Source organism: Phaseolus vulgaris, chromosome 5 (assembly GCF_000499845.2).
Source record: "Phaseolus vulgaris cultivar G19833 chromosome 5, P. vulgaris v2.0, whole genome shotgun sequence".
Lineage (NCBI taxonomy): Eukaryota > Viridiplantae > Streptophyta > Magnoliopsida > Fabales > Fabaceae > Phaseolus > Phaseolus vulgaris.
In genome coordinates this window covers 19,299,146-19,371,234 of record NC_023755.2, presented here as the reverse complement: position 1 = coordinate 19,371,234, position 72,089 = coordinate 19,299,146, and the positions used below count along the sequence as shown (strand labels likewise).

Below are 72,089 nucleotides of genomic sequence, written 5' to 3'. Positions count from 1 at the left end.
ACCACGACCGCCACCCTGCCGCCGTCGGCGGATGAGCCAGCACACGAGATGCCTGTGCTTGGCGAGGTCCACACCATTGCTGGAGGTTTTTCCGGCGGAGGACCCACCGCCTCCCAGCGGAAGAAATACGCGAGGGGGGTGAATTCAATCGAAGAGAGGCTCTCGGGGGAGCCCTGGGAGTCAGATATTGTGTTCACAAGAAGAGACCTCCGAGATGTGGTGCCCCATGACAATGATCCCATTGTCATCTCGGTCGTCACGGCTGGAAGGAAGGTCCACAGAGTGCTTGTTGATCAAGGAAGCTCGGCAGACGTCATGTTTCTGTCGACCTTTAATAAGTTACGGTTGTCCCCCGATCTGCTGAGTCCCTATACGGGATGTTTGTATGGGTTTGGGGATAACCAGATAGAGGTCCGGGGGTACCTGGAGTTGTGGCCTACGTTCACAGACGGAGAGGCCTCCCGAACAGAGAGCATTCGGTACCTCGTCGTGAACGCCAATTCTGCCTACAATATTTTGCTGGGCAGACCGGCGTTAAACCGTCTGAGTGCAATATCCTCCACCCGTCACATGAAGATGAAGCTACCGGACCTCAGTGGCCGGGTGATAGTCATCAGATCAGACCAAGAGGAGGCGAGGAAATGCTACGAAAACAGCCTGAAGACGAAGAGAGGCGTTTTCATGGTGTACGAACGTCCGCCGAGCGCGGACGCAACGATGATCGAGGCGACGCCCGCTAGGCTGACGCTTGAAGAGGCCATAGCAGAAAGGGCGATGCCCGAAGCAGATGTGCCAATGGAGGAAGCGCCCGTGGAAGAGGCGGCGCCCGTAGAAGAAGCGGCGCCCGCCGAAGATGATAATAGGGAGCAACCTGCAGCTAAAACCCTAGAAAGGGAGATTGGCGGCAAAGCTTTCAAGTTAGGAAGCTCGCTAAGTCCAGAAGAACAGGAAGGGGTGGCGGAAGTGATTTCGCGCCACCTGGATGCCTTCGCATGGTCCGCCTCGGATATGCCGGGCATCGACCCCGATTTCCTGTGTCACCACCTCAGCATGGACGCCACGGTCCGCCCCGTGCGTCAGAGAAGGAGGAAGTTCAATGAGGAGCGACAACAGGTGGTGAAAGACGAAACGCAGAAGCTGCTGAGTGCTGGCCACATTAGGGAGATTCAGTACCCTGAGTGGCTCGCCAACGTCGTCTTGGTGAAGAAGGCGAACGGAAAGTGGAGAATGTGCGTTGACTTCACGGACCTGAACAAGGCGTGCCCAAAGGATTCCTATCCGCTGCCCAGCATCGACGCCCTAGTGCACAGCGCGTCTGGCAGCAAGGTGTTGACTAAGTCAAGGTCGAAGTCAACGACTGGAAGGTCAAAGTCAACTCAAGGTGTCGCCCAGATGTAGAGACGCCAAGACAAGGCGTCGCTAAGGCACGGCGTCGCCTAGGTGAAGGCGTCGCCTAGGTGAAGGCGTCGCCTAGGTGAAGGCGTCGCCTAGGTGAAGGCGTCGCCTAGGTGAAGGCGTCGCCTAGGTGAAGGCGTCGTCTCGGTGAAGGCGTCGCCCAGGTGAAGGCGTCGCCCAGGTGAAGGCGTCGCCCAGGTGAGGGCGTCGCCAGATCGAACAGTGTAAAAGCAAGGCAATCACGGTGTGGTTCCCCGATACCCATGGGTAGGAAAGACCATGGAGGGAGCGACGTCGTGGGAAAGCCTCAGGTCCCGATATCTCGGGAAAGTGATAAAGAGAAGGAAAAGGTGGCTTCAAGGCCAAAGTGATAGTACCAGTGAAGGGCAGCCTGACTCGCGAAGTACCCCTGCCGCCCCAGAGACGCCTTCGGGACAGATACGACCCAAGAGGAAGGTCACGCCCAGGATAACCGGGTGCAGGGTGTGAGAGGAAGGCAGATACGCTCTCAGAGTAAGTGGCTAGATACTTGGGGGCATGAGTTGGCACCCAAAAAGCCACCTCATGCAGCAGTAGCACTCCCAAGCAGGAGGACCCACACGTAGAAACGTCCCCAGATGGGCAGAAACGCCCCCAGATGGGGTCATGGCGTCGTGAGGCCCTCCACGTGTACGACAGCAATGCCGGAATAGAAACACCCTCTAGTCAGGTGCCAGGTAATTAAAGATATTCAATACAGTTTCCCTTTTCAGCATTCAGGTACTATTATGGCTCCCAAGCGTTTCAACGTCTTAAATGCGCTATGTTTCGTAATTAAGCGCTTTAATGAGTGCGTTACGTTCAAGTTAAAAGCGCTTTAAGGCGCTTTAAATGCTGGGGCAGTTTAAATAGCGCTGGGAATGTCGGAAAAAGGGTTGGAACCTTTGGCAAACTTAGGAGAAATTCTTTGGTTGCTTGCCCGTGCTTTAAGGTTACGTACAAGTGACTGGAGAATATTTTTGCAAAAAGGAGACAACACACACACAGATACACAGTTCTTTTACCACCTTCAGAGTGCAACACGCGGTGCTCAGATACGCGGGTGGGCAGTGTTTTGGTGTTTCTTGCTGGTTGACTTGAGCGTCGGAGTGCAAACGGCCGCTAGGGCGCCTCTTTGTCCTTTTTTTTTGCAGGAATTCACAGGCAATCAGTGGGAAGGAGTCCTTAGCTGACGGTTGAGGTCGCGCACGAAGACGTCCCGGTCAACCGGACGGAACATTTGGCGCCCACCGTGGGGCCGATTTAAAACATCAGTCCCATCACAAGTTCGAGGAGAATTTACCAAGCTACAGTAACGTTGAAGGAGGTTGGAGTGACAATGGCCCCCACCAGACGAAGAGCAGCGCGCGCAGCCCCAGCAGACCTATCCATGCAGCAGGTCCTGGAAATAATGAGGGGGCTGCAGCAGGACATGGCGGATTCGAAGATGGAGCAGGAGCGCATGCAGGCAAATCTTGACGCCTCGCATGAGCGCAACGAAGAGCTCCACCGTGTGAATGAGGAGTTGCGCCAGGGCCTGAGAAACGATCGGAGGCGGCCTGGGCAGGACGAGACGGAGAACCATTCCCCGCCAAGGGAGTTTTCCACTCCTTTCTCGCAGAAGATCCTAGATGCAGCGATCCCGAACACGTTCGCGGGACCCAAGGTAATCTTCACTGGGATGGAGGACCCAAAGACGCACCTCGCTGCATTTCACACGCAGATGGTCCTGATAGGCAGTTCTGATGCTGCCAAGTGCAAGCTCTTCATGAGCACCCTGACCGGGATGGCTATGGACTGGTTCATTAGCCTCCCCGAGGGCCATATCACATCTTTCCGCCAGTTGTCGCGGTTATTCAGAGAACAGTATTTGGCCAACAAGGCCCCGCCGCCGGTCTCTTACGACCTGTTTGACGTGAAGCAGTATCAGGGGGAGACCCTGAAGGAGTATATCAATCGCTTCGGGGCCCAGGTCGTGAAGGTTGGTACAACAGAGGAGCCTATGATCGTGTACGCATTTGTGAAAGGCGTATGCCCCAGCCCCTTTGGAGAATCTATTATCCGCAATCGCCCTAGGACTTTTGTTGAATTACGGCGTAGGGCGGTAGAGCATATTGCTTCGGAAGGGGAGGTATGTGTGAAGCGCACCAGCGCCGTGCCCTCACGCCCAAGGGGACCAACGCGAGTTCAACCCGTCAGAGTCAATGAGACAACAACGGAGAGAAAGAAGCCAGAGGCTAGACGCCCCTACGAGGCCAGAAAGCCCCAGCCTCGGGGCCCCGCAGGAGGCGAACGCCCCGCAAGAGAAAGAGCAAGACCTGCGAGGTACAGCTTCGTAGTTGAGTTGAAGGATTTGATCGCCGTACCCAACATAGCCGAGAGGCTGAGGCGACCGGCGAAGACCGACAAGGTGTTAGGGCCCCGCAAAGACTCTTGGTGCGAATTTCACGAGGCTTTCGGGCACCAAATTGATAATTGCCTGTCGTTGGGCTACCAGCTAGATGAGCTGGTGAGGACTGGGTTTTTGAAAGATTATGTCGCAGAGTCCACCACGACCGCCACCCTGCCGCCGTCGGCGGATGAGCCAGCACACGAGATGCCTGTGCTTGGCGAGGTCCACACCATTGCTGGAGGTTTTTCCGGCGGAGGACCCACCGCCTCCCAGCGGAAGAAATACGCGAGGGGGGTGAATTCAATCGAAGAGAGGCTCTCGGGGGAGCCCTGGGAGTCAGATATTGTGTTCACAAGAAGAGACCTCCGAGATGTGGTGCCCCATGACAATGATCCCATTGTCATCTCGGTCGTCACGGCTGGAAGGAAGGTCCACAGAGTGCTTGTTGATCAAGGAAGCTCGGCAGACGTCATGTTTCTGTCGACCTTTAATAAGTTACGGTTGTCCCCCGATCTGCTGAGTCCCTATACGGGATGTTTGTATGGGTTTGGGGATAACCAGATAGAGGTCCGGGGGTACCTGGAGTTGTGGCCTACGTTCACAGACGGAGAGGCCTCCCGAACAGAGAGCATTCGGTACCTCGTCGTGAACGCCAATTCTGCCTACAATATTTTGCTGGGCAGACCGGCGTTAAACCGTCTGAGTGCAATATCCTCCACCCGTCACATGAAGATGAAGCTACCGGACCTCAGTGGCCGGGTGATAGTCATCAGATCAGACCAAGAGGAGGCGAGGAAATGCTACGAAAACAGCCTGAAGACGAAGAGAGGCGTTTTCATGGTGTACGAACGTCCGCCGAGCGCGGACGCAACGATGATCGAGGCGACGCCCGCTAGGCTGACGCTTGAAGAGGCCATAGCAGAAAGGGCGATGCCCGAAGCAGATGTGCCAATGGAGGAAGCGCCCGTGGAAGAGGCGGCGCCCGTAGAAGAAGCGGCGCCCGCCGAAGATGATAATAGGGAGCAACCTGCAGCTAAAACCCTAGAAAGGGAGATTGGCGGCAAAGCTTTCAAGTTAGGAAGCTCGCTAAGTCCAGAAGAACAGGAAGGGGTGGCGGAAGTGATTTCGCGCCACCTGGATGCCTTCGCATGGTCCGCCTCGGATATGCCGGGCATCGACCCCGATTTCCTGTGTCACCACCTCAGCATGGACGCCACGGTCCGCCCCGTGCGTCAGAGAAGGAGGAAGTTCAATGAGGAGCGACAACAGGTGGTGAAAGACGAAACGCAGAAGCTGCTGAGTGCTGGCCACATTAGGGAGATTCAGTACCCTGAGTGGCTCGCCAACGTCGTCTTGGTGAAGAAGGCGAACGGAAAGTGGAGAATGTGCGTTGACTTCACGGACCTGAACAAGGCGTGCCCAAAGGATTCCTATCCGCTGCCCAGCATCGACGCCCTAGTGCACAGCGCGTCTGGCAGCAAGGTGTTGACTAAGTCAAGGTCGAAGTCAACGACTGGAAGGTCAAAGTCAACTCAAGGTGTCGCCCAGATGTAGAGACGCCAAGACAAGGCGTCGCTAAGGCACGGCGTCGCCTAGGTGAAGGCGTCGCCTAGGTGAAGGCGTCGCCTAGGTGAAGGCGTCGCCTAGGTGAAGGCGTCGCCTAGGTGAAGGCGTCGCCTAGGTGAAGGCGTCGTCTCGGTGAAGGCGTCGCCCAGGTGAAGGCGTCGCCCAGGTGAAGGCGTCGCCCAGGTGAGGGCGTCGCCAGATCGAACAGTGTAAAAGCAAGGCAATCACGGTGTGGTTCCCCGATACCCATGGGTAGGAAAGACCATGGAGGGAGCGACGTCGTGGGAAAGCCTCAGGTCCCGATATCTCGGGAAAGTGATAAAGAGAAGGAAAAGGTGGCTTCAAGGCCAAAGTGATAGTACCAGTGAAGGGCAGCCTGACTCGCGAAGTACCCCTGCCGCCCCAGAGACGCCTTCGGGACAGATACGACCCAAGAGGAAGGTCACGCCCAGGATAACCGGGTGCAGGGTGTGAGAGGAAGGCAGATACGCTCTCAGAGTAAGTGGCTAGATACTTGGGGGCATGAGTTGGCACCCAAAAAGCCACCCCTAGCGCAGTAGCACTCCCAAGCAGGAGGACCCACACGTTGGAACGTCCCCAGATGGGCAGAAACGCCCCCAGATGGGGTCATGGCGTCGTGAGGCCCTCCACGTGTACGACAGCAATGCCGGAATAGAAACACCCTCTAGTCAGGTGCCAGGTAATTAAAGATATTCAATACAGTTTCCCTTTTCAGCATTCAGGTACTATTATGGCTCCCAAGCGTTTCAACGTCTTAAATGCGCTACGTTTCGTAATTAAGCGCTTTAATGAGTGCGTTACGTTCGAGTTAAAAGCGCTTTAAGGCGCTTTAAATGCTGGGGCAGTTTAAATAGCGCTGGGAATGTCGGAAAAAGGGTTGGAACCTTTGGCAAACTTAGGAGAAACTCTTTGGTTGCTTGCCCGTGCTTTAAGGTTACGTACAAGTGACTGGAGAATATTTTTGCAAAAAGGAGACAACACACACACAGATACACAGTTCTTTTACCACCTTCAGAGTGCCACACGCGGTGCTCAGATACGCGGGTGGGCAGTTTTTTGGTGTTTCTTGCTGGCTGACTTGAGCGTCGGAGTGCAAACGGCCGCTAGGGCGCCTCTTTGTCCTTTTTTTTTGCAGGAATTTACAGGCAATCAGTGGGAAGGTGTCCCATTGTCTGACACCAGGCGTTTAGGCACACCAAACCGGCACACTATGTTCTTCCATACAAAGCTCTCGATCCTGTGTGCGGTGATCTGGGCCACTGGCTCCGCTTCGATCCACTTGGTGAAGTATTCAATCGCCACTACCAAGTACTTCATCTGCCTGATCGCCAATGGGAAGGGTCCCAGAATGTCAATTCCCCAAGTATGGAACGGCCAGGGGCTGTAAATCGACTTCAGCTCTTCTGGGGGTGCCTTATGCCAATCGGCGTGCTGCTGGCATTGCTTGCAACGCTGGGCGTATCTCTTGCAATCTTCTCTCATCGTGGGCCAGTAATAGCCTGCACGGATAGTCCTTGTCGCCAGCGATCGACCTCCAATGTGGCTCCCGCAAATTCCCTCATGGAGCTCAGCCATAATCCTCGTGCACTTCTCTCTGTGTATACATACAAGGAAGGGGTGTGTGAATCCAAACCTGTACAGCTCACCGTCAATAAGGGTAAACTTGCTGGAGCTCTTCTTTATTTTTCTGGCCTCAGTTGAGTCAACTGGAAGCACACCATCCGCTAAGTAACGTTGGTAAGGCGTTATCCACGTGTCTAGCTCGTGGACAGCGCAAATCTGCATCGATCTTGCCCCTTCCGCTGGGTGCGCTCTGACCCTCGGCGCCCTCAGAGTTTCCTGCGTTAGGGATCTATGACTTCTCACCGGTCTTCCCATTGATCTACAAACATGGAGAACTTGGTGGTCTGCCACGAATGCTCGAGGCACTTTCAAAGTTTCTTGAATGACAGTCCTCTGCCTACCCCCTTGCCCGAACTGGCGAGCTTGGCTAGCAAGTCAGCTCGGGCATTCTGTTCTCTTGGCACGTGCACCACTTCAAATGAAGCAAAAGATCTTCTTAGCTCTTGCACGTACTCCAAGTAGGCTGCCATCTGTGGGTCCTTGGCTTGGAACTCGCCAGTTACTTGTCCTGTGACCAACAGTGAGTCGCTCTTGGCCATCAGCACTCTCGCCCCCATTTCCTTAGCCAGCAGGATTCCAACGATCAAAGCCTCATACTCTGCTTGGTTGTTGCTTGCTTTGAAAGCGAACCTCAATGACTGCTCTATCAACACTCCGTTGGGCCCTTCCAAAATGACCCCAGCCCCGCTGCCCAGCTGGTTGGACGACCCATCAACAGAGAGTACCCAGCGAAAGTCACCCTCGGCGTTCTGTGTCACATCGGAGGACAACTCGACCACGAAATCGGCGAAGACTTGCCCTTTGATCGATCCCCGGGGTTCATACTTGATGTCGAACTCCGAAAGCTCGACCGCCCACTTCACCATCCTTCCAGCCACATCGGGCTTCTTCAAAACCTTCTGGATTGGCAGATCAGTCATCACCAGTACCGTGAAGCTGTGGAAGTAATGACGCAATCTCCTCGCCGAGAATACAACCACTAATGCTGCCTTTTCTAGGGCCTGGTACCTTACCTCCGGGCCTTGCAGCACCTTGCTAACAAAATATATAGGCCTTTGGGTCTGGTCCTGATCCTGCACTAGCACTGCGCTGATCGCCCTTTCGGTTATGGCAAAGTACAGCTTGAGGGGTGTTATGCCTTGGGGCTTGCACAGAACTGGAGGGCTCGCCAAATATTCCTTCAGCTTTATGAAGGCCTCCTCACACTCCTTTGTCCAAACAAATCTGTTGTTCCTCTTCAAACATTGGAAGTATGGGTGGCCCTTCCCTCCGCTTGCCGATACGAATCGAGACAGGGCGGCCATCCGCCCCGTGAGTTGCTGCACCTCCTTCACATTGGCGGGGCTCCTCATTGCCAAAATGGCGGCGCACTTCCCGGGGTTAGCCTCAATTCCCCTCTCTGACAGAAGAAACCCCAGAAATTTCCCTGCTTCTACACCAAAAACGCACTTTTCAGGATTCAGTTTGAGCTTGTACCTGGCTATTGTGATGAACAACTCTTCCAAGTCTGTGATGTGCTTGTCTTTCTCCAGGGACGTCACGACCATGTCGTCGACGTATGCCTGCACATTCCTTTCGAGCATGGGCGCAAGCACCTTGTCCATCAGCCTTTGGTATGTGGCCCCTGCATTCTTCAACCCGAAGGGCATTACCTTGTAGCAATAACATGACCTTTCCGTCATGAAGGCGGTCTTCTCTTCGTCCATGGGGTGCATTTTGATTTGGTTGTACCCCGAGAAGGCATCCAGAAAACTGAGCAGCTTGCACCCTGATGCACTGTCTACTAGGGCGTCAATGCTGGGCAAAGGGTAAGAGTCCTTCGGGCAGGCCTTGTTCAAGTCTGTAAAGTCAACGCACATCCGCCATTTTCCACTGCTCTTCTTGACCAGGACAACGTTAGTGAGCCATTCTGGATATTGGATTTCCCTGATGTGGCCCGCTGCAAGTAGTTTCCGCGTCTCTTCTTTGATCGCCTGTCTCTTCTCCTCATTGAATTTTCTTCTTCTTTGGCGGATGGGCCTGACTTGGGGGTCCATTGCCAAACGATGGCACAAGAAATCGGGGTCGATCCCCGGCATATCTGAAGCAGCCCACGCAAACGCATCCAAGTGTCTACTTATTACCTCGGCGATCTGGTCTTGCGTCTTGCTATCCAGGGTTCTTCCCAACTTAAACACCTTCCCGCTGATCTCCTTCTCGAGCCATTCCTCCACTGGCTGAGGTTTCCTCTCGCTGGCGATCAGCGCCCTCGCGATACCGGTTTCTCTGGCGGCCTCCGAGCAGTTTCTCTCCGACCTCGCCTCCACATTCCCCATCGGCACATCGCCCTCGGCGACCACCTCTAACGCCGCATCCGAAGCTCGCCGGGGTTCGCGCTCCGGCTCCACGCCAGGGGGAGGCGTTGTGGTTACGTGGCACACAGACCTCTTGTTCTTGAGGCTGTTTTCGTAACACTTCTTCGCCTCCTTCTGGTCGGAGCAAATAGTGATGATCATACCCTCCAAAGACGGCAGTTTGACCTTCATGTGCCTTGTCGAAGGCACAGCTCCTGTTCTATTGAGCGTTGGCCTCCCCAGGAGTATGTTGTATGCTGACTGGGCGTTTACAACAAGGTACCTGACCTTCTCCGTTCGTGAGGCCAAGCCGTCAGTGAAGGTCGTCCTCAGCTCGATATACCCCCTCACCTCCACTTGGTCGCCGGCAAAACCGTACAAGCAGCCCCCATATGGTCTTAGCTGATCAGGGGACAGTTGCAACTTCTCAAAGGTTGGCCAAAACATCACATCTACTGAGCTTCCTTGGTCGACCAGCACCCGTTGGACGGTCCTTCCCGCCGTGACAAGCGAGATCACAATGGGGTCGTTGTCGTGAGGCACCACGTCCCTGCGGTCCCCTTGGTGAACGTGATGTCCACGTCGGGCGAGTGATCCTCAAAGACTTCCACTGACATTATCGACCTCGCGTACCTCTTTCGTTGCGACGCTGTGCACCCCCCGCCGGAGAATCCGCCAGCTATGGTGTGGATCTCGCCGTGAATAGGCACCTCGTGCTGTTGCCCTCTGCTGCTCGCCGGTTGAGACCCTGATGCTTGGTCCGCTTGCTTCTCTAGCAAGTAATCCTTCAGGAAACCACATTTGACCAGCTCGGCGAGCTGGTGCCCCAGAGCCAAACACGAATTGATAGAGTGGCCAAAACTCTTGTGGAACTCGCACCATGCGTCTAGTTTTGGCCCCAAAATCTTCTCCGCCGTTTTCTCAGGCACTTTGAGCCTGGCAGCTATGTTTGGGATGGCGATCAAATCAGCCAAACCCATCACAAACTCATACCTCGGGGGGCGATTACTCTCCCTGGGGCGCCTTTCGGATCCTTTGCTCTTGTTTTTCTTAGGGTCGTAAGGATGACGCGTCCTTTGATCCCTCTTTCCCGCCGCCGCCGCCGCCGCCTCCATTACCCTCTGAGGCTGTACCCTTGCTTGGGTGCGCGATTTAGCTGGGGCCACATTTCCTCTCTTCTCGGTGACCTCGCTCTCGGCGGCGATGTGAGCCACAACACGTCGCCGGATTTCAGCGAACGTGGTGGGGTGGCTCCTGATGAGCGAATCACTAAAAGGCCCAGGCAACACGCCCTTTTTGAAGGCGTGCACGAACATCTCTTCATCCTTTCCTGGCAAACGGACTATCCGAGCTCCGAATCTGTTCAGGAAATCCTTCAAGGACTCCCCTTGGTACTGCCTTATATCAAACAAGTCGTAAGACACCAAAGGTGGCGCCTTGTTCACTATGTACTGCTCAACAAACATCTTGGAAAACTGTTGGAACGTGGTAATGTGGCCAGTAGGTATACTGACGAACCAGTCCAACGCCGTTCCGCTCAAAGTGCTCATGAACACCTTACAATACACCGCGTCTGAGCCCCCTGAGAGCATCATCTGAGTATGAAACGCCGTGAGATGCGCTTCAGGGTCCTCCACCCCAGTGAAAGACGCTTTCACCGCCACAGTGTTAGCCAGGACTACCGAGTCCATGATCTCTTGGGAAAATGGCATAGGAAAGCTGCGTGGTAGGGATGGGGGTGCAGATCTGTCCCCTGCCGCACGCTCCTCCCGCTCCTGAAGGGCTTTGCGCAGCTCTTTGTTGATCCTGTTGAGCTCTTCGTTCCTTGCTTGCGAGGCCACTAGCGCCTCGTGCATCCTTTCCTGCTCAGAACGCGATGCAGCCACGTTCTCCTGCAGCGTCCTCATCATGTCCATCACTTGCGTCATGGACACAGCATCTTCGTCGGCTGATGGCGCAACTGAACTGGAACGCGTTGTCCTCATCCTTCCTCAGCAAACTCAGCAGCTCAAAGAACTCCAAACAAACGGTGAAAACTCCAGGAGTCGACTGCGATAGCGAGCAGTCGAACAGAAAACACTCGAAGCACCACCAACACAAACTATGGTTAGGAATCACCTTTTATACGTGCCCCCACGGTGGGCGCCAAATGATCCTGCCGACAACTCGAGCGTGGAGGAATTGCCTTGTCGCTTGCTTGACCCGCCTCTGGCAACTGTGCTATCTGCAAGAACACTCTTAGAACCTCCTCCTTGGGAACTCCGAACGCAACCTGCAAACACACAGACAGCGCCTCTAGCGGCCGTTTGCACTCCGACGCTCAAGTTAGATCACAGAATCACTAGAAAATAATGTGTGTAAAAACAGTGTGTCTGTATTTCTCTCTGATTCCCTTTTTATCTCCCTCTGTGTCTGTGCCTAACAGAATTCTGCTATGCTGTTCTCTGCGTGTGTCAGAATTCTGTTATGCTTTTGTACGAAAACGTACCACAGTCAGGGTCGTGGGTGTCTGGGTTTTCTGTCTGTACCTTTCACGACACGGAGTGCACCTTTATCTGGGCCGCGCCCCTCTCAGACAGTGACACGTGGAGGCATGCAACTCACATCTAACCGTGCACGTGCCACCACCTGAAGGGCTCTAGCGCATCTCTTTGTGCGCCTAAGTTATTCCCTTGCGGAGTAACTTAGCGCGTTTCTTCCATCTGGGTGAAATCGCACATTCCCAGGAGAACGCCAGGTGTGGCTGGACTAGGCACACTCACCAAGCATTGCTCTCTGCATACACGATTTCCCATTCACGATGTCATGCACGTAATGGGTTGAGAGAGTAACCAATCACTAACCGGTTCACTGACTCCCTCAGGCCACTCTCGTGCACGACTATACCGACGAGGAGCTCTTCTTTCTCTGAGGTATGATCATGCGAGGTCCATGCGTAACGCTCTCGCTGGGAATCTCCGTCCCAGTTTAACTGCGTGTAACACGAGACCCCGATGACCATGCACCCGATGACTGATCGGTGCTCTATTGCTTCTCGCGTTCTCCCCCGGGTGTTTATCTTGGAACTGATCTGTCGGTGGCCACTCGGTTACTGACCACCGATCTCCATACCGGGGGATCTCCTCCATGATTACTCTGCCACCTGATCCACGTGTCCCCCAGCGAGTGGTCCATGTGGTTATCTGCTGCTGACGTCATCGACTACCGATGACCGATCGGATCACTAACCTTATAAAGGATCAACCACGAAACAACACCACGGTCGACAATGCCTTCGGGTTCCTCAATCATTGCCCCTTCACCAGCTCTGGATCGCACCACAGGATCGCATCTCCGAATGGACTCGCACCACAAGATCCTTCTTCACAATCGCACCTCATATCTCAGAAACCCTAAATCGTGCTTTTAATTCAAAAATCGTAATACCCAATTCAAATCACTATAACCCTAAACCCCTTCAGTATTCACTAAACTAATGTAACCACCATCCACGTCACTTGACACCTCTCTGCCACATAAGCATCGTCGTTTGGTGCGACTTAACAAAAATGACCATTTTGACTACATTTTTAAAAACTTAGTGACCAAATTGATTTTTTTAAAATCCATATACTAAATTGCATATTAGCTTTTAATGTAGGGACGAAAAAGGTAATTAAATCAAAAAATAATTAGTAAATTTTTATAAAATATTTTAAATGTGTAAATTTCAAAAATAAATCATTTTCAAATTAATAGATAAATAACAGCATGGCGTCATCAACTTGCACGGCTTAAAACACAATACTATAAATTAACTATAATTTATTTAGGACCAACTATAGTGAACGAAGTTTCGTGGAACCATGTACGATAAGAAAATAGAAATACAAAATGAAGATGAAAACTAGAGGGACCACACATTTATTGTTGGCAACCAAAGAAAAGTCAAAACAAGGAAAAATCATAGGAGAGAAACTAGAAAGCTTTTATCACGTACACACATATTTATTGAATTATTTAAGATAATATTATTTATCTTTTAATAAAAATAATTAATAAATAGTTTACGTCCTAATTCATACTATATATAATATATTTATTGAATTTCACAATACCTTTTTTTAAGAATTACATTAACATTATTTTTTGGTTAACTGATAAAATACAATATAACACTATAAAAATTGTAATGGCAGTCCATACAAATTAAACTTTAATAAAATATACTAAAACATTTTTTTTCCAGTAAACTTATATTACTTTCAAAAATATTATATAGTAAACTTATATTACTTTCAAAAATATTATATGTAAAATACTCGATATCGAAGATCGTTTGATCGGCTAGCATAAACATATCAAAATAAAAATGGACTATGCGGCGATAAATCAAGTAGTTTTAATTTTATGATGAATACATTAAATATGTTCCATTAATGATAAAAATCTATTGCAAATTCTACAAAATAAACATATTATACAAGACTAAGGTATTTCTTTATTATTACATTAACTACATCCAAATATCAAATACTAACTTGAGCATCGAAGAACCTTTTATAGGTAAACTTCCAACTGAAAGTTGAAGCCCGAACACAAGAATAAGAGAAAGGAAAGCATGACCGAGGGAGAAAAATCAATTGTCAAGTCGATAACATGTACTATATAGGCCCCTTACAAGTACTTTATATAAAGAGCGAATGATAAGTTCATACTTTAATAAGTTCTTATAACTTATTACCATGTACTATTTTTGTTCTATCACCTAGTGTCTAACATAATATCTAAGTTCGACTCGTTTTTTAATCAAACACATAAAGCGGAAAAATAACACCCTTAGATCTATTCACACTAACGGGTTTAATAGTTTTAACTCGAAACAACACAACCAATGGAACTGTTAGATTTGATTTTATCAAGAAATTATGTTAACTTTAAAAGAAACATCATGAAACGCGTTCCATCAAAGTCAAATTTGTAATCAATGATCAGTCTTGTCCCCTCCAACCTCGAAACATCCAAGGAGTGTACCGGTCAGGGCTAGACGATCCGATAACATCCGGTATCGAAGGTTGCCCAACCAGTTAGCATAAATACATCAAGGTAAAAGAAAAATACGTGACAAATTAGATAATTCAATTTTTTATGATGATACACATCAAATACGACCCATCAATAATAGAGCTTATTACAAAACATGTTACACAATAGTATTACATTAACTACATCTAAATATTGATGAATTTTTACAAATGTACTCCAAAATAAGAACCAAAGTCTTAATACAAGAAAGAAATAAAGAAAAACACAATTAAAAATGAAAAATCACTTATTTAATCGATAAGATGCACTCTTTACATGTTTAGGCTCCTTACGAGTACATTATAAAAAACCAAATGATATTCTTATAACTTATTACCATGTACGTACTATTTTTTTTTTTCTTCTTTAGTTATAAAAATTTATTTATTTTAATTATTTTATTATTCTTAAAAACAAGCTGTGAAAGGTTGTTTGGCTGTCAGATATTATTTATTAGTGATGTGATATGTTGCAGAAGCTTATATTATACTTTCTTTTATAATATTTAGAATGTGTTTGGTCCCAGAGGAAGAATAAAAAAGAAAACAAAGGTGGGAAAGAAGTTTTTTTTTATTTTAAGTAAGTAAAGAAGAAATATTTTTTTTAATAAATTTGATTAATGTGATAAAATAAATTTAATTATATATTAATATATTTAAAAATAGTTTTAAAAATATTTAAAATAGAAAAAAAAATTATAAAAAAAAGTACAATAAATTTTCAATGAAAATTCAAAAATATTATAAAATTTAATATATAAAAAAGTTATATTTTAAAATAATAGTGAATAAAAATTAATTAATTTTGATTTAATTTAAAGTAAACTAATTTATTTTATGATATTACTATAATAATATATTAATATTTATTTTAACATTTACAAAATATAATTATTATTATATAAAAATAATTTATATTACAAAAGGTCAATCGGTTAAATTTATTTACTTACATTCTATATTCGTATTTCTTAGCAATTTTGAATCAAATTTTAAGTTTTCTTCTCATTTTTTGTTACAGTAGATTGAACAGAGTGTGAAGAGATTGATATTAAACAGATAGATTGACTAAGTCAACTTTAAGAGTGTACGAATATAAAGAAGAACAATCAAAGATGAGTATTCACTATCTTCCAAGGGGACACAGTTAAATTATTGAGATCTTTTGTAGTCAAAGTTAATCTCATAAATATATAAAATATTTGTAATTATGTGTTCTCAAAGAAATTCAAAATATGTTTGACCTGAAAACAGAAAAAGAACAGAACTGAAAATAGTTAAAATTTAAATATTATTGTTATTTTCGCATCTCGTTAATAATCTTTCTCAATTTATACATACATCTATGTCATAAATTAAATTTTAACACATAGTATTTCTTAAAATTAAAATCGCATAAATCGTAATGAGAATAATTATATTTTTATTCCTTTATATCAAAATATTATCATGAATTAGCAAGTATTCTGAAGTTGACTTACTTTTCAACACTCGTTTTTCTAGTCATCAGTTTCTTTGATCATTCTCCAACACCATGTTTCCCAATCACACATCTCATTGTCTCCTCTTTTATATTTTTATATCAATATGTAGATAGATAGTTACTTATATCTGTTTCTGCCATAACTTAATTGCTTCTCATAAATTCTAAGTCTTAAATAATCGTTTAGTAATGAAATTATCCGCAAGAGCAAGCATGAGTAACCCTTGTTTCTTCTTCTTCTTCCTTATTGCTTCCTTTTGTTTTTCCTCCTTTGCTTCTGGAGCCACTCTGCCCCAGGATGAAGGTATGTTAATAGCTTCCAATAGTTTGTTAAAACCACTATCGCACTTTTGTATGCTACCTTTGTTTTATAGAATTCTGTTTGACTTTTATTTCTTTGGACTTTATACCAATATATTATATGCAGAGGGACAGAGAGAGACCATTTTTTTTTTGTAGGTAAGAAAAAAAGTTCCTTTTAGTAAAAGTTGTTGATGATTTTGTTATGACAGTGAAAGCTCTGGAAGATATAGCTAAGAGACTTGGGAAGAAGGACTGGGATTTCAGCGATCCATGCAGAAATTTGACATCTGAATCTGAAGTAGGATGCAATTGCGACTATAACAATGGCACCGTTTGTCATGTCACCAACATGTAAATCTCACTCATTCTCTATTTTTTTTCTTGAACAGTTTATATGTAAATGAATCCAGTTAGGTTCTTTTTTTTTTAAAATACAACTTAAGTTGATCAAAGGTTCACTACATATATCTATAATTCTCGTATCCACGTTTAAAAATTAAAATTATTCAAAATTATTTTTGAATTGTATATGTTGTGGAATAACTCAATCAAATCCACGGCAAAAGTGCTCACTACAGAAAAGACAAAATGATAACACAAAATCTCCAAATGAAACAATTAGAAAGTAAACAAAGGAAAATTTAGAAAAAATCACATAAAGTTGACATGATTTAACTAAACTATAAATAAACTTCAATCTATATTAAAGAAGGAAACGTACAAAGATAGAGAAAAGTATTATAGATTATTGAGATTGAATAGACTTTGTATTAATTTGTACTTTAAGATTACGTATAGAATTTGATGTAATTCTAGCATTGCTTTTTTGCTTTAATTATTTGTTGTGCGTGGATGAATGTGAATTGAAGTATAGAATATGTGAGGTAAACTTCTAAGAGGATCTTTGTTAAAACATTCACAAAAGTGTGTGTGTTTGAAGCTAAGAGATAATTTGAAGCTGAAAATTACATGAGTTGAGCACTTCTATTTATAAATGGTGCCAAAAATCTGAAAATACTCTCCACTTATAGCTTGACAAATGACACTCTATAATTGGAGAAAATCATCTCCATTCATGAAGTGACAAGTACTGACGACTTGTGAGTGGAAAGGGTTTCTCTCCATTGAGGTGCAACCATGTGACAGTCATACTTCCAATTTTAGATGTCCACCTTGCCATTCACACTTCCCTTGCCATGTAGATGTCATTCATTCCTCCTTAAAATGCACTACAAAACCCTAGATGGTCTAGGATTGCAAATGGACTCAAAGAGGCCCATTTGTAACCCTAGATAGACTCTATACATCATATTCTAATATACTCAATACAAAACCCAAATAAGGCCCAAATAAAGCCCAAATAAAATCCTACACTATTCTTTACATTTTTATAAGACTAGAAAAATTGGAAGAAAAGTTAAAAATTAATTCTCCATAGAAATAGAGTTTTTTGAACTTCTTCTTCTTTCATTCTCCTATCCATGGCCCTAATTAAAGGCCCAATATGTGTCCTTCCAGATGGTCCTCCATCGGACCCTCCCTCTTGAAAAGGATTTGTCCTCATATCCAATTCATCATTATTGTCAACACCACCTGCAAAAGGAATCAAATCGCAAACATTAAAAGTAGTGCTAACTCCATAGTCAATTGGAAGGTCTAACTTATATGCATTTTCATTTATACGCTGAAGGGCCTAGAATGGACCATCTCTTCTGGAACTAAGTTTTAACTTTCTTTGGTTTGAAAATCTTTCCTTCGTAAATGTAGCCAAACCTAGTGTCCTTCCTCAAAAAGTATTTTCTTTCTCCCTTTATTGTTGTTTTCAACATATATTTAAGTTTGTTATTCAATTTGGATTTTAACCTTCTCATGGAACTTCTTAATAAACTCCATTCTAGAAACTCATTCTTTATGAATCAAAAGAAGAATTTTCTGAAAATGGTAGTAAATGAAAAGGTGTGAGAGGATTAAATCCATAAATAACCTCAAAAGGAGAAAGATTAGCAGTTCTGTTGACTATTTTGTTAAAAGAAAATTCTACATGAGGAAGATATTCATCCCATGTCTTCTCAGGGGCACTAACTATAGGAAGGGGAGTATAGAGTCCATGAGGCATAATTTTAGACTTAGCTTGTAAACAAGTTATACATTTAGAACAATGCCTTTGAATATCTACTCTCATGTGAGGCCAATAGAATATTTCTTTTAAAATAGTTAGAGTTTTATCAACTCCATGATGACCCATGAGTCCCTTTCATGACTTTTTGTTACAAGAAGCTTTCTAATGGATCCTTCGGGTATATAAAGTTTTCCTTTATTAAAAAGATACCCCTCGGACAGATAGAACCCAATACAAGGCTTTTTGAGATATGATGCAAAAATGGATGCAAGTTGTTCATCTTTCTCATACAATTCCATTATGTTATCAAACCCTAAAATTTGTGACTCCAAAGTATTAAGTAAGTTTTGTTGCCTAGATAAAGCATCAACTACCACGTTAATCACCCCTTTCTTGCATTTAATAACACATGGGAATTGATCTAAATATTATACCCATTTTTCATGTCTTTTATTTAATTTTCCCTGCCCCCTTATGTATTTTAGTGACTCATGATCAATATGAATAACAAACTCTTTAGTCACTAAGTAAAGTTTCCATGTTTGAAGGGCACAGATGAAAGCATAAAGCTCTTTATCATAGGTGGGATAATTAAATATGGGTCCTTTAAGTTTTTCACTAAAATATGTGATAGGATGACCACCTTGTATTAACACAACACCTATACCCACACGAGAAGCATCACACCCCAACTCAAAAGTTTTAGAAAAATTAGGAAGAGCTAGAATGGGTGCATGTGTTAACTTATCTTTTAAAGTTTCAAAGGCTTTTTCTTGTTTTTCACCCCAAGAAAAAACTGCATCCTTCATAACGAAATCATTGAGTTGAATTGCTATAGTAGAGAAATCCTGAACAAAACGTCTATAAAACTCAGCTAACCCATGGAAGTTGCGGACTTCACCTACATCGGTAAGGGTGGGCCATTCTTGGATAACCTTTATTTTCTCAGGATAAACATGAACACCATCTTTCCCAACCATGAATTCTAGGAAAACAAAATTTTCTTTACAAAAAGAACATTTTTCAAGATTGTCAAAGAGATAATGTTTCCTGAGAATAGTCAAGACTTGTCTAAGATGGCCTAAATGCTAATCTAAATTCTTACTGTAAATTAAAATGTCATCAAAGCAAATAATAAAAAAAATGGCCTATACAATCCCTTAGTACATGATTCATTAATCTCATAAAAGTGATAGGGGCATTGGTCAAACCAAAGGGCATGACTAAGAACTCATAATCCAAACTTTGTCTTAAAAGCAGTTTTCTATTTGTCTCCTTCTTTTATTCTATCTTGATGATAACCATTTTTAAGATCAATTTTAGAAAATAAAGTTGTCCCATGCAATTCATTTAACATATCATCTAACCTTGGGATTGGGTGCCTATATTTGACAGTTATATTGTTGATGGCCCTACAATCAATACACATTCTCCAAGACTCTTCTTTCTTGGGGACCAACAATATGGGTACAACACAAGGAGTGAGACTCTTTTGAACCCAACCCTTCTTCAGCCAACTCAGAATTTCCAGAAAAGTGCAGATCTAATAACAAGATAAGAGACTAAGAATCAAAAAAAGAAAAGCACACAAAAGGTACAATATGACAAACACCCAGTGGTTTGCACAACAACAAAAAAACAAGAAACTAAAATTGAATCAAAGTACTACTTGAATCTTATGACATAAATAGAAATAAAATGACTTATGAAACATGTAAGGGATTAAAAATTGAAAACAAAACATCATAAACTGAATGTACCGAATAAAATTGAAAGAAGACTCAACATTTTTTAAAAGAACACAAGAAAACACAATTAGAAGTCCTTCTACACAAGAATGGACGGTTCAAGTAGGATTAAGCATTTTGAACCGATTAAACCAAACAAAACAAAAATTAAACAGTGGAAGAAAAAACAAAAACACATTCAAGATATAAAACAAGTGAGTGAAAAAGACAAAAAATTGAAAAACAAAAGCGACAACAACTTATCTCTTGAAGAAAATCAAGGCTCTAGATACCGATTGATGTAATTCTAGCTTGATTTGCATTGCTTCCTTTGCATTAATTCTTTGTTTCGGAAGGTGGAGCATATTTGTGACTTCAATTGATGAAGTTGAACCATGGATGAAGGTGAATTGAGTAGGGAAAATATGCTTAGAAGATGTGAGACAAACTTATAAGAGGATCCTTGCTAAAACACTCACAAAAGTGCTAACTAGGAGAGAGCTAAGAGACAATTTGAAGTTGAAAATTGGCAGCAATTCATTAGTCAATCTAAGCTGAAAATTACAAGAGTTGAGCACCTCTATTTATAGCTAAATGGTGCCAAAAATCTGAAAATAATCTCCATTCATAGCTTGACAAATAACACTCTATAATTAGAGTAAATCCTCTGCATTCATGGAGTGATAAGTGGTGATGGCTTGTGAGTGGAGAGGATTTCTCTCCATTGAGATGCAACCATGTGGCAGTCACGCTTCCCTTGCCATGTAGGTTCCATCCATGCCTCCTTAGAATGCACTACAAAACTCTAGACGATTTAGGGTTGCAAATGGGCTCAAAGAGGCCCAATTGTAACCCTAACTAGACTCTTTACATCTTATTCTAATAGGCTCAACACGTGACTCAAATAAGGCCAAATACAAGCCTAAATAAAATCCTACACTATTCTTTACATTTTTATAAGACTAGGAAAATTGGAGAAAAGTTAAAAATTAATTCTCCATAGAAATAGAGTTTTCTGAACTCCTTCTTCTTCCATTCTTCTAGTTAAGACCCTAGTAAAGGCCCAATATGTGTCCTTCCGGATGGTCCTCCATCATAGTTTATTTCAAATCCTCTGCTCCTTTAGGCCAAACCAAGTTAATCTCTTAATCATGGTTATCTAAAAATCAAACTAACATAATCAATCCGTTGAGTTATATCAGTTTGTTTCTGTATTAAGTTGGAACAATAAAGTTAATCACTACAAATCTATCCCTAGTAGTTGAAGTTCTCGGTTCATTTAATTTAGTTTTGAAAGTGTAATTATTTCCCAATATCATTCACAATCTAAAGGAAATGGTAGTGATCTCTTATCAGACATCAAGTATAAAACCAAATTAGATAGGAAAGAAATACAATGCGATCCTAAGTAGCTAGCAACTAAATACAAGTATTGTTTCAGAGATAAGCTTCGCTCTCCCTTTCTCACCCTTCTCTTTCCATTAAGTTTCCTATTTATTTATAAGCCTATAGAACAAAAGATTATTTCATTAAAATTCGTTCAACACCAACTAATCCGCTTAACGAATTAGGTGCCTTCAGGTGAAGGAAATCAATTCACTTAACTTCTCTCTACATATGCTCAAAATTGGATTTGTCTTCATCCGAGGTTTCCTTTGTGCTTAGTGCTTTTCTAGATCGCTTTAGTGCTTCACTCTCTAAATTTGTTCCTCTTTGAAGTTTTTTGGCTTAGCACAAGTTCTTAGCACTTAGGAAATGGAGGAAATTTCGACTAGCCTTCCATGCCCCAAATCCGTCCAACACATCAAGCATGAGCTTAGCAGATTGGATTTTTTTTGCCATTTCTATTCAGCTTCAAGTTTTCCTCTTAATTATTCAAAAATAATTCAAGATTCTCATAGATAAAATAATTTCAATTACAATAAAAGTTCTAAGTGGGATAAAGCTCTATTTTTAGTATTTTAACAAGTAAAATCTACACTAATCAATTTGTCCAAGGATTCTTTTCTAAATCTTACTTTTTTATTTCAACAAATAAAGATTGTTTCATCTTTTCTTACCTTCCTCATCTAATTTTTTTCACCTCATCCAAATTTTCTAAATCACTAATCTTTCAACTAATGTTTTGTTTTGCTTGGTTTATACCCACCCAAATAACTCTTTGTTTGAAATCTTTAGATCCTTTTAAGATTTTTCATTTAATCCTTCTTAGAATAGATATTTCCCCCTTTGACTAATAGATAAGAGACACTAAGAGGGGAATACAAAAACTAAATTGGCAGTAATTCAATAGTAATTCATAGTCTGAAAATTACAAATTAAGCACACTTATTTATAGTGCTTAACTCTCCTAGATTTGTCTATTAAACTTCTAAATCCTCCCCACTCATAGAATGACATGTGGAACTTGTCTTTTAGTCTTCTTAAAATCATCTCCATTTTCACAATGACATGTGACAATCCTTGCTTCAAGAAACTCTCAAATGAAGAGAGAAAAAATGGAACCAATAACTTGAGGAGTCAAGGAAATGCCTTCTATAAGAAGACAAGTGGAAATGGAACTTGGAGAGTCAAGTTGGAAGAGTGGAAGAGGCAACAAGACCACTTTTCAACCAATATAATCTATTACAATTTTTATACCCTTATTTGAGATTAAATTACTTAATAAGTGTCTGACTAACATGTTGGATCTTTCTAGAGAGGATTCATTGAGGAGATTCAGTACCAATGAATTATGAACCAACCCATATAAGAGACTTTACGTCACTTATAAAACCTTGGAAATGAGTTTGTTAATCTTCTTCCTTGTATGTTTCTCAACTTTATCATTTCTAATCAATGTGGGACCGAGACTCAAACATGAATTCTAACAATATTTCGCTCAAGTGTGAGTCCCTACACATTTGTTACACTCTCCATCGAGTGGAAGCACTTCCAACTATGAGAACCTCTGTGATATTACTTTTATCATTGTTTACCACAACCGGACACACTTTCCTGAAATGACTATCAAGAAGACTTTTGATACAAGAAATCTTCACATCTAGAATTATTTACCCACGTACTTGTTTGATCTAGTAACCAAGAAAATCATTGGATTTGATACCACTATGAGATCTTTAAGAGAGGGAATATACTAAGGAGATTTGGTATGAATAAGCTATAAGTAATCTAATATAAGAAACTATGATACTTCCAACTAAAAACTTTAAGAAAATGGGCTTTGTGAGACTCAAACCCACACTTGTATTTTTAGCAATCTCCTATTCAAGTGTGTCCCTTCCACATTGGTACAATTCCTCTTAAGTGAAGGCATTTTCAACACTAGTAAGCTAAGAGCAAACCCATATAAGAAACTTGATGCCACCTTCAATCCAAACCTTAAGACAATGAGTTTATATGTATTCTTCCTTATATGTCACTCAACTTTCTCATTTCTACTCAATATGAAACTCAGACTCACACTTGGATTCTTGACATAATCTCATTTGGCGTATTTTGCTAAGTAGTAGATAAAGATGTTGAACTCACTACTTTTAAATTGTAGCATTGATAACCTTTTTTTTTTTTACTTATTTCATCCAATATAGTGTTCCTTCCATAGAGAAATTTGTGAGGGTCAAAAGGTGTTTGCTTGATCAAGACCTTCTTCACTAATATTTTGGGTTATTTTTGTAATTGAGTTACCTTCTTTATTAATTGCGCCCAACGAATTACTCTTACTTTTGTTGTCAAAGGTTTTGCAGACATCAATTTTAATTTTTCCTTAATGTGCTTACTCCTTATCCTAGTTAGAAACTCTAAACTTATTTGAAATTATTTGTTAATCACAAAGGGTGTTTCTTTCTGGCCCCATTGGTTAAGGCCCATCCGTACATTTGGGACAAAATGTTTGTTATTAAATTATAGTAATTACATTTTGCTTGCAGCCATGATTTCTTCTTGCACCTCCATGTGTGTGTTGGAAATGTATAAAATTCCTATGCTTGAATTGTTGAATACAAAAGCATGTTTTGAATTACACAATTTAGAATGTAATTTGGATATGAAAATACATTTAAGATTGCATAATTTATAAATGCATTATGAATTACATAATCCATAATACATTATTGGATTTCTAGAATGCGTAATCTATAAATGTATTCTGGATTAGATAGTTTGGATATGAATTTAAGAATACATAATCCAGAAAACATTTCTAGATTACACAATTTGGAAATACATTTTCAAATTTTAGGATTACATAATCTAGAATATGTTTCTGGATTGTCTAATCTAGAAATATATTCCACATTAGTCTGTAATACGTTTCTAGATTGTATAATCTGGAATACATTTTTTAGTTTCAGATTGCACAATCCAAAATAGATTTTAGATTATGCAATTTGAAATGTTTCCAACCTTTGAATAATTTGGACTTTTTCCACACCTATGGAAGTGTAAGAAAAAGGGATGAAGATGCTAAAAAAATACCCTTTTGTTCCATTCCATTTTCCACAAGTTGTGGTAGCCGTCCTTGCTTACTTTGTGCATGTTGAACCATATCTTTGGCCCTTACATATTGTACGTTGTACCCTAATACATTCGCCCCTTTTATTATTTAGTCTTCAAAATTGTGTCTTTGACTGAGCTTTCACTTCTTGCATCTCCATAATTTCTAACTACACCCCTATAATTTTCAAAATGACCATCTTACCCTTTGTAAAAGTGACTTGCAGATTATATGTGCCATAAATATTCTAGATCAAGCTTTCTAGAATTTCCATAACATAATTTCTAGAACAAAATTTCTAGAATAAACTTTATATAAACCATGAAATGCATTCCATAACAAGTTTTCCACAACAAAACTTTTGGAACAAGCTTTCCAGAACATATATATTGTCTTTCATAATGAGTTTTCCACAATAGACTTTCCTGAACAAGCTTTCCAAAACACATGTAATGCGTTCAAGATTTTTTTTTTTCATTATAGGCTTTTTCTCTTTCTTCTTCTTCCTTTACAATGGAGAACGGAGGTGCAATGATGATGACGTAGACATTACAAAATATTCAGATGTAAATTACCTACAAATCTATATCCGTTGGTAAATTCAATATTATGCATGAATTATTATCCATGGATCTATATTCGTACGTAAATTCAACATTATCCATAAATTAATATCCACCAATCTATATATCTGTAGGTAAATTCAACATTATATATGAATTATTACCCATTGATTACAATAAAAATAATATTAATAATAATAAAATAAATAGTAACATTAATACTATTATTAATATTCATATTACTATGAATATTATTCATATTTCTACTCATATTATTAATATTGTTATTGAAATTATTAATAATATTATTCACATTATTACTATCATTATTATAAATGATAATAAATACAAATATTTGTTAGAAATGTAGGCCTTAAACAAGAGGGGTGAATTGTTTATGAAATATTTTCGCAATTGTTGAAGGTAGAATGAAAGCCAATGAGAAATCAAAGAAGTAGAAATCAATTCAGCCAAAAAACAAATTTGTTTTAATATGTTTCCAGAAAATCAACCGGTTGTTTTTGCGAAACAATCGATTGCTTTTATCAGCAGTTATTAAAAACTAAACCAGAACAAATTTAAAGGAGATAAGGGATAGAAATATCAACACGGAAAGTTTTATACTGGTTTAATCTTTACCAAGAGCTACATCCAGTCCCCAGAAATCAGTGGGTATTCCACTAAGAAATCAAACACCTTGATTACACAATACACACCAAAGTGGTGATCTTGAACCCTCAAGGACACACACCACCTTTGGCAAACAACACCACAAATCACAGAACACCCTATGGATCTGCAGAACACCAGCTAAGGAAAGAAAAGGAATGATCACACCTGATAACAATCACAAATTGAATAGCACGAATACAGAGCAATCCTATTCCACTCTTAGAAAGAATCCAAAGCTTGAAGCATCTTGGAAAAACTTGATTTGAAAGTGTTCTCTTGAATATCTTAACAACCAGGAGCACAAAACAACTTATATAGACTCCAATTAGTTGTTAAAAACATTTAATGCAAAAGCCAAATGAGTTTTAAAACAAACAAAACAGATTAAATTAGTTTAACTGAATTCTGTTAAGGATTTTCAAAAAACAATCAATTGAATTGACTTGATAGCAAAGTCAACCAAAGTCAAGCTGTCAAATTCTTTTCAAAATACACTAAGTGTAAAACAATTGGTTGAAACGACAATTCAACAGGTTGATTTTCCACTTCTCTTTGAAACACATTTTTTTTTTCAAAAGGATTAAAATCAAACAACCTTGGATCAAATCTATGAGTAGATTACAAATTCAAACTACTTAAAACCCACACAAACAACCAGCAGCAAAGTCTTCAAGCAATCTTCATAAATTTGGAGACATCAAAGCCTATGTTCAACAATATTATTATTAACATTCATATTTTTTTATTATATTATGATTAATAAAAATAGTATCATTTATATTATTTTTTTAATATTATTAAAATTATTATTTATATTATATTTTTAATATTATTTTTAGTGTTATTAATCATAGTATTGATATTATTTTTAGTGTTATTAATAATATTATTATTATCAATACTATTAATATTTTTAATATTATTTAGATTATTAATATTATTAGTACTTCGAATATTATTATTAATATTATTATGATTAATAATTTTTAATATTACAAATGGAGAGTATTTCCTACAAATCCACAAAAGTAGGTATTACCCCATATATCCACATAGGGCTCCACGGATCCACATCCGTATGTGTTACCCATATATCTATATCCGTAGATATTATTATGATTCGTAAGTAATATTATAATAACATAGGAACAAGATAGATAGTAACAAAAATAGGTAGAATCCAACAAAAAAAAATACATCTAAATCAGATAAACAAAATCCTAACAAAAACCACTTGAAAAAAATATATATAACAATGAAAATTTACCTCAATTTCAACAAATCTAATGTAAAAAAGCTAAAAATTTGGTCATTATAACCAACATAAATATTGACTACTTTTTTAATTTTGTTTATCTTGAGATCAAATTAAAGTTAAATAAACATGCAGAATTTTGAAAGCACAAAATCTTCAGGGTACTCTCCCGCCGGATCTATATAAGTTGCCTTACCTTCAAAAAATGTATGTAATTTCAAACTTTACTCACATTGAATCACAAGTCATGAATATATATATATATATATATATATATATATATATATTTCTTCTTTTTTTCTTGTCAAGACACATTCTTTGTTGCAGTGACCTTTCTCGCTACTACCTGAACGGCACAATTCCTAAAGAATGGGGCTCCACGAAACTTGTCACCATGTAAGATTTTCACCCATTTTTTATATTGAGTTCTAAATCATCAATTTGTATAATACTTTATCTTCACATAACGCTTTACTAATAGAAAAACTTACATCCAGATTCTCATGTGTCTCTAATATTAATGTTGACTCAAAATTAAGGGTTTTTTACTGAAAACATTTGTAAGAAATACTTCATAATTGTTATCAGTAAACTCCATGTCTTAATAATCTTCCGTTTAAAGCATTATCTGTATGTAGTTTGAATTTTCTCAAGAACACCTTTGGTTACTGACAAGTTAATGAGTTTTTTCTTAATGGTACAGTTCCCTCCATGGAAATCGATTGACGAGTTCAATACCAATAGAGATAACAAATATATCCACTCTTCTAGAGTTGTGAGTTTCACTTTCCAGAACTCAGAAAAAAAGGCAAAAGTAATTGATGCATCCATAATGCAATTATTTAGACTTTAAAAAAAATAAAATTATGCCGATTATGAAGCACAATTTAAAACCTATGTTGAACTGGAATGGAACTTAACTTTAGCATGAAATGAGCAGGAACTTGGAAGCCAATCAATTCTCAGGAAATCTTTCTCTTCTCGGTAATTTGACCCAAATTCAAAGATTGTAAGCACTTTATTTTTTTTCCATAGACCTATATATATATATATATTAATTGTGTCTCCTTTGCCTTAATTTCAATTTTGAGAGTGGGTGTTTAGTCATATTATCTAAAAATATTGCCTGAACAGTACTTATAAAGCTTTGGACAATCCACATTTTGTATAATTTGCAGGGTTAGTTCTTAATGTTTGTTCTCATCAATTATACGCAGGCTACTTTCCTCCAATAATTTTACGGGTGAACTACCAGTTACATTGGCCAAACTATCTGAATTGAAAGATTTGTAGGTTTCATATTTTTTTTATACTATGGAATGATGACTAGTTTAAAGAATATTGTTTTTGAACTAAGTTTCATTATGCAGTCTAATAAGGGACAATCAATTTTCTGGGAAGATACCTGATTTTATTCAAAATTGGATAAGTCTGACGACACTGTATGAACTCTACTTTTTATCTGATTTCACTTTATTGGGTTACTTTATTTGTTTTTCCATTATTTGAATTATGTTGTCCTATTTCTTGAAGTCACCAATGATTTCTATAACTTGACAGGTGGATTGAAGGGAATGGATTCAGTGGGCCAATTCCTTCTGGAATTTCAAATCTAGAAAATTTAATTGATTTGTATGTATGAATATGACATTTTATGCAGTAAGCAGGGTTTTAAAGTCAACTTTCATTAATTTGTGTTTATTTTTCCATGATTCTAATGGGATATGCAGGAGAATTAGTGATTTAAGAGGATCTGTTCCTTCAACTTTTCCACTACTTGAAAAAATGACGAAATTACAGATATTGTGAGTTTATTGCTTTGACATTTTCTTTATTACAAGTTCAGACAAGACAAGCAAAAGGTATACTAATAAGTAATGTTATCTATGTTGATGTTTTTCAGGATTATGAGAAATTGTAACATCATTGGAGATTTACCTGAATATCTTGTGAAAATGACAAGTTTAAGGGACAACTTGTAAATGCATAGTTTCCATTTTGTTTATAACTAATGATCAAATTTTATTTTACATTATTTAGATTATTTTGTAACCTTTGATTTTATTGCATTGCATACTTAATGCTTTGGTGATAAAACTCTAAACCTGTTTTAGTTGTAGAAAATTCAGTACTACTAACTCAAGTTCAATTTGTTTTGTTTTTCAGAGACCTCAGCTTTAACAAGTTGACTGGACAAATTCCGGTTACCTATGCTGCCCTAAGTAAAGTGACCAATATGTATGGAATTTTTCACATTTTTCTAACCATTCTTAATTTGAGATATATTAATTTTCCATCACAAATTTATTGATTCTGAGCACTATTTTCTACTTTTGGTCTAAAGTAGTATTGATAGATGCTTAAGTAGCACAAACTGGGGTTGTATTGGAAAATATTTTGGAATTGATATATAGTCATGCAAAATATAGAGTAGTAGTTATTTCTATCAATTATATGTTTTGATCATATAATTCATGTTCGCAAAACATCTTTCCATGTATTCTATTTCAAAAGTTTTTGAGTTATATGAACAAATAAAATTCATGAATAGAAACAATAAAAAGAATAGTTTTGGGTTATTCATATTCTATCTTTCTATCTTTCTATCTTTCTAATGTAACATTAATTTTTGTCAAAAGAATCCTGTGACTTTTTATCAAAAGGAACTAAGATACTGACCAACCTATTTTCCATAATGTTGAGTCTTAAGTTTTAATATATTAATCTCTTAATATTTTTTTATTGTAGATATTTAACTGGAAATCTTCTCAATGGATCAGTGCCTTCATGGATAGAGAATGCCAAGTCAATGTGAGTTCTCTTTAAAATGTCACTTGTACGATTCCTTAATTTAGCTATACTCATAGTTTATGTAGAATAAAAACATATTTCACTGGTGTAAAAATGCTCTTAGATAGTGGTTCTTTTAGGACCTTAAAACAGTAAGCAAGTGGTCTATAGTTATGACTTATAAACGTTAATTTCAAAATCGACGTTTATGAAGTCACTATAGTCACTGATTATTCAAATAATGACGCTTATTTGTTACATAATATAATATTTTAATATATTCAGAGAAGGGTATAGACGATAATTATTACAAAAACTGACGCCTATACCCTTCTCTTTGCTTCTAGTATGGTCTCCCATGGACTTTCAGTTTAGTCAAAATCACAATCTATGAGCCACTACAGGTACTTCGATTTTGACTATAACCGTAGTCTATGATGACAATTTTTTTAGTTCAATTTGTTTGATGCGTTTGCTCCTCTTAATTAACATGTACATTTAAAAGTCTAGCCAAATATGCAATTTACACTATGTCGACCTCTGAATATGCTATATCCACGCCATACCCTGATTAACTGAAAAAACTTTGTTACTAGACGTTTAAGTATTATACGCAAGTACGTTGATAATGCAATTACCCGTCAACTATTTGCTTGATATTTGTGGATGTCTTCTTTTGCAATGAACATAACCACAACAGTGCTATCAATTACAAATAGCACAAGTAACTGTCAATGAACCACTACATCATCCATGAAAAGAATTAGTAAAACTTTATAAAATGAAATACTAGTAATTGACAACTTATATTAACTGAACCTACTTATTAATATAAGGAAAAAAATATATTTGTTTTCCCCCTGAAACCAACGAGTTGGTGATGTGTGATTGAGTTTGAACTTTCTGAGTTTCAGTTGGATATTAGTTAATTGGGGATCCAAGAATCCATAAACATCTTGTTTCCTTCTTATTAATATAATAAAGTAAATAAAGATATAGGTGGAAGAGACTTACATCATAAAAAAATAATTATGATGGATATATTAAGGTTTCCATCTGCAAACTCTAAGACATTCGCCATGTATATGTATAGAGGGACGTCGTTGTTTCTTCCAAAAATAGTGTCATCCCATGGAACCTCCATGGGGTCTGTACCTATAGTCATAACAATCTCTAATAAAGAGGCTATAGGATCATCAATGGAAACTGAATGCTTCTTAATTTGCACACTTGGTATTCGACATGGTTGCTAAAAAATAAAGAACATTTGTATTAAATTAAATATACATAGATATAAATTAATAATTACAAATTAATTTCTTATCGAGGGTTCCAGAATAAGTCGAATGAGGTGTCTAGGCCAACCTATGAATGTCTGAAATGCCTCGGCCACAGTCCTTACCTCATCTGTAGGCAGAGGAACAGGAGCTTCAAAAACCCGTACTTTCTCCACCATCACCTTAACCACATCAGGGGGTAGGGACACATTATGTAAGGTAGTGGTCCCTTCAGAGAGTTTCCCTATGGCCACCACCCGAGGAGTAAAACTATTGTCTAAAAGTAGCTCACAATGGTTTATGTGATCAATGTCATTCCATGATGTTGTAAGAGCTTCAAAACTTCTCATTATGCTCGTGCGACTAGAACCACAAGCGAATGATCAAGCTGAGATGGAACCTACTGCAATAGACCTAGGGTTTGTAGGTGCTCCTGAAACTCTTTTTGCAACTACTGATACAACTGCTCATCAAACTCCTTCTGCAACTACTATCTTAAATCCTTGGTGATTTCTTGCCATAATTGATTGATCAATTCTTGGATGGGCTCCGTTGAAGATGAACCTCGTGGTGCAGCTCCAAAGAATTGACAAATGCCAACCCCTGATCCAGCAGCATGCACACGACCAGAGTGCTCAAGTCGTCCAATAGCTTCATGTAGTATATGGTGATGACCTTGAGGGACAAAATTACCTTGGGAGATTTGGTCAACCAAGGAATCCTGCAAGACTCCAAAATTATATAATTTTTTCATATAATTAATATCGTAAAATAGATGCACAACTAGATGAAAATAATTTACAATTTTTTTCTGAAACTTCTGTGATTGCTCAAACCTATATGCACCCGATCTTTTCATTCAGGCTATCTTCCATTTTTGGTGGCGGGTAGGTGAGATGGAGGTTAACTAACCCATGAATCATCCCCATATTTTTAGAATTAGGATTCAAGGATTTCTAAGGAGATTGGTGATTCGCTCAGCGTAGGCCACTCTGCTTTCTTCATCCTTAAGCATTTTTTTGGGCTTCAATCTTTATTTCTTGGGCTTATTGAGATTTCAAATTCAGGGGTTGACTCTACATCCTCTTCAACCTTAAGGTTTGTTAAGCATGAAGCAACATTGTCTTAACTTAGGCTTTAAGCGAAATCTCCTTCTTCCCAAACTTGGTTCATGTTGGCTTCAACCACTTCTGAGTGAAATTGGGCTTTCTTGATGGTTAAGTAAGCTAATATACTCGCTCAACGGATGCTTGGAGATTTTCATTTTGCTAAGTCAATCTCCATGTGCTGAGCGAATTGGCTCTGATGCTCCATCCTTGTCTACTTGTTTTCTGCACAATATTCTGTAGTTTCCTTTTTTCCTTCATCTTCTTCAAGTGCAGTTGTGCTTTGAGTGATTAACACGCTTTCTTGTTGATAATTGTACATATTCTTCCTATTTTACATGCCTTTTAACTGTGAATTTTTTCTATGATTAGTCACTTATCAGTGGTGTCACGCTCTTCAGTTAATTCTCACATGGGATCAATTTGTGTGGTGTTGTTAGATGATGTGAATGCAACAATAAGAATACATGATTCTTTGACATTCTTAGGAGCAACTTGAGTTGGTCATGAAATGGCACTTTACTTAGAATTGGATCAATGTTTTAATTCAAGAACTCACCAAGACTTTGCACCAAACCAAAGCTCATATGGAAGTCCATATATTGTCAAATGGAATCAAACAACAATGATGAAGAAAAAGAAAGGAAAACCGAACAGAAATGTAAGAATAAGCTACTGTATTGAACCGAACAAATGAAAACAAAGCTGGGAAAAACAAATACAATCGGTGGAAACGATGAAGAACACTAAAACAAACCAAAATTACCGATTGAAATTGAAGAACAAGATGAAGGAAGATGACTTATGTGATTGAAGCAAGGATTGGGAATGGACACGCCACTTGGATGATGAATGTTCCAAGATAAGTGCAGATTTGCCGCCACTTGAATGCTCCCAATGCATCACAAGATAAGACAAGGAAAAGGAGAACTAGTCTCACAATCACTCACAAATGGAGCATAGTAACTTTACTCTATTTTTCCAATCTGAATTGTGAAGGACCTAAGCCCTCCTTTTATAGGAGCAAGGGCTGGTCATTTACATAGCTTATTCCCTAAGCTACCCAAAAAGCTCCTAAGATCACACCCCCCTTACTAAGCTCACTCCCCAAGCTTCTAGAATTTTCTAAACTAAAGCCTAAAGATGCTTTTACAAAAGAGGTGTCTAATGTTTCCCTCTAAGCACCTTTCTAAACACTATTCTATATTATTTACAATTTAAAAGAAACTATAAAGAGAGATATTTAATTGAAGCCCATTCTTGAAAGCTTGTAGACTTCTTTGGCGTTAGGCTTGATCCTCTCTTTATTTTATGTCTTCTTTTAATTTTGAGAAGACTAGAAGGAAGAACTTCAAATGTGAAGGTGAATGACCTCTTCCTTCATTAATAAAAGCCTCCTTTATTTGATTCTCATCATTAGAGGAAGGAGTTTTGACTGAGTAAGATGCTACTTTTAAACTCTGGGCATAACACTCTCGAACAACTTTGGGATTTTCCTTCACCATGATAATTGAGTTGCTCTCAATAGGGAACATCGTAGCCATACGCGACATAGAGATGACAACACCGAGTTAGTGAAGTGTTCGATGACCAATGAGAGCATTATATGAGGTGTCTACTTCAACTATGATATATCATACTATCAATTATTGGGACGTTGTTTTGGTATCGAATGTCGATAATAAATCGATCTACCCTCGCATGTACTCGTTCCCTTGCAAATCCCAATAATAGATCTGGCTAGGAATTGATTATAGGAAAAGCTTGCTTCGTAAGATGGGTTGAATAGAGCTTGAACTCAATTTGCATAACTTAAAACAAAACAATGTCTAACAAGCAGAGGAAAGAGAGAACTAAGCACAAACTTATACTAGTTCACCTTACCACTTGGACTACGTATAATCCCCTTAAGTAAACCACTTAAGATTTTTTCTCTAACCGATTTTTAATACCTCTCAAGGTGCAAGTATGATACACCTCTTTAGGTAAACCAGTATTAATGACCCCTAAGATCAAACCACTCTCAAAAAATGAGAAAAACACTCTCGAAAGAGAGAACAATATATACTTCATTTTGAATGATTTACAAAGGTTTAACTCACAACCCAAATCACTTGACGTTTTACGAAGCAGATAGAGTATGTACCAAAAGAAAAACTCTAACACAAAATCGTATTTCTCTTTAAGATTGTTTTCAGCATTAGAACATGTACATTTGAAGTTCATGTACTGCATTGTACCATATAGTCGTTAGATGCTTTATTTGGAAACTTTTGTACAAAACAATTTCTTGTGCGTCTTGGACGTGCGAGGCAATTCAAAATGTTTATTACTTTGTTAAAATGTTAACATTGAGGCTTTGAATTCATTTTACTCAAATATATGTTCAAATATGCATTGTTGTTCTTTATTTGTGCATTGGATGCTCTATGAAACTTCAACTTTATTTGCAATTTATTGGTCTTAATCACATATTTGAACTTCAAATATTGAAGCTTTAACACATCTGAACCTGAACTTTCCATAATTTAAAATTTTTTTCATCTTTCTCGTATTAGACGTAGACACTTGAAAATGAATCTTCTTATTTGAAAGTTTCAATGCATCTTGATCACTCGTTCAACTTTGAAATAACTTTTGTATCCATAAATAATCAATCATTAAGGCTTAATCGTTCAAATTTATGTGTTTCTCTTCTCACTGACTGCGCGAATCAAGTGTTGTGACACCTTCGTTTTTTATTAGACGCTCTAAAAAACCTTTGACTTTGAAGTCTTTGGAGGTAACGTAAACCACGCGTTCCAAATGTTGTAAGTAATTTTTGGAAACATTTTGAATACCATAATTAGTAATAAGCATTATTTAGAGGAATGGTATCACTTAATCATAATTTTTTAATTTTTTGAATTATAAAAACCTTATATTCCAGAAATTCCACTGTAAATATATTTTCAAATAATGTCTACATTTGTGCAAGTTTTAATGTTAAAATAAAGTGAGGTTATAACCAAAACTTTCCTTCTTAACATTGTGGATTTAAAAACCTTCGAACAATGTCTTAATCTTAATTTTTAAGGAATATTAGTACTTAAAACAATTTATAATCATCATAGAAAGTATATTTAATTCAAAAAAAAATAAAAAAATAAAAATAAAGATTTAATGTTTTCAAGATGTTGTGTTTTACGTTCAGAAATACGAAAACATCCCAAAAATATTTAATTAGTTATTTTAAATGAAAACTTTGATTTGTATTAATTAATAATATAAAAAAGATTTGAAAAATGGTCAAGCAATGTCAGAAAGCATTCTAAGAACACATAAATCAAATCTAGACATTCCCTAATATGTTAGGTCTGTTAGAATTATAGGGCTAAAACAAGAGGGGTGAATTGTTTTTGAAAGATTTTTGCAAGTATTGAAGGTAGAGTGAACGGCTATGAAGAATTAATCAATGGAAAATTTGTCCAACCAAATATAAAACTACTTTTAAGCTAGATGTAGAAAATCAACCAATTGTTTTTACGAAACAGACAATTGTTTTTATTAGCACTTTATAAAAACAAAGTTAAAGCAGTTTAAAGAGTGTAAGGATAGAGAGATTCACATAGAATTTTTATACTGGTTCAGTCAACACCTGAGCTACATCCAGTCCTCAGAAACCACTGAGAATACACTATGTAATCAACCTTAGATTACAAGCTACACACACCAAGAGTGATGATCTTGAACCCCTCAAGAAAACACACCACTCCTTCCCAAAAACCACACCAAGAATGTTGATCTTGATCCCCTCAAGAACACACAACACTTCTTGACAACACCAGTTCTTTACAGAAATACAATTCAAAAAGAGAAAGGAATAGAATACACCTGATACAATCACAGATTGGATTGAAAGAATACACAACAGTCATATTCCACTCTTAGCAAAAAAATCCAAAGCCTTAAGAAATCTTGGAAAAATTGATTTTGAAAGTATTAATTTCTATCCATAACAACCAGGAGTGTATAACCACTTATTTATACTCCAATCAGTTGTTAAAAACATTTAATGCAAAAACCAAATTAGTTTTAAAACAAACAAAACAGATTAAATCAATTAAACTGAATTATCTTAAGGATTTTCAAAAAAAAGTCGGTTAATTTTTCGAAATAATCAACTGAATTGGTTTGACAGAAAAGTCAACCAAAGTCAAACACTTTAAAAACCCTTGAAACAAGCTGAGAGAGAAACAACCGATTAAAACGAGAAATCAACAGGTTGTTTTTCTGTTTCTCTTTGAAAACACATATTTTTCAAAAGGATTAAAATCAAATAACCTTGGATCAATTCTATGAGTGGATTACAAATTCAAACTACTAAAAACACTCCCAGAAACCCATCATCAAAGTCTTTAAGAAATCCACATAGATTTGGAGACATCAAAGTCAATGTTCAACAATCTCCCCCTATTTGATGAAGACAAATCCCTGGTTTGCTTGTGTTGATCTATTTGAATTTGAAAGCACCTGCAAAACATAAATTGTGCATGTACCAGAGAGCAATCATATGTAGGTTTCACTAGCACCAATGAACCAGGTTTCACCATGTGATTTCCATAAAGAAAACCATCAAAATCAATGTGAAACCCAATGTGAAAGAGGTGCAAAATGAGAGTGAAACAGCTGCTAAGACAACAACAATTATAAACAATTAATAGCAACAAAAATTCAACACTAAAAACCATATAAATCTCCCCCTATTTGTCTCCACAAATAAAGTAAGACAAGGGATAAAACCAGAATTTAAGAAACTCATTTCTTAAGAAGAAAACCAGAAAACCAGTGTGTGTGACAACACTGTTTCAGCAACAAACCTGTGATACCATATCAGAATTGTAGCAAAAGTCTATGGTGTATCAGAGCTATGACAACAGCAAAATCAAAGTACCACAGACCCTAGAAATTTCAACAAGGAGACCACAATTTCTCCCCCTATCTTTTCTACATCCAACAGTTCCCTTTCAAGATATCATTCAATATCTCAGCCTTTTCCCTTTGATCCAAAATATCTATTTCAAATGCTTGAGGAAGACCTCAAAGTATTTCTTTCATCAAGTTCCAAACTTGAAAACTGAAAGTACTAGCAATGGAGCACTTAAAAAAAGTTTATCTTCAAGTTGGTCTCACAACCTAAATCACATTCTCCACACAACATATGTCATCCTTATAACTTGATGTCAACAGAGGCAAGTCAATTGGGATAAAAACACATCCCTAACCAAGTACACCCAAATCTTTTGAACCATCAACAAAATATAGTTTTGTCTAGGGAGCTGGTGTAATGTTTTCTCCTGCAGGAACTGAATTTTGTACAGTGACATATATTCAATTGCAGTCATTGTAACAAAAAACACTTATCCTTGGGCAACTCTTCCAACACACACAACCTAATATCCCATAAACAACAACATAATAAACCCAACAAGATGAAGACTCCAAATTTAATCACATATACAAATATTCATTAACCCATGACCACCGATGTGATTGCCATACATAGAAAGCTTTGAATTTCAATGAAAGTAAGGAATATCTCTTTATTATCTAATTGAGAGACACAAAGAATGCATATTTGACCCATAATGGATTTTGAAAGAAAAGAAACAACTGTAATCATGCATGAGAATTCATAACAACTTTATTCAAAAGTGCCAGAGGTAAAGCAATCAGTTGTTTCGTGAAAACAATCGGTTGTTTTTCCGAGACAACTTTCAAAGCAAATCATCTTTCCAAATCTTTTATAAGAAAAATAATTTTTTAAAAAAAATTAAAATTTCATTAATTATTAAAAAATATTATTCCTACTACTGAAAAATTAAAATTTTATCTGTGTTTCAATTCATTCAATTAAGATAAAAATATAAATTCAAGTATGAGGGTTGTTAGAAGGCTTTTTCCTATATATGTATGTAAATCTATAAGAGTATCTTATCAAAGTTTTGCTACAAAATATTTTAATAAGATGACTAATTTTTTTAACTATCCAATTGAAATTTCTTCTTTATATTATTTTTTATTAACAAATTTTAAATATAAGACTTTACTTAAAACTAAATCCATTGTCACTCTTAATATTAACTCCTTTAGATGATTAAAATAAAACATTCATTTTTTTAGTATATTAAATTCATTTTTTTAAAAATAAAATAAAATCAAGGTCACACTGCAATAATGGATGAATGAAGTATAATTTTTTCTTACAAAAATATAAACTAATTATTTTTTATTTATGCGGCCAACGAGCCAACTTGTCCCGCTCCGCTGTTGGCCCGCGCGGACTGCGGGTTATGCGAGGCAGGTCAAAACGGGTTAGCGGACTAGATTAGTGAGTCCATCTTGCACTTTTAGTAGCGGACTGCGGACAACCCCGCATTGCCATTCCTAATTATGAACAAAGTTTTGACTTAAGTTTTTCCTTTTTAAATTAAGGTATTGAAAAAAATGTTTACATATAATTAATGTTTTCTTTTGTTTTACTAGATTTGAAGGTTTAAAATCATGAAAAAATTTATCATAAAATTATTTTGATGTCCCTTGATGTTTCTTGTGATTTATTATTATAGTGTCCGAATAATAAATTTTTTTGCAGAGATATTTCATATAATAATTTAAACATCACAAGCCGAGGGAGTGAGACTTGTAGTAATGGAAATAGGTAAGAATAGCTGCAATTGTGCATTAATTTGTGTTTGCAAATATAAGGAGCTGAGTCACAATCTTCCCTTTATGTACAGGAACTTATTTGGTAACTCCATCACGAATGGCTCGTAAGTTAGAATTTTGTTTTGCATTATAATTTTATATTTCCCTTATGTGAGGAATATGTTAATGCATTATTTCCCTTTCATCATTTCTTAGAGGAGAAGATGCATGTTTGGGAGATCATACCTGTTCAACAAGTAAGTTTCTTTGTGGACAATTTTCTACTTTTCAATTTAAGTTTTTTTAAACCTATTAATTTTAGGTTTTATAATGTATCCTTTTGAAAGTATTCTTAAAAATGCATAGGAGCTCAGTTATTAACAATACAGGAATAAGAAGGGAGCAAAATATATAGATTGAAATTTATCCTAATTTTCTCTCTCTACGTTGATACCTCATCCTAGACCTTTTGTTCATAAATAGGTTTAACAATATAATACACTAATAACTTTGATTTTTGACGGTCTACATCGGTGGAATAATTGTTATTTTACATTTAGAATGACATGTTTCAGATAGAGGCCGTCATTTTGATGAAACTCTATTACCATTAAAGTCTTTAAACAAAACTAAGTTTCGTCTTAAAATATAACATAGAGAATCTAAGTCCAATCTTGAAAATAAATTCTCATTAAATCCATTATTTAATATTATTTTTTCTACATGTTAAGATTGGAGTTTCAATTAGTTTTGAAATTGAAAACAAATAATAAAATAACGATAGAAAACATAAAAAAATGAAAATAGACAAAAGAGTAATGAAACAGATTGTCTGGTGACAATCGTCTATATCAACATTCAAATTGTAGAAACAAAAAATAAAACTAAAATTAAATGAAATTGAGTAAAAGATCTGAATGAAAATTGTAAAAATGAAATTGAAACAAAATGTAATTTAAAAATTGGAATTAAAATGGATAGAGAATAATAATGAAACTATGTGCTAAACTATTCAAGGAATGCATAAATGTAAAAGCAAATTAAAGCAACCTAAATTCAAAAGAACATATAAATGAATTTAAAAACTAAACACATTGATTTCATCACTAAATTTTTCTCTAGATCAGACTATCTACGAACTATTGTCTAACAAATTCTTGTTATAACACTGAAATTATAAGTATCTAATCAGAAACATATACTCTCTTTTTTTCGGCAACAGAAACATATACTTAGAATGCTATAATTGTAAACGACATAATTAACAAAGACGAAATTTAAAAAGAAACAATGGAATTCTTCAAAGCAAGAAAAGAAAAACTGTAAACAGGAAATATCTCTAATTCAAATCATCTAATGAACTGAAGACTGTAAAAACTAAGAAAATAAAATAGAGCATAAGAGAAATTAAAAATTAAAATTGCAATTCATATAAACTAAAATTGAAAAAAGTTAATGCATAAACTGGACTCCCAAAAGTCAGGTTCGAAGTCCCTTTTAGCTTGATCTATCGGCAACTTTGGACTCTAAAAGTCAAGTTCCAAGCGTCTAAACTGAAGTTATGAAAATAAGGATTTTAATGAAAAGGGAATTAACCAAAACGGATCTCAATATAAAAAGATATAATCCAAATAGTAGACTAATGTTAGTGTAGAAAAATATAGAAATACATTCTAAAAGTACCATACTAGTAAACGAAAACTCTTATTTACTAAAAAAATACAAATATGTACTAATTATAAGAAATAAGGAAAAATACACACTAAAACTTTAAAAGTGACCAAATTAGAGTTATCACTTGGAAGTCATGAATGATTTTCTAATTCTTTCATATAAGTTCTCCAAAAAATTTCATATAAGTTCTCCAAAATGTAATTGATAAGTTTAGACTAATTCTTCCCATGCCTACTTTTGAAGTTGGTGCCAACCTTCGAGCATACTTAAATCATGTTATGTGTGTCTTGGAATCTAAAATACAATAACACATTATCACTTTTCTTTAACTTGCTTTACCTATATATAACTTAACACGACTTCCTTTCATATTCATTTTCAATAAGAATGAAATGGATAGTTGAAGGAATATATTATCATGTGGTTTTATTGCTTGATGATATATAAATTGCTCTTGTTTGTCCTATAGTGTCATACAATCTTCATATAAATTGTGGTGGACAAGAGGTAATAATCAATGGAATCAGATATGAAGATGACTCAGACACTGGAGGGGGTGCTAGATTTATTTGGAAAGGAAAGAGAAATTGGGCAGTTATCACTACTGGTAACTTTTTGACTAATGATGGTGGAGGAAAATATTTACCATCAAGCAACTCTTTGCCTTTTATAGAAAATGTTGCCCTATACAAGAGTGCACGAGCTTCTCCCATTTCATTGACTTATTATGGATTTTGTCTGCTAAATGGAAACTACACAGTAGTTTTGCATTTTGCGGAAATTGTGTTCATTGATGGTGAAACATATAGCAGCTTAGGAAGGAGAGTATTTGACATTTACATTCAGGTATGGTTAACAAATTTTTTAACCTTTATCATTGGGGGTTTTCATATAGAAAATGGAAGTAGTCACCTTATAGATTGTATCAAGAACATGTTGGATTGTTTTCCTAAATAGAATACCATATCAATATACATTTTCTACTTTATATGTTACTAGTTTAACTTCATATAATCCATGGTTATTTGCTATCATTTTTCAAAATGATTTGAAATATTTAAGACTTTTAATCATGATGAAGCATTCACATTTTTTAAATTTAAATATTGCAGAGAGAATTGGTGAAGGAGGACTTCAATATTGCAGAAGAAGCAGGAGGTATTGGTAAGGCAATCACAAAAAACTTTACTGTTGTTGTGAGTAGTAATACCTTGGAGATACGATTGTCTTGGACTGGAAAGGGGACAACTAGTATCCCATCTAGATCAGTATATGGTCCTCTTATATCAGCTATAACTGTGAAATCTGGTAGGTTGTCATTCTTTGTAAGTTTCATGTTGTGTCATCTTAATATTATCATCTAACATCTTTGTATAATAATCAAGCAGACAATCCACCTCCCTCGGATAACAGATCAGTAGGAGCTGTGGTTGGAATTGTGGTTGCAGTAACAGTTGTTATCATCCTTGTGTTTTCTATACTTTGGTGGAAAGGCTGCTTAAGAAAGAAAAGTTCTTTAGAAAGAGGTAATTGTACAAAAATTACCAAGTTAACCATATTTATACTTGTAGTTAACAAATATCATTATATATTATTAATTGTTTGTAAGATAAAGTCAATGATTATCACACATTTCAATAATTTTAAATGAAATGTTTTTTATCAGAAAAAAAAAAAAGAATTAAATTACCCTTATATAAATGGTAAGGTTGCTAACAAATCTACCAACCAACCCAACAACCAAAATAGTACATTGTTGTGGACTACTACACAACTGTGCTTGCCAATATAACAAAGACACCTCAGTAAACCTCCAATAATGCTAATCAACAGAATACATCGTATTGAAGCTAAAATAGAAGGGTCATTATAACTACTTCCCTGCTCTTACTAAGAAACTGTCCTACATTGTCTCTTGCGTCCCTTCCATTGCATTCAAATTTAGGCCACCCCAACCACCTCCACAATCTATTTAAACATTCATGACTGCAAAGGGGTTCAACTGCAACCTACATAGCAACAAAACTACTTCCAAGATTGTGACATCATCATAGAACCATACATAGGCAGAAATGCCATTAAGAACACACTGTGGTATTAAAAGCTGTAGATGCTTGTAGAAGTTTGACTGGTACAAGTAGGTGCACACACTAAAACATGACAACTCACAAAACTAGTTGTTCAGGCCAAGAACTCCCTTCTGCAGCTTAACAAAGGTTAGCACAGGAGAGATATGTGCATATGGAACTTGTTCTACCTCTCCTAATGTTTGGGTATACTACATTAAACTACTCCAACTACATAAGGTAGAGATCTGCATAGATAGAACAAACCCAATTTACTTTGGGGGAACATTAGCCTTGCCTAGGTATAAAAACTCATCCCAGTAAGAGGGTGCAGAACTATCATATAGACTTTAAGCAAATCATTGGACATTGTATCCAATTAGGGTAGGAAAATGTGACTCTAGGATTCCTTTGTTTCAGTCATTCCCACATAGAGTTGTGTCATGCAAAAAATTTCTTTAATATCAACCTTGCACTTCCTAAAGATTATATTATTTCCAAGTTCCAAATCATCCAAACTATGGCTAACCACATATCTTTCCACAAAATTTTTTGTTTTGCATTTAATTTAGCTAAATGGAAGTTTAGGAAATGTTGCTTTTGGTTGGTGTGGTGAACACAAAGAACTACAACCTATTTTTCTCACATTTGCCAAACATTACTGGATTTTTTACACCCTACAATGAGATGTGTTACACTTTCACACAAGATATTAGATAATTCAACCCTCTACGTAGCAGTTGTGCCTTTTAGCAAGCGCCAAACAACATGTTGTGCCTTAGGGGACACATTAATACACGAGAACATAAAATAGCATACTTCCCTTTGTTGGACATTAAATGTCTCACATACATTTATATGTTGAATTTACTATATATGCCCCCTTACCATCTACCTTCCATGTCTAAGAACCCTCCATACTCTTTACAATTTTTTGACCCCCTTAAATTTGCATTAACAATGCTTGTGTTTCCCAAACAAATATCCTACACCTCCAGCCTAAGCACCACTCCCAAGTCTAGTCAACTCATCCCCTTGTTTCAGCTATTAAATTATCTTTGTCTTCTGAGATAGAATATAGTCTAAGGAAGCAATTTTTCAGAGAGACCTGATTTACCCAAGCGTCCTCCTACAACTTAGCCTTAATACCTTTCTCAACTTTCCATTTTACATGGCTATTGATCCAGTTCCCTTGTTGGCCTTTCCCACAAAGCTTCCTCAAATCTTTCCATCACACAAACTCCGTCCTCATTCGTTCTAGTTCATCTAGGCTCATCCATGACCCGTACTTAGATTGTTGTACTTCTTTCCACAAACCTTGATTTTCTACCCCAAGTCTCCATTTCCACTTAGCCAGTAAAGTTGAGTTAAACCTCCCAATCTGCTTTATTTCTAAGCTTCCTGGTCCTTGTCCTTACATAATTCCTCCCATTTAATCCAGGTTATTTTCTTTCCCTCATTACCCCAACACCACAAAAATCTCATTTGTATTATGTTAATTATGTTACTACAAACAGACTTAGGGATCTTAGACACAGATAGGTAAAACAGAGGGATAACAAACAAAACTAATTTTATAAGACAAACGATACCAGCAAAAGATAAAATTCAACCCTTCCACTTTGTAAGCTTATTTTTTATTTTAGTAACAAACTCATTCCAAAAACATTGCCTTTTTAGCATTCCACCCACAATCATGCCTAGATATTGAAATGGGATAGCCATATGCTTATAGTTTAAAATTGTAGAAAAGGTTGAAAGCTCGTCGTTTCCAATCCCAATGGCACGTATATTACTTTTATGAAAGTTAACCCTTAGTTCAGATGGCAGTTCAAACTCTCTTAAAATACTCTTGATAGTAACAGTGTGTAAGACCTGATAAAGAAACAACGTATCATCTGCAAACTGTAATAACTCAACCTCAACTTTTTTTTCTCCACTATTATTCCTTGAAACAGATTGCTCGTCGTAGCTTTTCTAACTAACCCATGTACAACAATAAAGAACAAAAAAGAGGTCAGTGGTCTCCTTGTCTCAACCCTCTACCTGACTTAATTTCTTTTGTAAGTCTGACAGTTACAAGAATAGATACAGAAGCAGGTTCCAGCCATGCTGTAAAAGGAACAATCACGATGACATCATATCAAAACTGATGAACAACTTTCATAGTTTTTATACATTTAACTATTTCATTAGATACCAAAATTAACCATATTTACAAACATAGTTAATTACATATACCCGAATGGACACAGAAAAATTCTCAGAATTTTCGCCCTGAAACACGTGGATTTTTCGTGTAAGAAAATTAAATTATAATATTGTGAAAATTTAAATATATGCCCTACTTAGTGTATCCAGGTAACATGAATTTTTTTTACTACGTATAAGAGGTCTCTGATATTTATTTTTCTTTATTTAACAGAGCTAAAAGGTTTAGAATTAAGAACAAGTATATTCACTTTAAGACAAATAAAAGTAGCTACAAACAATTTTGATGAGGTGAATAAGATTGGAGAAGGAGGATTTGGTCCTGTGTACAAGGTATTTTGTCTATAATTTTGCATATTGATGTTTTAAAATTATTTTACTACATTCAAAACATATAACATCATCCTTGGAAATGTAGGGATGTCTATCAGATGGGACATTAATAGCAGTAAAGCTACTCTCTTCTAATTCAAGACAAGGGAATCGTGAGTTCTTAAATGAAATAGGAATGATTTCTGCTTTGCAACATCCTTATCTTGTTAAACTCTATGGATGTTGTGTAGAAGGAGATCAACTATTGTTGATATATGAATATATGGAAAATAATAGCCTTGCTCGAGCTTTATTTGGTAAATCTACTTATTATATCATGAACTTTTGATTATTATCACTTATTTGATATATTAACTTACGAATATGACTATATATGTTACTTTTTTCCGTTTTATATCATTTTCACAAATGAAGGCCCTGAAGAATTCCAAATAAAATTGGATTGGCCAACAAGGTACAAGATTTGTGTTGGTATTGCTAGAGGTTTGGCATACCTTCATGAAGAATCACGATTGAAGGTTGTTCATAGAGACATCAAGGCCACTAATGTGTTGCTTGATAAAGACCTCAACCCAAAAATATCTGACTTTGGTTTGGCAAAGCTTGATGAAGAGGAAAACACTCATATTAGCACCCGAATAGCTGGGACATAGTAAGTTCGTATTTTTTTTGTGTAAGTTTCATAGAGAAATATTTTTCATGTATATGATTGTACTCTTAAGAAACAAAAAAATAAAAAGGATTTATTGAGGCTGTGTAGCTAATTAACTTTTTAATTTTCATTATATAGTGGATATATGGCTCCAGAATATGCCATGCATGGTTATTTAAGTGATAAAGCAGATGTCTATAACTTTGGAATTGTTGTGTTGGAAATTGTAAATGGAAAGAACAATATCATTCACCGACAAAAAGAAGAATCATTCTCAATTCTTGATTGGGTGAGTACTCTCAAAATCTGATCATGCCAATTTTTTATGAGAATATGAACTAGCTGTTGGTAATGTTATTTGATTTCTACCACTAGGCTTTAAGAGTAACATGTTGTACATTAGTCACATATAGATATGTAGAACTTAGAATTTATTTGGAAGGAATTGTCTTTATACTAATTGCTTTGCTGGCACAACTATTGAAACAAAAAGGTGATCTAATGGAGCTAGTGGATAGAAGATTGGGTTCAAAGTTCAATAAAGAAGAGGCATTGGTGATGATAAAAGTGGGTCTGTTGTGCACTCAGGTGACTACAACACTTAGGCCAACAATGTCAGCAGTAGTAAGCATGCTAGAAGGAAGAAGTGTTGTTGAGGAAGTGGTTACAGAGACAAGTGAGGTATTGGATGAGAAGAGGATGGAGGCAATGAGACAATATTATCATTTGCTAAGTATGCAAGTGCCATGGACTGCTTCATCTACATCCGCATCAGATCTTTATCCAACACACCTTGATTCATCTTATTTGGACAAGAGAAATTAGCTCTTGAGAGAAATTAGCTCTTGAGAGAAATTACAATATTTTCTCATCATTATTGCAGTTGTGATTCCGTTATCTAATGTGTTTTCACTTTAACCCTGAAACAATGTTAATCTTTGGCTACAAACCACTCGGTCAGTGGTGCTTGTAATACCCAACAACTTGATATTAAGGAAGTTGGGTCCTGTGATCATGAGTTTATTGTTTTTATTGTGAAGAAGTCATTTTGTAAAATAATTTTATTATTTTATTGAAGTAGTGTTTTTAATTTCGTAACTATTAATTGACTGTGCATATAAAATTAATGATTTTTTTAATTTATTTTTAAATTAAAGTTGTGCATAAAACACTCTGCTTTTTATTTGTAATTCTTTCGTTGTTTAATTGTTTTAAATCGATGTAAGTTTTCTTTTAATAAATTATGAAAGTTGTGTATAAAAAGTGCAACTTTTTTTTGTATTTTTAAAATTTTTATGTTATTTTGTTATGGTTTATGAAGAATGAATTTTCCATAATTTTTTTTGAATGTTTTATTTGTTTTATTACGTTATTAGTGAGTGGGTTACTTTTCTTTGGTTGTATTAAATAGGTTAGAAGAAATTATGGTAGGTGGATAAAGTGAAAGGTAAAGTTAAAGAAGATTGAATGACTCATTATAATTAGGTACATTAAGTCATTTCATGGACTAGCTCACCACATTCACTCGAGATGACATATGCCATGTTAATATTTTTTGTGTTATTTTATTACGGTTTTAAAAAGAATGATTTTTTTTTTATAAATATTTATTTGTTTTATTACGTTATTAATATTTATATTACTAAAGAAGACTCTTGAATGTAACAGAATTTTAATAAAGTGAGAAAACAAATATTACAAAAAAAACTTATTATTATTTATATGAATAATTTCTTGAGTATGAAGTTTGTTCAAAGAATAATAACATTTATTTGATTTATATTGAAGTGACTAATCCATTTTGTTATGGATGTGATTGTTATTGGTCTTTTTATCTCTTATCACATGTGAGACTAATAACACTACAAGAAAAAACATGAAATAAAAACCAATTTTAGAGATAAAAAATAATTAGTTGTTATAGTAACTAGATTAGAGATCATTTTAAAAACTAAAAAAAAAATTGGTTTCTAAATTAGTTTCTATGATTGCTAAATTAGATTATAAATTTGGAAGAAAAACTTTGGTTGCTAATTAGATACCAATTTAGAAATCATTAAACAATAATAGAAACTAATTTAGAAACCATTTTTTTTATTCTGTAAAATGGTCTCTAATTTAATTACTATAACAACTAATTATTTTTTGTCTCTAAAATTGGTTTCTATTTTATAATTTTTTTTAGTGTAATTATCCTTTTGAACTAAATGAAATTAAACTTTATAACTCTCGTAAATTAAACTTTATAAGTTGTAAGTTGTACACAGAGCTACCAAATGTCATTAGTTTAAAATGACAAAAACAACAAACTATACATAATGACAAGGCAACTGAAGAGAATTAAATTCTTCACAATTGGTTGTGGACTAAGTTGACGAGTGATTAACTTTTGAACATCTCAAATTCATAATTTTCTTAATTATACTTTTGGGCATGGACACATAGTTCATTTTTCTAAATAAATAAGTGATATCTTCAACATAAGTGATAATATGCTCGTAATAATGTAACATCCAAAAGGAGATTTCTTAACATCTTTTTAAACTTAGTTTTAAAGTGTCTTTACTGAAGAAAAAAATATACTCAGCCAATTCATCTTCTCTCAACGAAATTATGCAGAAGAGGATTTTGAAACTTTTCCAATATATTTTTGCTCAATCATTTATAGGTTTGCTGAGTCATATTTCAATCTGCTAAGCGCAAGCCAAATGCACTCAGTGTAATTCATTGGCTCAACCATTTTCAACTTAGCCATTTTTAGCCCAACACCAAAAATTGTCTTTAAAGTTAATCAACTCAGTACACGGGGATGCGCTTAGTGAATTTTTTATTTATATAACATTATAGGTTATATTTTTTATCCATTGTCGCAACCCTGGTTAGGACAGAGGACGGTGAACTAAAAATAGAAACAAAACAAGAATGGACACCAAAGTTTATTTTGAAAAAGTATGGAAAAGATGGTTTGGAAATCACATTTGGGGTTCAAAAGTTGTTACTTGTAGGGAATGTATTAGAATCTGATCCTGTCGGTTGACTCAGTGCAAGAGCGTTGCCTCGTCACGATCTTCCTCACCAGCTTGACACCACGTGCCCTTCAAGTTCGCTCCACAGATAGCCTCTGAGAACCTGAAAAACACAGTGGCGCCTCTGCGCCGGTGGCGCTCCGACGCTCAAGTGAGATCACAAAATCACTAGAAAAACAATGTGTGTAAAAACAGCGTGTAAAAAACTGTCCTCTGAATCTCACTCTGATTCTCTTTTATGCCTCCCTCTGTACCTGCGCCTAACAGAATTCTGTTATGCCTCTCTGGCACGTGTCAGAACCCTGTTGTGCTTTTCTGTGGCAACGTACCTCCAGAATCAGTAAAACGGGAGTGTCTGCGCGTGTCTGCGATTTGTCTGTACCTTCAGCGGCACAGAGTGCACCTTTGTCTGGACCGCGTCCCTCTCAGATGATGACACGTGGAGGCATGCAATCAACCACACACGTGTCATTACTTGAAGGCTCTAGCGCTTCTCACTGCGTGTCTAAGTTATCCCCTGGCGGAGTAACTTAGCGCATTCCCTTCATCTGGGTAAATCGCATACTCTCAGGAGAACGCCAGGTGTGGCTGGTCTTAAGCACACTCACCAGGCATTGCTCTCTTGTGCGAACGATTCCCCTCTCGCGATGTCATGCACGTAACGGGTTGAGGGAGTCACCAATCACTGACCAGTTTACTAGCCCCCCCTCAGGCCACTCTCATGCACGATTCTCTGAGACATGTTCATGCGAGGTCCGTGCGTAACGCTCTTGCTGGGAGCCTCAGCCCCAGCTTAACTGCGTGTAACACGAGCCCCCGATGACCATGCATCCGATGACCGATCGGTGCTCTATTGCTTCTCGCGTTCTGCCCCCAGGTGTTCATCTGGGAACTGATCTATCGATGACCGCTTGGTTACTGGCCACCGATCACCGTTCTGGGTGATCTGTCCCCTGACTTCTCTGCCAACTGGTCTGTCGGTGGCCACTTGACTACTGACCACCGATCACCTCTTTGGATGATCTGCTCCCTGATCTCTCTGTCACCCGGTCCATGTGTCACCCTACGGGTGGTCCACGTGATTGTCTTTTGCTGACGTCATCAACCACCGATGACCGACCGGATCACAAGCCCCTCAGTCTCGAGTTGTGAACTCGTTCTCAGCGAAGAGACTAAGTGGTCGCGACCTTGGTCCACGTGGCAAGTGGGCCCATGTCACGTGCTACCTCACGTGCTGCCCTTTAACGTTACGACTACCTCCCTTAATCTCGCAACACGTGGGCGCATCAACGGTCAGCGTGGAGTGTCGCTAGCGCTTCCCTTCTTTTCAAATAGGCGCGCGCCTTTACTGTTTCTTCATCTTCTTCAATCAACCCCCAGAATCTCTGCGAATCCCCTCTTGCGTTTCCATCTTTCCTCCAGCTTTCTATCTTCAGGACCTTCGCGATCATTCAAAGGTATGGTTTTTCTTCTTTCTTGTTCCATTTAGGTTCTTTTCATCGATTGCATTCGTCCCTTTCATCATCATGCATCCATCTTCTCCGTTTTTCCTCTTCTCGACCCAGGCTAGGGTTTTCACACTCTTCACTCTGCTCTCTGCTTCTCCCTCTTCCTCTTTCCACCTGGACCTTTCTCTCCTTTCCTTCCTCTGTTTTTCACCGAACTATTCATCATTCCCTCTCCTTCCATTCATTATGACTTTTCGCTTTTCCCCCACTGCAGCTATCTATCAATGGCTCGCTTGAAACAGACCACTCGAATCGTCGCCTCGTCTTCTGGTGCACAGCCTTCCGCAAGTGCTCCAGCTCCACCACCGCCCGTTGCAATCTCCTACCACGACAACGCCAGGGTCTATGACTGGGCTCCCCTGGCGTTGCTCGCTGAAACCTCTACCTTGCTGCCGCAAGGGCACCTAAAATCCCTCCTGAGCAGCGACCCGGATGAGCCCTCTTGCGCCATCGATCGGGAGAACGATTTCAACATCCGCGTCTGCATTCCCCCTCGAGGGATGCCCATCTGCGCGGACGATAGGGCCACCAATGGGGTGCCCTTCGTCTTCATCTACTCTGCCATCTTCAAAAGGTTGAAGCTACGCCTGCCCTTCACCTTTTTCGAGAAGGAGTTGATGATGGAGCTGAACGTCGCACCCTGCCAACTCCATCCAAATGCCTGGGCTTTCATCCGGGCATTTGAAATTCTCTGCAATTACTTCGGGCATAACGCCTCCGTGGACGTGTTCCTCTACTTCTTCGAGGCGAAGAACCCTGGGGACAGGTCCTGGGTTAGTCTGAACGGGGTTGCTGGACGGGTGCTCTTGGGCCTGTATCAGCAATCCTTCAAAGATTGGAAAGGCAGGTTCTACATGATATCTGCTACCCCACAAAGTCCAACATTGCTCGAGGGGTACCCCCTCTACTGGGTTCTTGTGGTTGAGTTCAAGAAACCCCGGGATCTCGAGGCCATGGCCCCCTACGAGCGCGAGTTGTGTGGGTTGTTCCTGGGGGCCAAGTACAACTTTGCACTCCTCATCAAACATGAGTTTGATGTGTTGGCTCTGAAAAAATACATAGGTAGCTCTTCTTCTTCCACCTCTTAGGATACTTGCACATTTTCATGCATGCTTGCATTCATTTTGACTTACTTGCATAACTAGGCCTTCTAACTCTTCTTTTTCCCTTCGATGTAGATACGATGTCAGGGAAGGATAGGAGGAAAGCTTTGCTGGAGCTTGCCAAACTCCGGGGGGCCAAAGGGACTGGCTCCTCTTCTTCCACCACCGATCCTATTGCAGCCCCTCCTCTCTCGGTCGCGCCAGCTGAAGGCCCCGAGCCAGAAAGGAAAAGAAGGAAGCTGGTGAAGGCCTTTCCTTCATCTGCTGCTGCTGCTCCTGCTCCTGCTCCCTCAACCGAAGAGGAGAGCTCTGACTCTCCTCTCATACACCGCAAGAGGACACTTCCAGCGGTTGGGGGGGCTTCATCTCTTCAGCCTGGGGAGATTGAGGTAGTGGAGATAGAGGAAGGTTCACCCTCGCCCCTCTCTATTCAACCTGCCCCAGTGCCAACATGCTCTCTCTCCCCCAAACAACTGCCATCCCCAACTCCTCGATCGCCATCTCCTCCCCCAGCAGGCCAACCACTTGGTCAATCCACTCCACCTGCTGGGGGTGACTCTGCTCGCTCGGGGGATCTCCCGGGACCTCACGTGTCGCCACCACCACTGCCAACCTCCGCTGCTACCGCTGAAGGTGGTGGGACTAGCTCTCGACCAAGCGGCTCTGGAACAAGTAATGAGAACTTCAGCCGAGTCATTGCTCTGGTTCGACAGCTCATTTGCAGCCGGGAGCTTATCGAGTGGACCGGGGAGGAGGTGGACATGCACCTGGCGAAGCAGATTTTGCTTTCCTTGGAGTTTTCCACCCAGCACCACAAGCAAATAGCCCTGGAGAAGAAGGTAAAGGAGCTTGAGCATGACAAGGAGTCACTGCAAAGTGACTTCGAAGCTGCCCAAGGGTCCGTAGATCTGATGAGGGGCATGGTGGAAAAAGCCAGGGGGGAGTACCTAGCGCAGGTCCAGGAGACCATCAAGACTGAGATCTTGATGGGGCAAACCGTCAATTCTCTGGACTGCGAGGTGGTGCAACTGCGGGCCGAGACCTCCTCCCTACGCCAACTGAACTCACAACTAGTGGGGGAGCTCGAGTCCACCAGGGAAGCGGCCGCTGCAGGGGAGAAGAAACTTGAGGAGGTGGTAGGCAAACTGTCTGAAGCAAAGGGCCAATTGGAAGAAGCTACCTCTTCCCTTGCTGCCCTTACCACCGAGAAAAATGCTACGGAGGCCTCAAAGCAAAAATTAGAGGCTGAGAACGCCGATCTTATGAATGTGGGTGCTGACGCCCTTACTGACGGATTCGAGCTGGCGCTCGAGCAGATCCGATGCGTTCTCCCAGACTTGGACCTCTCGCAGTTCAGCATTTATCACGAAGTGGTAGATGGAAAACTCACCCCTCCTCCTTGAGCTCTTTCTCTCTTTTTTTCTTTGTAATTTCACACTTCTGCGTAATTTGTTGTACTTGAACTTGTATAAACTTTGTCGCTTAATATATACTAGTTTCAGTCGCATATCTCTTTCTCCGCATTTTCTCAAGCTTTGTCTTTCCCTTTGCTCACGACTAAATGTTAACCAGCTTAGGCCTAGCGCGATCTGCCTCCTTTGATCTTGGCCTCTACTTTGATCGCGACTGACAACTCCCTTAGCTTCGTCCTTAACAGCCCTTGTGCACTGCTTTGTATTGGATGACTGACAAGGCGTAGCCTGTCTGCTAGCTTGTTGCGTAGGAATTTGTTTGGAAAAGTTTCCTCCGACAAGGAAAGACTGATCAGTCATCGTTCTTCAAGCAACGTACCCACCCAACAACTCATCAGTCATCGTTCTTTTTACTTCACTTTGCTTGCCTATCGCTCTAGCGCTAAGTGCATAGAGGGCATCGATCGTCAGAGGTGATACCTTGTTTGGCGAAACTTGCTCAACTGCGTGAACTCAGCAATACTTGAACTTGACCCTCCATGCGCTGCTTTTAACTCGAGCAAGTTGTTTAACCTTAAAAAACTTGGCAAACTGTTAACTCAAAGTAAACTTGAGCAACCACCAATTCTTCGGCGATGACGTTCGACAAAATTTGTGAACTTAAGGCAACAAACCCTAACATAAAATCACTTACTAGGCAGCAGGTTTTTACTCAAACTAGTATTAAAATACAGTTTACCTGATCTGCCAAGTGAAATCCTCTCTACTTCTGTCATCGCCTGGAACTCTTCTGATCTGGTACTCGCCGCACAACCCTTTTACTGTCTCATCTTTCACGCCATAAGGTTCTGGCGATGTTACCTTTATTCTTTTCCTTGACCTGATCATCGTTCCCTCATCTGGGGATAGAGGCGCCTTTCGGATCCTTCTCTACCTCCCTGAGTTTCAAAACAATGATCTGGTCTTACTGGGTCAATCGTTGCTGTTTCACTTAAAGGGGGAAAGGCATTTTCCTTCCCTTCCCACCATTTAAGGTCACAAACAGCCCTGACCTTTCAGCTCATTTTGCCTGAACTCGCTCAACGGCGAGAAGGACTTTATCTGGCGCCTCTACTTTGCCCAGGGTTTACATCTCCTCTTCCCTGGATGCACTGAGGACTTTTAATCTTGCCTCTGTCTGCTGGTGCAGAGAGGTCTTTTCATCTGATCTCGCCTGCACTCGCTCAAAGTCGAGGAGGACTTTATCTGGTGCCTCTACTTTGCCAGGGGTTACTTCTCCTCTTCCCTGGACGCACTGAGGACTTTTAATCTTGCCTCTATCTGCTGGTGCAGAGAGGTCTTTTCATTTGATCTCGCCTGCACTCGCTCAAAGTCGAGGAGGACTTTATCTGGTGCCTCTACTTTGCCCAGGGGTTACATCTCCTCTTCCCTGGACGCATTGAGGACTTTTAATCTTGTTGGTGCCTCCGATCGCTGAGAGACGATGAGGACTTTAAAACCTTAACTGTGTCGCCGATCGCCGAAAAGCGACGGGGACTTTAAAACTTTTAACTGAAAGCATGCAATACGATTTTACTGTTGCCCTAGATCACATACGAGTAATAAGGCCTTTTTCCTAAAACTTTCGAAGCCATAAGCATGCAAACATAGAAGCTTTAAACTTTGGAAAACTCTTCTTTATTGGGTGGCCTCATTAAAAACCCTCCTCAGGGAAAAAAGAGTGCCCCCTTGAAATTGTTTTAACAGAAACTATTCGAATCTCATTCTATTCGTCTTTACTTACAAGGCTTTAACTGTAATACGACTTGAGATGTGTTGCGTTCCAAGTGCGGGGAATCGCCCCTCCTTCTAATGTCTCCAAGCGGTAGGCGCCGTTCCCGAGCGCCTCGGTTATTCTGAACGGTCCCGTCCACTTGGGCGACAGCTTGTTCTGCATCTCATACTGATGGGCCTTCCTCATCACCAGATCGCCGCTTCTAAACTGGCTTGACGTCACCTTAGAGTTGTACCTTCGCTCAACTCTTCTCTTTACCGCTTCGGCTTTCACTCTCGCCTCCTCCCTTACCTCATCCAGCAAATCCAGATTCATTCTTCTTTCTTCGTTCGAGTCTTCCGCCACGAAGTTCTGGAATCTCGGCGAGCTTTCCTGGATTTCGACTGGAATCATCGCATCACATCCATAAACCAAACTAAAGGGGGTCTCGTGGGTTCCTGACTGCTCAGTTGTATGGTATGCCCAAACTATGCGGGGTACCACTTCAGCCCACGATCCCTTAGCTTTCTCCAATCTTCTCTTTAAACCTCTCAACAACACCCGATTGGCAGACTCCACTTGGCCATTCGTCTGTGGGTGTTCGACAGATGCAAACACCTGTTGTATCCCCACCTCTTCGCACAACTTTTTCAAGAGGTGACTTGCAAACTGCGTCCCGTTGTCTGACACCAAGCGTTTAGGCACACCAAACCGGCACACTATGTTCTTCCATACAAAGCTCTCGATCTTGTGTGCGGTGATCTGGGCCACTGGCTCCGCTTCGATCCACTTGGTGAAGTATTCGATCGCCACCACCAAGTACTTCATCTGCCTGATCGCCAGTGGGAAGGGTCCCAGGATGTCAATTCCCCAAGTATGGAACGGCCAGGGGCTGTAAATCGACTTCAGCTCTTCTGGGGGTGCCTTGTGCTAATCAGCGTGCTGCTGGCATTGCTTGCAACGCTGGGCGTATCTCTTGCAATCTTCTCTCATCGTGGGCCAGTAATAGCCTGCACGGATAGTCCTTGTCGCCAGCGATCGACCTCCAATGTGGCTCCCGCAAATTCCCTCGTGGAGCTCAGCCATAATCCTCGTGCACTTCTCTCCGTGTATGCATACAAGAAGGGGGTGTGTGAATCCAAACCTGTACAGCTCGCCGTCAACAAGGGTGATGTGATTCCAATAGCCACAGAGAGAATGATTCTTGACATTCTTAGGAATCACCTTGAGCTGGACATTATAGAGGCACTTTTCTTAGAGTTGGATCATTGTTCTAAGACAAGAACTCACCAAAAACTAGTACCAAATCCCAAACTCATTTGGATGAACCAAATATTGTCAAATTGAATCAACAAAGAGAATGAAAGCTGGAATAACCGAACAGAATTAAGCAAGTAAGCATATGAACCGAACAAAATAGAAATTAAAAACAAAAACAGAACATAGGTGCTGAAAAATGGAAAAACCGAACCTAAACAACTCAAGAACACAAGGCAACATGAACAATTGAAAAAGAAGAAAGGAAGGAGAAGAGAGTGCTCATGAAGATGGAAGAATGTTGGATGATCTCGCCACTAGAAGTGTGGAATGCTCCTAGATGAGAGTGATGCCGCCACTTGAGGACTCCAATGATCCATCAAGATAAGACTAGAGAAGAAGGCTCAAAGCTCTCCAAAGTTCACTCAAAATTTGAGTAGAGTTTTCTTAGATTAATTCCAATCTGAATTTTACAAAGGAAGCACCTCTATTTATAGCCTAAGGTGCTGAAAAAATAGGTGGGAAATTTCAAATAAACTCATTTGAAATTCCCACCAAAAACAAGTCACATGGGAGGTGTGACCTTTTTCTACTATGACACCTCCCAAAAACTACACCTACACCTATCTACTAATACACCCCCCTCCTAAAGCTCCTAACTAAAGCCTAAAAGATGCTAAAACAAAAGAGGTTTCTAATGTTTCCCTCTAAGTACCTTCAACTAAAGAAATTACAAAAAGAGAAAATAAATGTCCTCTAGCTCCCAAAGCTTTGAACATGCTTCTTGTAATCCTTTGAGGTGGACTTTGACCTCCATGGGCGTCCTCCATTTGTGCCTCCACCTCTTCTTGATCTTGTTGATTGGCCTCCATGTCCTCTTGAGCTTGATCTCCATCAAAGGGTAAACTTGCTGGAGCTCTTCTTTATCTTCCTGGCCTCAATTGAGTCAACTGGAAGCACACCATCCGCTAAATAACGTTGGTAAGGCGTTATCCACGTGTCTGGCTCGTGGACAGCGCAAATCTGCATCGATCTTGCCCCTTCTTTTGCTGGGCGCGCTCTGACCCTCGGCGCCCTCAGAGTTTCCTGCGTTAGGGATCTATGACTTCTCGCCGGTCTTCCTATTGATCTGCAGACATGGAGAACTTGGTGGTCTGCCACGAATGCTCGAGGCGCTTTCAAAGTTTCTTGAATGATAGTCCTCTGCCTACCCCCCTTGCCCGAACTGGCGAGCTTGGCTAGCAAGTCAGCTCGGGCATTCTGTTCTCTTGGCACGTGCACCACTTCAAATGAAGCGAAAGATCTTCTCAGCTCCTGCACGTACTCCAAGTAGGCTGCCATCTGCGGGTCCTTGGCTTGGAACTCGCCAGTGACTTGTCCCGTGACCAACAGCGAGTCGCTCTTGGCCATCAGCACTCTCGCCCCCATTTCCTTAGCCAACAAGATTCCAGCGATCAAAGCCTCATACTCTGCCTGGTTGTTGCTTGCTTTGAAAGCGAACCTCAATGATTGCTCTATCAACACTCCGTTGGGCCCCTCCAAGATGACCCCAGCCCCGCTGCCCAGCTGGTTGGACGACCCATCAACAGAGAGTACCCAGCGAAAGTCACCCCCGGCATTTTGTGCCACCTCGGAGGACAACTCGACCACGAAATCGGCGAAGACTTACCCTTTGATCGATCCCCGGGGTTCATACTTGATGTCGAACTCGGAAAGCTCGACCGCCCACTTCACCATCCTTCCAGCCACATCGGGCTTCTTCAGAACCTTCTGGATCGGCAAATCAGTCATCACCAGTACCGTGAAGCTCTGGAAGTAATGGCGCAACCTCCTCGCCGAGAATACAACCGCTAATGCTGCCTTTTCTAGGGCCTGGTACCTTACCTCCGGGCCTTGCAGCACCTTGCTAACAAAATATATAGGCCTTTGGGTCTGGTCCTGATCCTGTACTAGCACTGCGCTGATCGCCCTCTCAGTTATGGCAAAATACAGCCTGAGGGGTGTTATGTCTTGGGGCTTGCACAGAACTGGAGGGCTCGCCAAATATTCCTTGAGCTTTACGAAGGTCTCCTCACACTCCTTTGTCCAAACAAATCTGTTGTTTCTCTTCAAACATTGGAAGTGTGGGTGGCCCTTCTCTCCGCTTGCCGATACGAATCGGGACAGGGCGGCCATCCGCCCCGTGAGTTGCTGTACCTCCTTCACATTGGCGGGGCTCATCATTGCCAAAATGGCGGCGCACTTCTCGGGGTGTGGCCTCAATTCCCCTCTCTGACAGAAGAAACCCCAGAAATTTCCCTGCTTCTACACCAAAAACGCACTTTTCAGGATTCAGTTTTAGCTTGTACCTGGCTATCGTGGTGAACAACTCTTCCAAGTCTGCGACGTGCTTGTCTTTCTCCAGGGACGTCACGACCACGTCGTCGACGTATGCCTGCACATTCCTTCCGAGCATGGGCGCGAGCACCTTGTCCATCAGCCTTTGGTACGTGGCTCCTGCATTCTTCAACCCGAAGGGCATTACCCTGTAGCAATAACATGACCTTTCCGTCATGAAGGCGGTCTTCTCTTCGTCCATGGGGTGCATTTTGATTTGGTTGTACCCCGAGAAGGCATCCAGGAAACTGAGCAGCTTGCACCCTGATGCACTGTCTACTAGGGCGTCAATGCTAGGCAAGGGGTAAGAGTCCTTCGGGCAGGCCTTGTTCAAGTCTGTAAAATCAACGCACATCCGCCACTTTCCATTGCTCTTCTTGACCAGGACGACGTTAGCGAGCCATTCTGGATATTGGATTTCCCTGATGTGGCCCGCTGCCAGTAGTTGCCGAGTCTCTTCTTTGATCGCCTGTCTCTTCTCCTCATTGAATTTTCTTCTTCTTTGACGGGTGGGCCTGACTTGGGGGTCCATCGCCAAACGATGGCACAAGAAATCGGGGTCGATCCCCGGCATATCTGAAGCAGCCCACGCAAAAGCATCCATGTGTCTACTTATTACCTCAGCGATCTGGTCTTGCGTCTCGCTACCCAAGGTTCTTCCCAACTTAAACACTTTACCGCTGATCTCCTTCTCGAGCCACTCTTCTACTGGCTGAGGTTTCTTCTCGCTGGCGATCAGCGTCCTCGCGATACCAGTTTCTCTAGCGATCTCCGAGCAGTTTCTCTCGGATCTCGCCTCCATATCCTCCATCGGCACATTGCCCTCGGCGACCACTTCTAACGCCGCATCCGAGGCTCGTTGGGGTTCCGGTTCCACGCCAGGGGGAGGCATGGTGGTTACGTGGCACACAGACCTCTTGTTCATGAGGCTGTTTTCGTAACACTTCTTTGCCTCCTTCTGGTCGGAGCAAATAGTGATGATCATACCCTCCACAGACGGCAGCTTGACCTTCATGTGCCTTGTCGAAGGCACGACTCCTGTTCTGTTGAGCGTTGGCCTCCCCAGCAGTATGTTGTATGCTGATGGGGCGTTTACAACAAGGTACCTGACCTTCTCCGTTCGTGAGGCCAAGCCGTCGGTGAAGATCGTCCTCAACCCGATATACCCCCTCACCTCCACTTGGTTGCCAGCAAAACCGTACAAGCAGCCCCCATATGGTCTTAGCTGATCAGGGGACAGCTGTAACTTCTCAAAGGTTGGCCAAAACATCACGTCTGCTGAGCTTCCTTGGTCGACCAGCACCCGGTGGACGGTCCTTCCCGCCGTGACCAGCGAGATCACAATAGGGTTGTTGTCATGAGGCACCACGTCCCTGCGGTCTTCCTTGGTGAACGTGATGTCCACGTCGGGCGAGTGATCCTCGAAGGCTTCAATCGACATTATCGACCTCGCATACCTTTTTCGTTGTGACGCTGTGCACCCCCCGCCGGAGAATCCGCCAGCTATGGTGTGGATCTCGCCGTGGATAGGCACCTCGTGCTGTTGCCCTCCGCTGCTCGCCGGTTGAGACCCTGATGCCTGGTCCGCTTGCTTCTCTAGCAAGTAATCCTTCAGGAAACCACATTTGACCAGCTCGGCGAGCTGGTGCCCCAGGGCCAAACACGAATTGATAGAGTGGCCAAAGCTCTTGTGGAACTCGCACCATGCGTCTGACTTTGGCCCCAAAATCTTCTCCGTCGTTTTCTCAGGCACTTTGAGCCTGGCAGCTATGTTTGGGATGGCGATCAAATCGGCCAAACCCATCACAAACTCATACCTCGGGGGGCGATTACCCTCCCTGGGGCGATTACTCTCCCTGGGGCGCCCTGGCCCCTTGCTCTTATTTTTCTTAGGGTCGTAAGGGTGACGCGTCCTTTGATCCCTCTTTCCCGCCGCCGCCTCCATTACCCTCTGAGGTTGCACCCTCGTTTGGGTGCGCGGTTTAGCTGGGGCCACATTTCCTCTCTTCTCTGTGACCTCGCTCTCAGCGGTGATGTGAGCCACAGCACGTCGCCGGATTTCGGCGAACGTGGCGGGGTGGTTCCTGATGAGCGACTCACTAAAGGGCCCATGCAATACACCCTTCTTGAAGGCGTGCACGAACATTTCCTCGTCCTTTCCTGGCAAACGGATTATCCGAGCCCCGAATCTGTTCAGGAAATCCTTCAAGGACTCCCCTTGGTACTGCCTTATATCAAACAAGTCGTAAGACACCAGAGGTGGCGCCTTGTTCACTATGTACTGCTCAACAAACATCTTGGAAAATTGTTGGAACGTGGTAATATGGCCAGTGGGTATACTGACGAACCAGTCCAACGCCGTTCCGCTCTAGGTGCTCATGAACACCTTACAATATACCGCGTCTGAGCCCCCTGAGAGCATCATCTGAGTATGAAACGCCGTGAGATGGGCTTCAGGGTCCTCCACCCCAGTGAAAGATGTTTTCACTGCCACAGTGCTAGCCGGGACTACTGAGTCCATGATCTCTTGGGAAAATGGCATAGGGAAACTGCGTGGTGGGGATGGGGGTGCGGATCTGTCCCCTGTCGCACGCTCCTCCCGCTCCCGAAGGGCTTTGCGCAGCTCTTCGTTGATCCTGTTGAGCTCTTCGTTCCTTGCTTGCGAGGCCACCAGCGCCTCGTGCATCCTTTCCTGCTCAGAACGCGATGCAGCCACGTTCTCCTGCAGTGTCCTCATCATGTCCATCACTTGCGTCATGGACACAGCATCTTCGTCGGTTGATGGCGCAACTGAACTGGAACGCGTTGTCCTCATCCTTCCTCAGCAAACTCAGCAGCTCAAAGAACTCCAAACAAACGGTGAAAACCCCAGGAGTCGACTGAGACAGCGAGCAACTGAACAGAAAACACTCGAAGCACCACCAACACAAACTATGGTTGGGAATCACGTTTTATACGTGCCCCACGGTGGGCGCCAAATGATCCTGCCGGTTGACTCAGCGCAAGAGCGTTGCCTCGTCACGATCTTCCTCACCAGCTTGACACCACGTGCCCTTCAAGTTCGCTCCACAGATAGCCTCTCTGAGAACCTGAAAAACACAGTGGCGCCTCTGCGCCGGTGGCGCTCCGACGCTCAAGTGAGATCACAAAATCACTAGAAAAACAATGTGTGTAAAAACAGCGTGTAAAAAACTGTCCTCTGAATCTCACTCTGATTCTCTTTTATGCCTCCCTCTGTACCTGCGCCTAACAGAATTCTGTTATGCCTCTCTGGCACGTGTCAGAACCCTGTTGTGCTTTTCTGTGGCAACGTACCTCCAGAATCAGTAAAACGGGAGTGTCTGCGCGTGTCTGCGATTTGTCTGTACCTTCAGCGGCACAGAGTGCACCTTTGTCTGGACCGCGTCCCTCTCAGATGATGACACGTGGAGGCATGCAATCAACCACACACGTGTCATTACTTGAAGGCTCTAGCGCTTCTCACTGCGTGTCTAAGTTATCCCCTGGCGGAGTAACTTAGCGCATTCCCTTCATCTGGGTAAATCGCATACTCTCAGGAGAACGCCAGGTGTGGCTGGTCTTAAGCACACTCACCAGGCATTGCTCTCTTGTGCGAACGATTCCCCTCTCGCGATGTCATGCACGTAACGGGTTGAGGGAGTCACCAATCACTGACCAGTTTACTAGCCCCCCCTCAGGCCACTCTCATGCACGATTCTCTGAGACATGTTCATGCGAGGTCCGTGCGTAACGCTCTTGCTGGGAGCCTCAGCCCCAGCTTAACTGCGTGTAACACGAGCCCCCGATGACCATGCATCCGATGACCGATCGGTGCTCTATTGCTTCTCGCGTTCTGCCCCCAGGTGTTCATCTGGGAACTGATCTATCGATGACCGCTTGGTTACTGGCCACCGATCACCGTTCTGGGTGATCTGTCCCCTGACTTCTCTGCCAACTGGTCTGTCGGTGGCCACTTGACTACTGACCACCGATCACCTCTTTGGATGATCTGCTCCCTGATCTCTCTGTCACCCGGTCCATGTGTCACCCTACGGGTGGTCCACGTGATTGTCTTTTGCTGACGTCATCAACCACCGATGACCGACCGGATCAGAATCCTTACAATGTGGGTTTGAAGATGATACCTTTGATTAAATATGGAAAACAAGTGTGGTTTTTCAGAGTGTTTATCTTTCCTAAAAAATAGAAACATAAAATCTGTTTATAAAAATAAAGAAAATATTTTTGAATTTTTTTGTTTGGGGCCTTTCATTCATAATGAAAAAAATAAGGGTTTATATAGTTCTAAAGGTTAAATTATTTGAAAAGGCTTATACCAGTGTGAGTTGAGCTTTTGAAAAAAGTGAAAATGAATTTTTACAAAAGTGAGTCTGACAAAGGTAGACCTTGCTCCTACTTATTTCTTTTCATAACTGATCCTGCCTGTTGACCAGAACGCTGGAAACTGCCTCGTCAAAGGATCGATGTGTGCACCGCTTCAAGCCTCCGTCCTTCTTCGAGATCCACCTCAAGAACCTGCAAAAGAACAGAGCGGCGCCGCTACGGCCGATCGCACTCCAACGCCCAAGTCAGTGACCGAATCACCAAATACTAAGAGGAAACTAGGAACAGGAACCGTGCGAATTCTCTCTCACAGTAAGCTCTATAACTCGCAAGCGTAAAGAGTGTAATCTGAACGTGCGTACCTCAGAAAGTTCGTTGAGAACTCTTATATACCTGGTCACTTTCTCTCTCCTGGCAGTTACAGACCTGGACACGTGGCTCGCATCCAGTCGTACACGTGCCACCATCTGGAGCCTCCTTGACTTGGGCGCTGCTTCTGACTCTCTTTTTGGCTAAGTTACTTATGCATGGTACTGCCCAGTGCATAGCTAACTTGGGAGCGCGATCTCTACTGGAACGGGCGAGTTAGGGTGCTCTCGTACACCTTCCCTGTGGTCTCGCCGACCGCCTTCATAATCTGCACCACCTTCATCTTCGGCGATGTGCTTGTTCTGGCGATCTCCAATCACTTGGTCGCCTGAGTTTATCATCTGGCGACTTCATCTTCAACTGGGCGATCGCCTGGCATGCTGGAGATCGGAGCACGCCAACTTAATAACTGGCGATTACACGAACCCCCCGACTTCCTTCCCTTCTGCAACTCTGGCGCCTTGTCCACACGCCTACTCTGTGGCTTGGTGCCACGTCATCACTTCCGACTACCAGGGCGGTACACAAGCCCCCCAGTCTTAAGCGAAGACTTGTCCAGCGAAAAGAATGAAAGAGTCACGTCAACACCGGTCTACGTGGCACTGACGCAGAATTCCAAGCGGTTGTACTTTCTGCTTCTCTGACGCTCCACCAAACCCCTCACCCATCGCTCGACACGTGGCTTCATCAACGGTTACCTTCAGTTACCGTTTGCGCTTCCCAAACCCATTTCGAAAAAACCCTTAAACCCATTTTCACTCCACTGTTCCATCACTTTTCTTCGTATTCTCAAACGCTCTAACTTTCTCCTGCAAAAAACTCTCATCGTTCTTCAACATTCTGAATCACCAGCATCCTTCATCGTCTTCCTGATCATCAAAAGGTACCTCCTTTCCTTCTTCTGCTGGTTTTTCCTGCATTTTAACCGATTCGCATCATCCTGTAACTGTCTGGTGCATACGTTGTGGGTTGTTTTTCCATTTTTCCTTTCTCGTAACTTAGGGCTTCGTCAATCGTTGCAACGAACCTTCGTTCGTTCGTTTTTCACCCTTCTCCCATGATCGAGTCAGCCTCTGCGAACCCTGATCATTTTTCCTTTTCTTCTTCCTTTGCAGCTTCGACAATGACTCACTCAAAGATCACCCCGAATCCTCCTCCTTCATCGCGAAACCCCTCTTCTCAAGCACTCAACCCACCGCGAGCACGCGGTGCTTCGTCTTCCCAGGCTGAGAGGCCTGCACCTTCCCGCCCCAACCTGGCCCAGGCGACTCCACCTATCACCGGAGGAGCCCCCGTCCCCCCACCAGACTTCAAAAACTCTATCCCTGGGCCAATTCGACCCTGTTGAAGGAAACGTCTTCCGTGAACACTGCTGGGGCAGTTTTGCGATTGACTAAGGGGGATGAGCCTCACCAAACATTCCACAAGGAGCACGATGAGAAGATGACCGTGCTACCTTGCCCCCCCGACCTGCCAGTTTGCGCCGACGATAAGGCGAGCAATGACGGGCCGTTCTGCTTCGTCTACACAACACTATTCAAGAAGGTGAAACTAAAGTTTCCCTTTACTCATTTCGAGAGGGAGCTCCTCACCGAGCTCAACATCGCCGCCGCCCAGCTCCATCCCAACAGCTGGGCGTTTGTGCGAGCGTTCCAAGTGATGTGCGACCATCTGGGGTTGCCAGCATTTGTAGATGTATTTCTGTTTCTCTTTGAAGCCAAGCACCCAGGAGACCGCTTGTGGGTTAGCTTAAATGGGATTGCTGGGAGGTCGATCTTCTCCATCTTCCAGCATTCCTATAAAGACTGGAAGGGAAAGTTCGTCCAAGTGCGCCCCAACGACAAGGACGCTTCCCTACTCGACGGTTTCCCCTTGTACTGGGTGAACAAGGGGAACAAGGAGTCCAAGAGCTGCTTCAGGAGACCCAGAAGTTTTGATAGCATGGGTGCGTTGGACAGAGATCTCTGCCTCTTTTGGAAGAGTGTGGCGGGTGCCAACATCACCTCCCTCACCACCACCCTGATCTGCTTTGAATTCTTCGAGGACCAACTCGAAATTCGAATAGGTTAGAACATTTAAGCCTTTGTTTTGATACTGCTTCTGTTAACTGTTTCTGGGTGTCTTGTGCGTTACGCGCGAGACTTTGGTTTTATTTTTCTGCACTCTTTATCTGCTTTGCTGTTGCATACTGCCTTGTGCATTGACTTTTTCTCTGAACTAACCCATGCATTTTTACCCTATGCAGATAATATGTTGGGCCAAGGAAAACTCGCTGAATTGAGGGCGCTCGCCCGAACCCACGGGTTGGCAACGGGCTCTCAAACAGTACCAAATTCGGTGGTGGAGATCGCCGCCGCACAGGGCCGATCGCCACCTAAGGGCCCAGCTCCCTCTGATGTCCAACCCGCCGCCCAACGTAAAAAACTTGTCCTCAAAAGGCCCAAGAGGAAAGCTCCCCAAGTAGTCCACGAGGAGGAGGAAGAAGACGACGAGGTCACCGAAGATGGCCTTGTTACGAAGAGGAAGAGGGTGGCACCTTCTTCACCACCTGCCCCACCCCCTCTTCCAACCTCAACACGTCCATCCACGCCTGCTCCACCTCCGACTTTGCCATCTCCACCAGCTCCTGCCTCACCAGTCCAAGCCATTCCACTGGCAACTGCGCCACCTGCGGTTGAGGTCCCCGAGCCAAATTTCATGGAGGACCCCCCGAGCGCCTCCACTCCATATGTATCAGCTGGAGGGGGTCCTCCTTCCAATGCCTCAGCCACAGATGTTGCTCCAATCGAGGATGAGGTTGCCCATACCTCTCCGATTCTGATCACCGAGTCCCCGACGTCGCCACCACGAGCAGAAGCGCCTACTGAAGAACCAACTAAAGAAGGTGGCGACGAAAACCAACAACAGGCCCATCCAGCGCCTCTACAAGCAGCAAACCTCCCTCTTGAGGTCACGAGGATGTGGGAGCCTTTATCTGCTAAGCTGAAGACGATAGCAGAAGACATCCCCGCCATCATAACCAGAGCTGTCGAGAGCTCCACCAGGAAGCTCCAGAATGACCTCTTCAACCTTAGAACTGAAAACAGCACCATGAGGGTTGAGGTGGAGAAGTTGTCCTTCAATCTGACACTCGCAGAGATTGAACACTCCCGAGTAGAGGACGCAATGAGCACCGAGCTCAGGATGGCGCGCAAGGAGGCCACTGAACTCCGCCATAAGGTGCAGCAACTGGCTCAAGAAAAAATCGAACTAGAGAGCAAGATTGTGCCTTATCACGTCAGGGTGGCTGACCTGGAGGCTCTCATAAAAATCGACGCCGTCAAGGTGAAGAAACTGGAGCAAAGGTCAGCCGACCGGGAGATCTTCCTTGGCAAGGTGGAGAAGGCGAGGGATGACGCCATGGCTGAGCTCGACGAAGCCAACAAGAAAAAAGGGGAGCTTGCTGCTGAACTGGGCAAGGTGCAAGCAGAATCCAAGAAGGTTGCTGAAGACCATCTCCAGGCTCAAGAAACCAACGAACAACTTAAGAAGCAAGTTGAAGAGCTGGAGCAGCAGAATAAGGGGCTGAAAGAACAAACTGAAGAACTCGAGAAACAGATTGAAGAGCTTAAGAAGCAAATTGAAGAACTTAATCTGAGTTCTGCCCAAATTCTGGCTGCTGGATTCGAGGCTGCACGGGAACAGTTCGCCTGCTTGTTCCCCGATCTGGATCTCAGCATGGTGTCTCTTAATAATGAGGTGGTGGATGGAAAAGTGGTGCCCGCCGAAGACTGATCAATTTACTCCATCTACTGCCTTTATACTTTCCTTTTGTGTATAACTTGTAATAAACTTTATGTCTTCCCGTACATATGTTCTGAACTGATATTTACCTTTAATGACAAAAGTCTGTGTTTTTCCTCTTATGACTTCTTCACCTGCTTTAACTTTCCTTGCGTGTTTTACTTCAAGAAATTAACTTAGCGATTTCGTAGGCACGATCTTTTACTTAACTGCTTCGAACCACTTCAACTTCAAACAACAATCACTTTAACAACTCGTAATCTTAAGGCAATTAACCTTAGCGTAAAATCATTCCTCAAGCAACAAACTTTAACTCAGCTACTGGCTTAAACACTGCTTCACCCGATCTGCTTCATCAAAACGAGTCTTTTAACTTTCTCGCCACTGTTTGAACTTTTCCTGGTCGCCAAAGACTCTTGGCGATCAGCTTCTTTCTGGTTTCATCTCGGCCATCGTTCTTTGATCTGGGGGTAGAGGCGCCTTTCGGATCCTCCTCTACCTTCCTGAACTTCAGGACAAAAGGCCGGGTGGCTAGGCGCTCTCTTCGAACCTACCTTAGCCACCTTCCAAACTTCGTCCACCCTTAACACCATACCTGAACTCGTTCGAGACGAGAAGGATTTTATCTTTCCTGAACTCGCTCGTGGCGAGAAGGTCTTTAACTCGCCTGAACTCGCTCATAGGCGAGAAGGTCTTTTACTTGCCTCTACATTGCCCCAGGGGTTACATCTTCTCGCCCCCAGAAACACTGAGGACTTTTCGCTGGTGCCTCTATATTGCTCCAGGGGTTACATCTTCTCGCCCCCAGAAACACTGAGGACTTTTCACTGGTGCCTCTACATTGCCCCAGGGGTTACATCTTCTCGCCCCCAGAAACACTGAGGACTTTTCACTCTTCCTCGCCTGCACTCGCTCGACGACGAGGAGGTCTTTAACTCGCCTCAGGACGCGCGAGGGCGTTGAGGTCTTTTAACTGGTGCCTCCGATCGCCGAAAGACGATGAGGACTTTAACTTTAACTGATGCCTCCGATCGCCGAAAAACGATGAGGACTTAAAACTTTAACTGATGCCTCCGATCGCCGAAAAACGATGAGGACTTAAAACTTTTTAGAAAGCATGCAATATATCTTTAACTTGCCTTGAGTCACATATAAGTGACAAGGTCATTCTTCAAAACTTTTCTGAAAACAACAAGCACGCAATCTAAAACAACTTGTACTTTGAAAACTTCTCTTTATTGGGTGGCCTCATTAAAAACCCTCCTTAGGGAAAAAAGAGTGCCCCCTTCAAACTGTTTTAACAGAGACATTGTAATGTAACTATGTGTTTATCTTTACTTACAAAGTTCTCAACTGTAATACAACTTCAGGTGCGTGGCGTTCCAGGTGCGCGGAATCGCCCCTCCTTCCAATGTCTCTAAGCGGTAGGCGCCGTTCCCGAGCGCCTCGGTTATTCTGAACGGTCCAGTCCACTTGGGTGACAGTTTATTCTCCATCTCGTACTGGTGGGCTTTTCTCATCACTAGGTCGCCTTCTCTAAACTGTCTTGGCATCACCTTCGAGTTATATCTTCGTTCAATCCTTCTCTTCACCGCTTCAGCCTTCAATCTCGCCTCTTCCCTGACCTCATCCAGTAGATCCAGGTTCAGCCTTCTCTCTTCATTCGAGTCTTCCTCTACAAAGTTCTGGAATCTCGGCGAGCTCTCCTGGATCTCTACTGGAATCATTGCATCACACCCATAGACCAAGCTGAACGGGGTCTCATTGGTTCCTGACTGCTCGGTGGTGTGGTACGCCCAGACTATACGGGTTACCTCCTCAGCCCAGCTACCTTTGGCTTTTTCTAGCCTTCTCTTCAAACCTCTCAGCAACACCCGATTAGCTGACTCCACCTAGCCATTTGTCTGAGGGTGCTCGACGGATGCAAACACTTGTTGAATTCCCACCCCTTCGCAAAGCTTCTTCAACAGGTGGCTTGCAAACTGGGTCCCATTGTCCGACACCAGGCGCTTAGGCACTCCAAACCGGCACACAATGTTCTTCCACACGAAGCCTTCGATCTTGTGTGCGGTGATCTGGGCCACTGGTTCTGCTTCGATCCACTTGGTGAAATACTCAATCGCCACCACCAAGTACTTCATCTGCCTGATCGCCAGCGGGAAAGGTCCCAGGATGTCGATTCCCCAGGTATGAAACGGCCAAGGGCTGTAGATCGACTTCAACTCCTCGGGAGGCGCCTTGTGCCAATCGGCGTGCTGTTGGCATTGTTTGCAACATTGGGCATACTTCCTGCAGTCTTCTCTCATCGATGGCCAGTAGTAACCTGCACGGAGAGTCCTCGCCGCCAGAGCTCGACCCCCGACGTGGCTTCCGTATATACCTTCGTGGAGCTCTGCCATGATTCTCGTGCACTTCTCGCCATATACGCATTCCAGGAGTGGGTGAGTGAACCCAAACCTGTACAGATCGCCATCAATCAACGTGTACTTGCTAGAATTTTTCTTTACTTTCCTAGCCTCTGTCGGATCCAGTGGGAGAAGGCCATCTTCCAGGCATCGCTTGTACTGTGTTATCCAGGTGTCTGGCTCATGGATAGCGCACACCTGCGTCATGTTCACCTTCTCTCCTCGACATGCTCTAATTCTCGGCGATCTCAGAGTTTCTTGCGTCAGGGACTTATGACTTCTCGCTGCTTTCTCCGTCGACTTGCTTATCTGAAGAACCAGGTGATCTGCCACAAATGCTCTTAGCGTCTTCAGAGTTTCTTGAATCACCGTCCTCTGTCTACCCCCCTTGCCTGAACTGGCGAGCTTAGCTAGCAAGTCAGCTCGGGCATTCTGCTCTCTGGGCACATGCACTACTTCAAAGAAGGCAAAGGAACTCTTCAATTCCTGCACATACTCCAAGTAAGCCGCCATTTGTGGATCTTTAGCCTGGAACTCGCCTGTTACTTGCCCTGTGACCAGCAGCGAGTCACTCTTAGCCATTAGCACCCTGGCTCCCATCTCTTTGGCCAGCAAAATCCCGGCGATCAGCTTTGTGTACCCAACGGAAATCGTCCCCTTCAACTCGTGTTGCCTCAAATGAGAGCTCGACCACGAAATCTGCAAAGATTTGCCCCTTGATCGGGCCTCGAGGCTCATATTTAATATCAAACTCTGACAATTCTACTGCCCACTTCACCATCCTTCCCGCAACGTCAGGCTTCTTCAAGACCTTCTGGATGGGCAGGTCAGTCATCACCAGTATGGTGAAGCTATGGAAATAGTGGCGCAACCTCCTTGCCGAAAATACCACAGCCAGCGCAGCCTTTTCCAGGGCCTGATATCTCGTCTCGGGGCCTTGCAACACCTTACTCACAAAATAAATAGGCTTCTGAGCCTGATCCTGATCCTGGGCGAGCACCGCACTCACCGCCCTCTCAGTTACAGCAAAATACAACCTGAGAGGGGTTCCCACCAGCGGTTTGCACAAAACCGGCGGGCTCGCCAGATACTCCTTCAACTTGACGAAGGCTTCCTCGCACTCCTTTGTCCAAACAAACTTGTTGCGCCTCAAACACTGAAAATAGGGATGGCCCTTTTCTCCGCTAGCTGACACGAAGCGAGACAGGGCTGCCATCCGACCTGTTAGCTGCTGGACTTCTTTCACCGTAGCTGGGCTCCTCATCGCCAAGATGGCGGCACACTTATCAGGGTTGGCCTCTATGCCTCTTTCAGTCAAGAGGAAACCCAAAAACTTTCCAGCCTCCACGCCGAAAATGCATTTCTCTGGATTAAGCTTTAATCTGAACTTGGCGATCGTCGTGAACAATTCTTCCAAGTCTGCAACGTGCTTGCTCTTTTCCAGCGAGGTCACGACCATGTCATCGACGTACGCTTGCACGTTCCTTCCCAGCATCGATGCAAGTACTCGATCCATCAGCCTCTGGTACGTGGCCCCCGCGTTCTTCAGCCCAAACGACATCACCTTATAGCAATAACACGATCTCTCCGTCATGAAGGCTGTCTTCTCTTCATCCATGGGATGCATCTTGATCTGATTATACCCCGAGAAGGCATCCAGGAAGCTCAGCAACTTACACCCTGCAGCACTATCTACCAGGGCGTCTATGCTTGGTAAAGGATACGAATCCTTTGGGCAAGCTTTGTTCAGGTCAGTGAAATCGACGCACATGCGCCATTTCCCGTTACTCTTCTTCACCAGCACGACATTTGCCAGCCATTCAGGGTACTGGACTTCCCTGATGTGGCCTGCAGCGAGGAGTTTCTGTGTTTCGTCCCTGATCGCCTGCCTCCTCTCCTCGTTGAACTTTCTTCTTCTTTGTCGTACTGGTCTCACCGAGTTATCCATCGCCAGATGATGGCACAGGAAGTCGGGATCGATCCCGGGCATGTCCGAAGCGGACCATGCAAATGCGTCCAGATGCCACTCAATCACCTTGGCGATCTGGTCCTGGAGCTCAACCTCCAAGGATCTTCCCAGCTTGAAGATCTTTCCCCCGATTTCTCTCTCGAGCCACTGCTCGACGGGTTTTGGTCTGGTTTCTCTGGCGATCACCGCCCTGGCGATTCCCAGTTCTCTCGCTTCCTCAGGGCGATTCCTTGCCTCTTCCTCTTCCAGACCGGCATTCCCCTCCCCTAGCTCAGCATCCACCATCTCCACGTCCCTTCCGGCGGTCTCTTATGTTACCGTCGATCTGGGCTTCACACCAGGAGGCGGGGTGGTCGTTACGTAACTCACCGATCTCTTGTTTTTCAGGCTATTCTCATAGCACTTCTTTGCTTCCTTCTGATCGGATTTGATGGTGATAACCACCCCCTCCATGGACGGCAACTTCACCTTCATGTGTCGGGTCGATGGTATGGCACCTATCCTGTTGAGCGTGGGCCTTCCCAACAGGATGTTGTATGCTGAAGGAGCGTTTACAACGAGGTATTTGATTTTCTCCGTTCTTGAACCCGCCACATCTGTAAACGTTGTCCTCAATTCTATGTACCCCCTGACCTCCACCTGGTCACCAGCGAACCCGTACAAACACCCTCCATAGGGCCTCAGCTGGTCAAGGGGCAGCTCTAGCTGCGTGAAAGTCGGCCAAAACATCACATCTGCCGAGCTTCCTTGGTCCACCAGCACCCTGTGGACCTTTCTTCCTACTGTTATCAGCGAAATTACTATGGGATCGTTGTCATGAGGCACAACATCCCGGAGATCTTGCTTGGTGAATGTAATATCCACTTCCGGCGAGTGGTCTTCAAACATGTCCACCGTCATCACAGACCTCGCGTACCTCTTCCTCTGTGATGCGGTGCATCCACCTCCTGAGAAACCCCC

The 72,089-nt window shown here is 41.6% G+C and overlaps 1 protein-coding gene across 4 annotated transcripts; it reads left to right on the top strand.

Moving 5' to 3' along the window:
• The first annotated feature begins 16,053 nt into the window (after positions 1-16,053).
• Positions 16,054-46,883, top strand: LOC137835252 (probable leucine-rich repeat receptor-like serine/threonine-protein kinase At3g14840). 4 transcript variants are annotated; one of them, XM_068643671.1, is made up of 24 exons: positions 16,054-16,198; positions 16,407-16,548; positions 27,164-27,235; positions 27,356-27,424; positions 27,732-27,803; positions 27,969-28,037; positions 28,246-28,317; positions 28,399-28,470; positions 28,589-28,660; positions 28,759-28,833; positions 28,932-29,006; positions 29,195-29,266; positions 29,777-29,839; positions 38,836-38,901; positions 38,981-39,013; positions 39,105-39,145; positions 41,032-41,408; positions 41,675-41,870; positions 41,951-42,088; positions 45,054-45,172; positions 45,258-45,468; positions 45,587-45,824; positions 45,963-46,112; positions 46,295-46,883. In XM_068643671.1, the coding sequence occupies exons 1-24, from the start codon at positions 16,084-16,086 to the stop codon at positions 46,647-46,649; spliced, it is 2,964 nt and encodes a 987-aa protein (XP_068499772.1). In that variant the 5' UTR covers positions 16,054-16,083; the 3' UTR covers positions 46,650-46,883. The 4 variants fall into 4 exon arrangements, with proteins under 4 accessions (XP_068499772.1, XP_068499769.1, XP_068499770.1 ...); XM_068643668.1 differs by having other exon boundaries at positions 45,963-46,113; positions 46,318-46,839; XM_068643669.1 differs by lacking the exon at positions 38,836-38,901 and having other exon boundaries at positions 45,963-46,113; positions 46,318-46,839.
• The last annotated feature ends 25,206 nt before the right edge of the window (positions 46,884-72,089 follow it).

Excerpts from the sequence above, each read along its gene's own strand:
- LOC137835252 (XM_068643671.1), top strand. The coding sequence starts at position 16,084 with ATGAAATTATCCGCAAGAGCAAGCATGAGTAACCCTTGTTTCTTCTTC. Across the intron at positions 27,236-27,355 it reads TTGCCTTACCTTCAAAAAAT|TGACCTTTCTCGCTACTACC; the intron begins GTATGTAATTTC and ends TCTTTGTTGCAG. Across the intron at positions 28,661-28,758 it reads CTAGAAAATTTAATTGATTT|GAGAATTAGTGATTTAAGAG; the intron begins GTATGTATGAAT and ends TGGGATATGCAG.